This window comes from Eptesicus fuscus, chromosome 16 (genome assembly GCF_027574615.1).
Source record: "Eptesicus fuscus isolate TK198812 chromosome 16, DD_ASM_mEF_20220401, whole genome shotgun sequence".
Classification (NCBI taxonomy): domain Eukaryota; kingdom Metazoa; phylum Chordata; class Mammalia; order Chiroptera; family Vespertilionidae; genus Eptesicus; species Eptesicus fuscus.
The window spans coordinates 38223311-38278888 of record NC_072488.1 but is presented as its reverse complement, the minus strand read 5'-3'; the positions used below and the strand labels follow the sequence as shown (position 1 = coordinate 38278888).

General features: G+C 38.4%; 1 protein-coding gene across 2 annotated transcripts; it reads right to left on the bottom strand.

Annotated features, from left to right (window-relative positions):
- Window positions 1-3870: 3870 nt before the first annotated feature.
- ACTR2 (actin related protein 2) lies at window positions 3871-41303 on the bottom strand. 2 transcript variants are annotated; one of them, XM_008147537.3, is made up of 9 exons: window positions 41055-41302; window positions 33060-33170; window positions 27320-27535; window positions 23530-23602; window positions 19700-19836; window positions 18002-18151; window positions 15552-15697; window positions 10227-10359; window positions 3871-6571 (listed from the first exon to the last, which is right to left on the bottom strand). In XM_008147537.3, exons 1-9 carry the CDS (start codon window positions 41100-41102, stop codon window positions 6401-6403), a joined length of 1185 nt encoding a protein of 394 aa, XP_008145759.1. In that variant the 5' UTR covers window positions 41103-41302; the 3' UTR covers window positions 3871-6400. The 2 variants fall into 2 exon arrangements, with proteins under 2 accessions (XP_008145759.1, XP_054583867.1); XM_054727892.1 differs by lacking the exon at window positions 18002-18151 and having other exon boundaries at window positions 41055-41303.
- Between the last annotated feature and the right edge of the window lie 14275 nt (window positions 41304-55578).

Below are 55578 nucleotides of genomic sequence, written 5' to 3'. Positions count from 1 at the left end.
AGGCTCTTTGCCGCGTGCTCGAGTGAAACGGAAAATTTAAGAGAAGCTTTCACGGAGAAAAGGCATGAGATTCGCAGGCAAACAAACAGCAAGAAAATGCATCCAGCATCACTACACACTCTTCATCTAGAGAGAACTCCAAAGCTTCCTCATATGGTCTGTAGAATTAAGTTCAAGATACAAGTTATTTCCTACTCACCCAGAGGCTCAGCAACGTCTTTTCAGAGGGTCCCCGGCCTAGAAAGCTAACCACCTCCTCACCTGCAGCTGCTGCTCACTTTATTTTGCTCGTTCACGTGCTCACCTGCAGCTAGCTACTTAATTTTTCTCTTTCAGGTACCTATCTGCAGCTGGTTACGGTACTTAATTTTTATACATAGTAGCAGCCTGCCCCCCTGCCTCCTCCTTCCCATTCAAATCTCTCACTACAATTATCCTTGCCTAAAAGAGAAAATGCAAAGGTAAGCTTTTGTTTCTCTCTCTAGCAGATATCAACTGAAATAAAAAATCCCACAAACTTCCAAATTCTGGAACCAACTGGATTTATACGTTTAAAAAAAAAATCGGAACTTGAAAAAACTGTATAGATAGGTGGTCTCTAAGTTGCCTCCCAAAGTTCATTTGTATGTCAGTTGCATGGAAATTGAAACATATTTCCTCTCCAGAAGTAAAGCTACATCTGGTAGGTGGGTTCCTTGGCCAGATTACAAATCACTTTAATCCACCAAGCGGCTGAATTGCAGCACAGAGCTGTACTAACTCAAGCTCAGGGAGCTGGGAGCCCTGCTAGTCAGAAGTGAGGAGAAAATCTCTCTAAAAAAATGTCTTTGAAACTGGCAGTGTGCTCTATTTCACCACGTCCATCTACACGGGTCCCTAAGACGTGACCTTGCCCCAGTGAGTCCTCTACTTTTCCTCTGGAGCCTGCCTGTTGTCTCCAAGGCACTCCTTAGGCCAAACTTGCAGACCTTCCCTTCACTTTAATCAGAGCTGCTAATCCTCAGGAGGTGTCTGTTTGAGTCGCTGGACTTCCTGGCAGTTCACACAAATGTGTAAGTGACTGATGATGGTGCTTTAACCTTCCCAGAGGAATCTGCATTTTGAGTAAAGGATGTTATCACTCAACGGGACGGAGGATTTGTTTGGGGAGGCACAGTGGAGCTGAGCATACTGACCCATCAACACTGCTCTGAGTTGGTTTCCCATTCACTGCTGAACCTATTTGCTAAAAGCTGGGCCAGTTTTCGGAAGAACGAGGCAATGGCACACAGGCGGGGGGCAGGGGCGGGGGGGGGGGGTGGATTATAACTTGGAGCCTGCTTAATATCCTACTGCAGGGAGGGAGAGCTTTGGGGCGGGGGCTGGGAGTGGGGCCGGTTGGGCCCATCAGCACAGCGGGAGAACATGCACACCCTCAGGGCCCAGCCAAGTTTGGCAGGTCCACAGTGGGGCTCAGGAACCTGCACTTTTAAACAGTCCACGTGATTCAGACTTTATACTGAGAAACACATGAAGGGGCAATTTGACTATTTAAAAAATTTAGGTAATTATACTCCAGCTACATCATTTCCTGTAGGATACAAACATATGAAATCCCTCCTAAACCACTAAATAAGAACAAAATAAGCAAAATGGCCCCCCTGCTTGATCATCCAGGTCCTTTGAATTGTACCTCATCATCATAGCTTTAGGCTTCAAACCTACATTCCTTTTCAACAGTTCTTAAATGCAGTGCGGAAGCCTTCAAGTGTAGATCTAAGTGCACGCACGCACACACGTAGGTAGACTGAAGGTTTCAAATCAAAGGGTCACATGTAAATTATCAACTTATTTTTTACATTTGAGCCTCAGTTTAGGCCCAAATTTCTTACTCTTCAGACATAAGTTGGCATGAAATATGTAAATAGAAGAGCAATTAAGAGAACTCTTACTCAGGACACCCTTAGATTTGGTTCCTAAAGACAGGCCTTGCAGTTTTCTTGTGCATACTTTTGATAGGTCAAAAAACAAACAAACAAACAAACAAACAAAAAAACCACCCGGCCCGCATGACTCAGTGGTTGAACCAGGTTACGGTTTGATTCCTGGTCAGGGCACATGCCCAGGTTGTGGGCTCTATCCCCAGTGTGGGGCATGCAGGAGGTAGCACGCAGGTCAGTGATTCTCTCTCGTCATTGGTATCTATCTCTCTAATCAATAAAAATATATTTTAAAAAAACAAAACCCAATCCCTGCATAGTATCAAGATACTCATTTTAGCTGCCTCCCCCCGCCCCCAAAAAAAAGATACTCATTTAACAAAAAGATCAAATTAATATTGTGGCAGATATGAACTTCAGAATTAACTAATTGCTTAAAACATCAACCTTTATTTGATATTAATATTTCAAACATTTGTAATATTAAAGTTAAATATAAAAATATTAAAATGCAAATATTAATAATAGTTTTAATTAATAAAATTCTTATTCTTGAGAGTCAGGGAACTCTTTTTCAAGCCCCCATTCAAGGGCAAAGCAGCTCATTAGTTTTCTTTTTAATAATCTTGAAAAAAAGCACTCACTAGGCAAAGGCTCAACTTGATATTAGCAAAAGGCACTGTGCTCAGGCGTCTACCCTGCACTTGAAACTATCCTGTATTATCCTTGTGACTGGTCTCTGCAATTCACAACCCAAACCTTTCAATTGGCCAACGCACACACAGTTAAAATACTAATTCTTCTATTTAAAGAAAAATTATTTGCAGTCTTTTTCAGTTTTTTCCTCTCTAGTGGGTGGAAGGAACTGAGTGTAGAAATGAGAGAGAACAGGAATTCTGTTCTGCCAAAGAGAAGTGAGAAATCATTTGGATTCCCCCTACCTACTAAGATATTTTCCATCTGCAGAAAACACAAATTGGGATACTTATAATAGATATAAATACGCTTTCCCAGGTCCTCTCCACTTCCTCCACTTACCTCTGCTGTAACATTTTCAATCTTTTAATAGGTCACAGAATTTGAGCTACAAAAAGGAACCTATAAAACCCCTGGTACTGTGGGCAGTTGGCCTAAGTATAGGGTTAGACAATGCACTAAATACTGAACTAAAGTCAATCCCTGAGTTTCTGGTTCACTATAGTTGGATATCTTCTCTAATGGTTCTAAAATCAGTAGTTAATAAATGCACTTGGCTGTACAGTGGATGAAGAACAAAATTGCGACTTTCATTCCATCCACAAGGACACTTTATAGAGTGTCTTCCTCTGTAACATTTGTAGACAGCGTCACACTATACTCCTGGAAACGAAAAGACAGTAGACATCAGAGGCAAACCTCAGGAGGTCCTGGGGACTTTGGCCATGAAGGGAGCAATGCGATTCAAGCATACAATTTCCTTGAAGGAAAAACAAATACACTTGAGTCTACTCCCCAGCCTCCATCCTCAAAGGCAAGTATAAAAGCAAGGGTCAGTTTAATAAATTTTCATCCTTCTTTAGTTGTTTTATTAAAGATAATATGCCTAAAAGTCTGCAGATGAGCTGAAATATCCGCGGAAAGAGGCATGTGACATACCAGTCTACCTACCATTCGAAAACCACAGGGTATCCTCCGGGAAACAAAACAGTCTCTGCTTGAAGGGAAAAAAATCTCTAATATAGCTATAGCTGTCATTTGCTCTTGTTTTTTTACACCACCCCCCCACCCCCTCGACACAAGTATTTGAAATCATACCAGAAATGAAGAGGTTTTTGGGTCAAATAATAGAACACTGAACGAAACTTGGCCTACAGTTGTCAATCCATTTTGCATTAGCAAAAATGAATACATAAATAAAAATAAGAAAATGAAACTAAAGAGAAAAACTATTAAGAGAAAGACAAAATTCAAATTTACTTTGAAAAACCTGATTTTATTTTCTGAATCAAAAAGAAGTGTATTCATGTTAAATTCAGAATTTTTAACTTTCCAATGATCTCTCAAAATACTTTACTGATATTGTTAACAGTGCTCAGAACCGTGTAAAAGTTAACATCCAATACCAAGTTTTGAAGAAAAAAGTTTAACCATAGGACCTATTTCTAAGAAGCCCTTCTCAAAGATCAAGGTATTAGCAATCCTAATTTTAAAAGAAAATAATTTTAATCATTTTTAGAAATTTAAATGACAATGGTTTAAGAGCTAAATATCAGATCTCTTTCAAAACAGAAGAAATTTTAATTTGAGAAACTCATACTAGACAAATTCAATTAACACAATACTTCACCCACCCCCAAAATTTCTAAATGCATTATTTCACCTTGGAATAGGAAACTTATAAAATGGAATTTTAAAATTATACTATATATATTAATACACCATATTAATGTCATGTTTGCTAGCAGAATATGAAATTAAAACCAAATCCTACAAAGGACAGATGATAAGTGCTCTTTCATTGTTTTATTTAAGAGCCTATCCTATTCTTTGTTGTTTTCTGCCCCCATATTATAAAGTCATGACCAAAGGCCAAGAGTCAATCCATTTACCTGAAATGAACAGCTAGTAGGTACTGGTCCTACAAATTTGTGTCCTTTACAAAAGTCCAGTACTCAAAAGGCTGGGGGGATTTATAAGAACATGATTTAGGAACACTTTAGAATCCCAAAGTACTCAGACATCCAGGTCCCTAAAATCTAGTAGATGTTATTCATAGGCTATTCACATGTACTGAAGCATGGCCAGCATGCAGGCAAACTTCTTTTATTTGTTCAAATTGAGGTAAACAGAGAAAAAATACTTAATAATAACAGAAGCTGCATAATGAAAACTAGCCTCCTTTTGCTGCTTATTTCATATAAACTGATTTTTAAGTTTTCTCACAAAAGAGACTCAAAAGCCAGTAATTTCTCTGATTTCAGTTACCCAGAAAAATAAGCTTCTTTCAAAGCAAAGTTTTCTTTTCATTATTAGTAAATAATTTTTGGGGGGAAAAAAATGAAACTTTTCCCCTCAGAATCTCCATTTTGTACTTAGCGTGGTATAATTTCTTATTACTTTGTTTTTCAAATTTAGAAAGAATTCAGGCCTGAGTATTTTTTTTCAGATACCAAGTAATTCTGACAGAATTCATAAATATGATTTTCTGAAATAGAAAGGAAGGTCTGCTAACATTTACAAATTACCAACAATTCTTCTTTCAAGCATAAAATGGCTGCGATTATGTCGTTATGATTAATTTTTTAATACAGATACAAATTTAAATCTTGATTTTTTTGGCCAACATTTTAAATAGTCAAATTTTACTTTCCTTAAGGTTCAAATCAAAACAAACAAACAAACAAAAAAATGAATGAAAATTACCCAACTGGCAATAAGTCCCATATTTCAATGTTATTTTTAACCCAACCATTATAACCTACTGCCAGTAATTATTTATGTTTTTACTTGTTTTTATTAAATAAGTCACTGGTCAGTTATCTAAAACAATAATTTGCAAGAATGATACTTGGCACTGGATTTACCTTAATGTTTCTGGTATAAAAAGAAACTCTGAGAAAATACCAGCTCTTAAGCACTTTTTAAATCTGTAATTTGAATGTCCAATAGCATTTTTAAAGATGTTACTTTTCTATTGATAGATTTTAGGGAGTCTAGTCCCAGATAACATGGTTGATTAAAAAAAAAAAAAAGAAAGAAAAGAAAATCCCTACGCATGGTAATGGGATACTATACTTATTTTTTTCTATCATATGAAAACAGTTCCAGGCAGACCAAAAGTAGAAGAAAACCTGCCAAATCAAAATACTGTAAATAAAGTTCATTGTTTGTACCCAGAGCAGAAGAGCTCAAAAATCAAAATCAAAAGATCACCTCCCCTGGCCCCCACACACAAACACCCACCCAATACAATTTAGTCCTGAGCCCAATATTTCCCTAAAAAGTTAGTACCAGAGCTGTAAGGTACTTAAATCTGTTGAAAGCATCACACTACAGACGTAATGCCCTAAAGGGTTCAGCAGCTTCCCACCCAATCCCTTACCCCCCACCCCAATAACGTGTAAAAGCTCCTGTTAAAGGTTTTTCTTATGCTAATAAAGGCATACCACCTAGTGCGCTGAAATAGCAGCATTAGAGCAGTCAAGTGAAACTAGGAAGCCTACAGGAATGATCTAAATGCCTACTCAGCAGAGACAAAGCAGCAGCAGGACCCTTTGCCCTCTCCTTGTGTTTGTAAGGAAGTGGTTGCATTAAACAGTCAGATTTACCCACATTAACAAAAATTTAACAAAGCTTCCCCAAGACTCCAGAATAAAATCTGACCTTTTCAGTTAAAGGTTAAAGAGGGGCCTCATCCATGTCCTGGAATTTAATGAGTTCAAAGATTGGCAATAAAGGAAAAAAGAAAGCATTAGGGGTGTGATGGGAATAAGCTTTGGAGTTTATCGAACAGTCACACCGAGTTTCTCCAGCACTCGGACACCCTTTTCTTGGTACTCCTGTCGGGTCATCCAGAAGTTGTCTTTGTCTTTCATGATGTCTGCTAGAACGGCACCGCCCAGGAATACCATGTGCTTTCTGCGGGGTGGGTCTTCGATGCGGATCTTAAATTTCTAAAGAAGAAAGAGATGATCAAATGTCACATGTGCATGGTGCTTTGTGCTGTATAATAACTTCTTCATATGTTCCCCTGCTGAATTCTCACCAACGTCCTGTGGTTAAGTAGGACTGCAGGATTTGGCATCTGAGGTAGAGACATTCTGTAATTTGCCCAAAGCTCATACCTTGTATTCTTAGAACAGTCCTGATTTACACCTGTTACCCCATTAGTAACAGCACTATCAAGTGTCCTGATTAGAACGATAAATCCCATGATCACCCTATTGTGAGCCCAAATACCAGATTCTGCTTGTGGCAGCTTTTCCCATCGACTGGTGGATGAACACAGGGGCTGACCAAGACTTAGCTGTCAAATGAAGAGTATGGATACGAGGACTTCTGTGGTTTCTTCAAGGTCTAATACTGCTATGACTATAGTCCCATGCAATAGAGAAAGATTGAAACTCTTTTCTTATAAGCAAAGCTCTCTTTCTACTTTCTCAAATTCAAATAAAAATATTCTCAAAAAGACCAAATATAGTCAAAATAAATCCTGGGGGTATTGGAAAAAATGAACACAGTAACCAAATGAAAGACAAGTGGGAAAAGTTTAAAACTCTATGGCCAAAATAAAAAACAAAACAAACAAAAAAAACCTCTATGGCCAATATTAACTTCCTAACAAGGACACACCTCAATCTGTATGGTCAGTTAACACCTAAAAGAAACCTTAAAGCCCTGACCGGTTTGGCTCAGTGGATAGAGCGTCGGCCTGCAGACTGAAGGGTCCCAGGTTCGATTCCGGTCAAGGGCATGTACCTTGGTTGCGGGCACATCTCCAGTAGGGGGTGTGCAGGAGGCAGCTGATCGATGTTTCTCTCTCATTGATGTTTCTAGCACTCTATCCCTCTCCCTTCCTCTCTGTAAAAAAATCAATAAAATATGTTTTTTTTTAAAAAGAAACCTTAAAATGATGCAGCAGTTTTATTAACAGTGCCACAAATCCTGCAAAAGGACTCAAAATAACTGTCATTCTAAACTACCTTTATGTCACATAAATGAATCGTAGGATGGGATAACACATGTCAGAAAAACACCAGTTATAAACTCTGAGGCTAACCTACTGTTTTAATTATTTGAATTACTGTTTTGCTCTTAGGTAGGGGTCAGCAAACTATTTCTGTAAAGGGCTAGACAGCAAATACTTGAAGCTTTGCAGGTCTCTCTGGGCAGCTATAGAAAATATGTGATGATAGGTAACGCCATATAAAATGGTCTGGCTGTGTCCAATACAATTGTATTTACCAGAACAGCTGTTTGTGGCACAGGACTGCAGGCTGACCACCCCGCCCCCCTGTAAGGGAAGCTGGGCTCCCCTGAAGCTTTCTCAGCTGGCTGCTGTTTCCCTCTCACTGCACTTCCTGACCCCGGGACTTGGTAACAGGCATTCTTCTTATTCTTCATTGCTGCTCCTCTCTCCTCCTCCCTACAGCTCCACAGGCCCTCAGAAACACCTTCCATTAGCTACTCCATCCACTATTCCTTGCCTAAGTCATCTACAGATCCCCGATTTCTTCTCAGATCTGCTCTCACTGCATGAGTGTCTGCACTCTCCATCATTTCCTGACATTATCCTTGGTGACTTTGTCCTCTCCCTCTCACACTCAATCGGCAAAACGGCAACTCAGGTGATCACCTCTCTACTTGCATTGCCCTCAAACAACTGAACACTACAGGAGAAAAGCTAAGCCCCTTACTTGCAATGTATCACTTCAACTGAGCCCTAGTGCTGCTTGGCAATCCCATTACATTTCTCCCCTCCCCCCACTCTCTAAGACATGTTACTCCTCCTCCTCTATCTATAAACCTCTACCACTTCCTCCCTCCTCTCAGAGCGTCCTAACCTGTCTTTCTACATTCACCTCTCTTCCTCCCCTCAAAGCCTGTTCACATCAGACTTAACGATCCTTTAAAAACAAGTCAGATCCTATCCTTTCTCTGCTCAAAATTCAATTTCACTAGGAGCAAAGTCAAACTCAGTATACTGTGTCCTGGCTGTCTTTCTGACCTCACCTCCCAGCCCTCTCCATTGCTCTCTCAGCTCCAGCCATACCTGCCCGCTCCCACCAACTTGGGGCTTTTGCACTTGCTATTCCTGCCTCGAAGGTTCTTCCCCTAAAGAGTCAGTCACATGGCTCATTTCCTCACTCCATTCAGGTCTCTGCTCAAAAGTTTTCCCATCAGAGGCCTTCCCCAATCACACTACATGAACACACCATCTCCCCAACTCCTACCACTTTGTAACCCCCAACCTTACTTTCCTTCTCTTCATAGTACTTCTCACCACTGAGATGCTATCCTTCATATACCAAAAGCAGGGATTTGGTTTTTGTTCACCACTGCTTTGTTTATCCCAGTGTTTGTCTCCCAGAAGGAGTTCAACAAATATATGATGAATAAATAAATGATCACCTGAAACTGATTTTAAAGTATATGTATAACTCAATAAAATCAGACAAGTGAGTGAAGGACTTGGACAATATGGATTCTTTCAGCCTTTTAATTTATTTAATGTATGTGTGTCCACACAATTTAATTTCACCAATTTTGAATCACATATGAAAAATGTACTATTAGTGTCTCCAATATGCACAGTTAGTCCTCTGTAATGTGTAATCTCATCTAATACAGCTGATTAAAGTCCATGAGACAAACCTGAGAGATTCATTCAGAATTAAATGACTGTTGGTTGAGCACACAATATATAGTGTACTTCACAGTCCAGTTGGTAAGGAAAAAAAAAAATCAACGTCAAACATTAACTATTACGTACTAGTTTAAAATTTTCTTTCTACATTACTTACCGACAACTACCAATTAAAGTTTATTTCAGGAGCTATGCAAAAGAACTGGAGACATGATGTTTTATAATCTGATCTGATTGGGGAGCTAAGACATATGCAAGAAAAAGCCAGAAAATAACCTAAAATCAGAAATATGAGAGTCCAAGAGTAGCAATGAAGGCTAATTACATATCCAAAAAGTTAAAAACAAAACAAACAACAAAAATCCCAAACCACCAAATGGGGCATTTATCCCTCCACAGTATGGTAGGTTCTTCTCATGCATTTAAGAGACACCTCCACCTTGCCGAAACCGGTTTGGCTCAGTGGATAGAGCGTCGGCCTGCGGACTGAAAGGTCCCAGGTTCGATTCTGGTCAAGGGCATGTACCTTGGTTGCGGGCACATCCCTGGTAGGGGGTGTGCAAGAGGCAGCTGATCGATGTTTCTCTCTCATTGATGTTTCTAGTTCTCTATCCCTCTCCCTTCCTCTCTGTAAAAAATCAATAAAATATATTTTTTAAAAATTAAAAAAAAAAAGAGACACCTCAATTCTAGGCTAGTCATTAAAGATAACCCAGAATGTTTGGTCTTGGACCTACTCATTTCCATCCACTGAATACACAAGTGACCATGCAATAGGACCATTCTGGGACAGTCCTATGACCTTGAACCATTTAGTTCTTCCTATCTCTTCAAGGCTGTATGTACTTGACTGGATTAGAAATTTGTTTAGAAAGACTTCTTGCGCCCTCTGGTGGCTGGCAAGATTCACAAGCTACTTGACAGGGTTTTGAATGTATGCTAGTTGTATTATTGATACTTACAGAAAGCTTTTCCACATCTCCCTTTAAAACTCGTTCTAAGTACAGCTGTTTTAGTTCTCGTTCCAACCGCGATGGCAGTCCAGGGTACATTGTAGACCCTCCAGAAAGCACAATGTGCTTATAGAATTCAGATCTAGAAAGACACAATAGGTAATCATTTGAGGTTTCAGATTAGAAAAACAGTATCTCAGAGTTCCTGTTATTTATGTCAGCCAGTTGCCAGGAGAATTAAATAAAATTCAACATATAAATCACAGGCTAAATGTTAGCTATTACTACTATTATTGGATAACAAGCCCTCCTTTCATATAAAATGTTACAATTTTGATGAATATACTTCTAAAGCATGATACTTTCTTGCAAATGCAACTGAGTCTTTTAATAATGACCAGTTTACATTACAAACTATCAGTATTTGGACTGTTATAACAGTGCTTTCTGGAGCCTCTGAGAAGTGGTTGCTTACTCTAATAACCATATTCTATTGTGTTCCCAGTTCTTGCTTTTCAATTTTTCCATTTGCCTTTTGTAGTTTCCCCTTTTATTCCTTTGCCTTGAAGCTGTCGCTGTTATTTTTTGTTAGACTGATGAACATGTTTGCTTCCTATAGTGATCTTCTCCTTTCCTTATAATATGCTGTTGGTTAAATCAAATATAAAATAGCTACATATGTACTAAAACATCATTTGAGGGAGGGTCCGAGGAATTCTTCTCATAGTAAAGCTCAGGAGCTGAGTCACATCCATTCTGGCTTCATTCAAACTGGCTTTATGTCTTTAGTAGTTATTCACAGGTTCTCAATGGCTCAAGCTACAGTAATTCTAGCTTCTAGAAGAACAGCATTTTTGTTTTTAATTGCAGAAGTATGCACATGCATGTCCCATAAGCCAAGCAGCTGAAGTATGGCTCCGTGTGATATGTAACATGAGCATTTACATGTATGCCTTCAATATGTAGAACACACAACAAACAAAATTTTGAGTTGTGCTCCTTCCCACTCTGGGTCTGTGGAGAGGGGCTGAACTTGACTCCAGTGTTTTAGGAATGCCTAAACTTGAATCACCATCAACAGGAAATGTACTTTTAAAATACAATTTTCATTAAATCAAAGGACAAAATCATCTAATTCCTATTATTAGAATTTATCACCATTATGAAGTCTAGGTTAGATGTTTTATCATCCTCCATTAGATTTATAGATTTACTAGAGGTCCGGTGCACGAATTCATGCATGGGTGGGGTCCCTCAGCCTGGCCTGCGCCCTCTCGCAATCCGGGACCCTTAGGGGGATGTAGCAGTTCCTAAGCGGCAGGTGGCTGGGGAGGAGCCCAAGCCGGGCCAGGCATCCCGCCACTTCTGCTCATCCTGGCCCCGCTGTGCCTGCTGCCACTGCTCGGTAGCACTGCTGAGGTGGTGGGAGAGGCTCCCACCACTGCAGCTGCGCTTGCCAGGCTTCTGCCCACCTCTCCCTAACCTGTGAGCCCGGCTTCTGGCTGAGCAGCGCTCCCACAGCGCACTGACCACCAGGGGGGCAGCTCCTGCATTGAGTGTCTGCCCCCTGGTGGTCAGTGCACGTCATAGCGACCAGTCGTTCCAGTTGTAAAGGTTGCTTAGGCTTTGATAGATACAGATATTATGAACCAATTGCTATTTTTATTAATTTCCATTATTATCCTACTCCCCAGCCATCCAACAAAAATTAGGTGGATATTTAATTCAGTGTTAAACAAACAAGTAAGCAAACACTTGCTTTACAAAACTTTTGAGTGAATGCCTCAATAAACTGGGTGTAGAGGAGGGCTTTTTAACTATGACTCAAACTCCAGATGCAGTAAAAAAAAAGATTACATATCTTTTTTTAAATTTATTGGATGATTTTAGAGAGAGAGGTAGGGAGAGAGAGAAACATCGATTTGTTGATCCACTTATTTATGCATTCATTGGTTGATTCTGATTGGGGATTGAACCTGCAACCTTGGCATATTGGGACAAAGCTCTAACCAACTGAACTAACCTAGCCAGGACAGATAATACATCTTTTTTTTTTTTTTAATTCTCACCCAAAGACATGTCCAGAGAGAGGAAGGAAGGAAGTGAAGGAGAGGGAGGAGAGAGGAAGGGAGAGAAGGAGGAAGCGAGGAAGGAAGGAGGGAGGGAGAGCGAAACATGGACATGAGAGAGAAACATCAATAGGCCTCCCTCCATACATTCCCTGATTGCGGATCAAACCCGCAACCCAAGCATTTGCCCTGACTGGGAATTGATCTGGCAAACCTCTTGGTGCACAGGACAATGACACTCAATCAACTGAGCCACTCTGGCTGGGCAAATTATATATATAATTATACAATGAAATAAAACCCAATTTTTTGTATGGCTAAAAACACCATAAGCAAGAGACAAGTGGTAAATTAGGGGAGTATATCTGTAATAGATAACATAGAGCTAATATAAAAAGAACTTTTAAAAATTGAGGGGAAATAATTATAAAAATTCTATAGAACAGGCAAAAGACATGAACAGATAATTAGTTCATCAGAGAAAGATGTAAAAATGGCCCTAAACATAGAAAAATTACATTCAATTTCCCTCCTAAGGGAGATGCAAATTAAAACTACCCTGAGTTACCATTTCTCACTCATCAGACCAGCATAAAAGAGTTGACAAACTGTGAACAAGCTGTGCCCTTGTGTATTACTAGTGGGAATGAGCAATAACAAACTACACCCATTTACCCTTTGAACCAAGAATTCCCCCTCTAGAAATATTTTCAGAATATACCTGCCCCAAACTACAAAAACATAATGTATACAAGGTTATTATTGTAGCATTATGTGTCAACACAATATTGGAATATGCCTAAATGACTAAGATTCACTGAATAAACCATGGTATGTATACACTGAAAAAAAGAATGCAACTGAAAAAAGGAATGAAGACTATCTCTAGGAAATGGTATAGGATTGTTTAGGATATAATAAGCAAAAAAAAAAAGCGAAGTGCAAGAGTATTTATAGCATACTACCTTTTGTGTAAGAGAAAATAAGAACCACAGAAAGGGTGAACCTGAAACTAATGCAACTGTTTACTATAGGAGGGAGGAGAGGACTAGGGTGGAAGGAAGACAGGGGATGGTAGAGTACTACTTAGTATACATATACTTTTATTAAGGTATTATATGTGTACATATCTTACCATTGTCCCCCCGACCCCACACTCATACATGCCCTCACCCCCCAGAGTTTTGTGTCCATTGGTTATGCTTATATGCATGCATACAAGTCCTTCGGTTGATCTCTTATCTCCCCCACCTCTCCCTAACCTTCCCCCTGTAACTTGACAGTCTGTTTGATGCTTTACATACATATACTTTTTAATGTAGTTTTGACTATATTGTTAAGGTTCTACTTATTCAAAAAACAAAATTAAAGACGAACCAGGAATATCCTGTGCCCCCAAATAGAATTTGCTAAAAAAGATGGAGGCACATCAAAGGACACAGGAGCCTGCTTGAAGGTGCTCTCATTGGTCAAGTCAGGAACAATCTGAGCAGCAAAATAGTTAAAGACAGTAATAAATTATAATCCACTGGAAAAGAAAATTGTGAATCCATACTGATAATGAACAAAGAGGGAGAAGGAAAAGCACTCCCTTTTGCTAGAATGCTAACTAATAAATACAGAAGGAATGATGGAATTAGAAAATCACCTTCTTGCAATAATCACAATAAAAATGGAGCCCTAGCCAGTTTGGCTCAGTGGATAGGGCGTCGTTGGCCTTGGACTGAAGGGTCCAGAGTTCAATTTAAGTCAGGGCACATGCCCCAGTTACAGGCTCGATCCCCAGTGTGAGGCGTGCAGGAGGCAGCTGATCAATGATTCTCTCTCATTGATGTTTCTATCTCTCCTTCTCCCTTCCTCTCTGAAAATCAATAAAAATATATTAAAAAATAAAAATAAAAATGGATTTAGGCAAGAATCAACAATACATGCCAAAAGGGGTGGAGGGCAGAGTTTGGTAAGGAACAGGAGATTTACAAAATCTCAATGTATTTTCCCACAAATTACTTATAAATTAGGAAAGGAAAAAACAGGACATCTATACAGTGCAGCAAAGAGAAAACGTCATTAAGAGCTCGACACTAACATCACCAACACGGATGATGAGAAGGACATATCACATACATATGCAGTATTTTTGCCCAAAATCTGTAACCTGAATCTAATCATGAGAAATCATTCAAACCCAAATTGAGAAAAATTCTCTAACATAATTGGCCTGTACTCTGCAAAGATGTCAATATCATGAAAAACTGAGGACTGGTAGCAGATAAAAAGTGCCTAGGAGTTGTGTCAACTAAATACAATGTGTAATCCTAGATTTACTCCTTTACTGGAGAAAAGAAAAACTGTATAAAGGATATTATTAGGATAGTGGATGAAACTGAAATCTGGATGGTAGATTTAAGTATTTATCAGTAATGCCCTGGATGGTGTGGCTCAGTCAATGAAGGTCTCGGGTTCGATTCCTGATCAAGAGCATGAGCCTAGGTTGCAAGTTCAATCCCGCACAACCAACTAATGTGTCTCTTTCACATCCATGTCTCTCTTGCTCCTCCCCTCCCCCGCTTACCTTCCACTCTCTAAAAATAGGGAAAAAAAAATCCTCGGGTGAGGATTAATCTATAATAATAAAAGCGTCCTTCGGGATGAAGCCAGGGCTACGAGGGAAGCCAGGGTCCCGGGTGCCTGCCAGTGGTCGGAGAGAAGCCTGGTCTGGGGTGCCAGAGGGAAGCCAGTGCCGGCAGCCAGGGGAAGAAAGGCCTACTCTTGCACAAATTTCGTGCATTGGCCTCTAGTAAATAATATATAAAAATTATTTATTAGTAATCAATTTCCTGTATCTGATAACTACACTGTGGCTGTAAAAGGGAATATTTTTGTTTTTAGAAACTACAAAGTGAATACTAAGAAGTATAGGACTTGACATTCATCCTCTCAAATAGCTCAAGAAGAGAGAGGGGATAATAAAGCAAGCATGTACAGTAGAACATCAGTAAAATGGATAAAGAATATGCATGAGTTCTCTTTATTATCCTAGCAACTTTTCAGGTTTATATTATTTCAAAATACAGTTTAAAATGACTTCTGAGACACAATGATACAATGTGGTAAACATCAAATACCACCCTATCAAAAAATTATTTTGCCTTATTTATTTAAAAAACATGAGTGAGATAACAGGCAACTTGGTCATTCCAACTATGTATATTCCATCTATTTCTATTTCTGATAAATAACTTTAAAGCCACCATTTCTAACATACCTGGTATCAATGTCAGCTGCCTGAATTGTGTTAAAAAGCAATTCAGCAACACCCACTCCCTCAACATTGATCAAGTGAGGCTGAAATAAAGCTTCTGGTGCTTCAAATCTCTCTCCCCCGACTTTGATAATGCGGCCATCTGGGAGCTAGAAACCAAGATCAACCAAGTGTTAGTCAGCAAAAGATTAAAACATTTTCCAGTGTTCTCCAGAACACAAATACCTTTAAACACATCTGTTTTATAGCCAAAATCATTATCAGCAACATATTTCTCCCAAAATATATTTTTGAAAAGAGAAAAAAGTAAAATAAAATACTGTTGGGTAAGTTTTTATTACCATACTCTATTCTGCTTTTAAAAATGGTATGCCTTGCCCCAAGGATGAGGAATTTCGTGGAGAAATCACCAATGCGTAAGTGCAGGATGTTCCACTGGTGTACAGCCAAGCATAAACAGGCAGCATTATCAACCATTGCTCTTGAATTATACCTGGTGTCAATGCTGCTTCTCTTATTAACACATTGGTCATTTTATAAATATTTTTACCATGTAGCATGAACAGATTCAATTAAAAATTTTAAATAATTTCTTTCACCAAATAATTACTCTGTGAAACTTAGTTTGTTATCAAAACACTTTATATCATGTGTGGAACTTCTGTCAAATCATTTAATCCAAAAATTACTTTATGATCAAAAAAGTTTAAGGAATACTGATCTAGACTATTTTTTATTAGGCAATTCTTTTGTAGCCTACTTATTAGGTCCTATTAAATTTTAAATGATAATGAAGAAATATTAATTTAAGCAAAGAAGACTTAAACAACAGGTCAGGTATCGTTAGATAACTTTGTGCAGAAAACTCTTTAAGTCACATCTTGTTTATATTTAATTAAATGAGAAATGTTAAAGAAAAACTCCCTCTCTTAAATCACCTCATAATTCATTGGACGGACCTAAGTAACAAGCATGCTTGTGTATACTGGCATTTAGTGCATTCTTTATGAGATAATAGAATTACATTTACATTGACATTTCTCACAGTGTATTTAATTTATAGTAATTACAATAATGATATTCAGATTCCAAAATTGACTTTCCAATACAACAAGTTCACACAGAGCAAGTTCTTTTAAATGTTTACTACATGTTTGCTGTAACTGTTTACAGATATATGCAAAACAATCACAGTTTTCAAAAACTCCAGAATTATCTTTTTATAAATTGTATCAACTGTCTTAAAAAGAAAAAAAAAAGAATACTGATCCAAACATTTATCCTTAGGGAAAAAAAACACAAACCATCAGGTGAAATTAAAAACCATATGCTATCACCCAAGATACCTGGAACAAGGACACATGGCAAACTGTTTTTAGCAAAATCTCTGTGCCTTACATTTCTAGCCTCTCTGATGGTGTGACTTCTCTGGACACTGGCTACCCCCAGGAACTGTTAGGACGGTATGGTTCCCATTTCTTTGCATCAAATCTTACTCTGTCCTTTATTTGTTCACCCAGATCCCTCTTCACTTATCAGTTTGCTGTTTCTTTTTTGTTGTACATATTTTTGTAACCTGCCCCAGATTCTTTGAGAAAGGAGGAAATTAATAAAACGTGTCCTACAGTCTTGGTTCCCTCATCCTTTGTCTCATGCCACTTTCTTCCAAACAAGACAGGTAGATGAAGTTATAAATCTAGAGGAACTATCAAGAAAGCTTCAGGAAAGAATCCCCAAGGCAAATCTGGAGACCATTAAATCACACAGTATTAGATTACCATTTGGATCTGTATCTTTAAAAATAAGACAATATAACTCATAAAAATGTGTAATTATTTTTAAAATGACTATTTTGTATATATTTGGAACACACAGAGCTTACATGAATCAAATGGTTTAAGAACACTTGCTTTTACTGGCTATTATTCTACTTCATTTTAGTAATAATTAGATCAAAGATGAGATCTGAAAGCATTTGCTACCCAGATGCGTATAATAGACTTAAGATAGCAATACATGAAAAATTCAGGTAAGGTCCTAGCTGGTTTGGCTAAGTGGTTGGAGCATCGTCCCAAGGACTAAAGGATCCCAGGTTCGATTCCGGTCAAAGGCACATACATCAGTTGCAAGCTCAATCTCCAGCCCTGGTCAGGGCACGTGCAGGAGGCAACTAATCAATGAGTCTCTCTCTCTCTGTCTCTCCCCGTCCCTTCTGCTCTGTTTAAAAATTAATGGAAAAAATACCCTCATGTGAGGATTAACAAAAACAAAAAAAATCCAGGTAGGAACAAATCCCCTCGTATAAACTATAACAAAGTTCTAAGTCTCTTTGTTATAATTTCAAGTTCACATTTGTTTTCAACATCTCATTAAGAAACTGCATTCCAAGAAAGCCTCCTTAAGCACACACCAATAACCATGGTTATTCATTTTAAAACACTGGAAATACTTACTGTGTAAGATTCAACTAATACTGTGGTTTCTAAGGCCAGTTTCTGCTCTTGCTCAATATTATACCCCACATAACACAATTTTTCTTTAATCATTCGAACTGTTTCAAAATCAGCAGAATGGTTGAAGGCGTATCCTCGCAACAGAAGCAGCTGACACACACACAAAAAAAATGGCAGTAAATTCACAATTAATCTGAATGAGTTCAACTCTGTAAAAGCTGTAATTGCGCACTAAGTATGTCACATCAATAAAAATGCAATAGGCAGTGGATCCTTAGCTCTTACTGAATATTTCAGAAACAGGGACATTACTTTACCATAGAAGAATTTATTTCAGTTTTTCAGAGAAGCTTCAGAGTAACAGAATCAAAAGTTCATGAATAACAGGTAAAACAAGCTAGTTAAAGAAGCTAGTTTTAAGAAAGAGTGCTGTTTGAGTACTAATGTTTAGATAGTTTTGGTAAACATTAAGTCTATTAGTAAATAAATATTATTTTAGTCACAAATTCCTATTGTCTGCAATTTACTCAATCAATACCATGTCTGACACAATAGATGGACAACAGCATGTTAAACAAATGAAAAAAGAAAAAAGAACTCAACCTGCTAATAGGAAAAAAACAAAACAATAAAAACATAATATGCATATAAACACAACTGAACTTTTCATATAAAATCTCTAAAAAACAAATCCCCTAATCTTTGTGTAACACCCTTAGAAATTCCTTTGGTGGTTACCCTAAGACAGAACTTTGCCCTAGAATGAGTGTATTATAACTCTCATTAACCTAACCTCATTATTATTCTAATTTGAGACTAAAGAAACTGAATGTCAAGATGAAGACTCAATGCAACCCAATTTATTGCACAGACATCACCATACACATTTTGGACACTATAATTTTTGTTGTGGGGACTGTTCACTGTAGGATGCCCTGTTCATTACAGGATGTTTAATAGCATTCCTGCAGTTATAACATCCAAAACATGTCTCCAGGCACTGCGAAATGTCGCTGTAGGGCAGCATCGTCCCTGGTTGAAAGCCACTGACCCAGAGGAGATATAACTACAGAATTCTGGTACAGACAATACTCTAACCATTTTTTTTAAAACATTAAAAAAATACTCAAGCCTCTAAACAGTGGCCTCATATACTTTCTCCAGCAATGTTTTAAAGAAGATTATAACTAATTACAGTAAGAAGTAAACTTTAAAATACCAAACACTGAAAATTGGATATATTCCATGAAAATTACTATATATTAAAGTCAGGCACATTTGGGCCCTATTTTTAATCAAATATTACTTTGCTATCGATATTTTTTATGGGGAAGGACAAGAACAGTCAACCCAAGCAACATTATAGCATTGATATATATCTGTTCAAAATAAGGTTTTATGGCAGAAAAGGCTGCCTAAGTTGTTCAAGGTAGTTTTATGGTATCTTCCATCTTTTAAATACCTCTCTATCCCTTCCTCAGGAATAGCAAACATAATAATATAATGAAATAACACATTCTCATTAGTATACCAGAGATCTCGTCTATAAATCTCATATGGATTTTTATATGAATAATGGAGCAACTGGGCCATTTTACTAGTGATACAGAAGATTTGCTAGAATCCTGAGATGATACATTCAACTTTGTGTTAAGTCAAACTACCAATCTAATTTCTAGGACTTTGTCTTTTGCTTACCTTGATAAGATATCTGGTAATATCCCTCCCAGCAATATCCAGTCTTCTGGTAAGGTGAGGGAGAGAAAAGCCTTCATAAACTGGGCAAATGTGAGTTACACCATCTCCAGAGTCCACCACTACTCCAGTCAATAATCCTGTGTAAGAAACATGAGGTTTTAAGTACAGTAAAGCCAAATCAGAAAAATCAAAGCCAGAAAATTTCAACTATTAGTATAGAAGCCAAACTAGAAACTTCACCAATTGTAATGGTCTAGAAGCCAGCATTCCTTTATTATTTATTTTAAAGTGTGTTCCTAATTACAGACACTAAAGTTCGTATTCTCTCACATACCACTTCTGAGAATTTTAGTCTAATCATGTGTTACCCCAAGAAATGGGGAAAAACTGATCCTGAGACGTAGGACTGAAAAACACATGTTCTTAATGCTCAGTGCAATTCTTTATTTTTCTTTCCAACTTCATCTTCAACTCCGAATTCCCCTGAAGTAAAATTTTCTAAAATATATCGAATAACTTTTGTGAAAACCACTGTGAAAGGTAAATACTACACAAGTGGATAGTGAACCTGTTGAAACAATCTAGTCCTATATTATTATTTTTGCCATATAGTATATTCAAAACTGTGCTGTTTCGGGGAAATTCCTCTTGATATTAGATAGCTAGAAATGTGAGAACAAGTAATCTTGGTTAGCCAAAGGATAACCTCAATTATTCACCAGAAACCAGAAAGACAATGTCAATTAAACCTTATAATAAAATAACAGCAAAAAAGCTGCCTTGTTTCTCATTTGTGCTATTTAAAAATATAAATGGCTGCAAAAGTTAGTGTTTTGCCTTTTGCACCAGTGTTAATTTGGGGGGGGGGGGGAGGCCCAAAAAAACAACAACAACACAAAAAACCACTTTCTAATTATTTAAAAAAAATGTTTTAACCAGAATGTGCATTATCTGTAACGTGCTTGAGCATTCCTTTATCATTTTCCCATTCCCGAATAGGCTCTCGGCTGGCTTCTTTTCTTATCAATATAAACTTGCATGAACTATAGTATCTAATTGTAATGATTTGTCTCTGAATACATTTATTCAAACCACCTCCTTTTGAAGCTAACATAATAATTTGTTTTTCCTTGATTGATATTCTAAGCTTCTCAAAAATCATATACAGCCTTTTAATGTTGTATTCTCTTAAGAAAAACTTTCCATTTCAAAAAATAGAAAGGCATCCACAACATCAATAATTCTCCAATAATTCAAAAATACTCCCAGTAATATTAATTACAGCAGGTATTTACATTTATTTTCCAAATAGGCCTTTCCATACCACCTCACCTTGTTTCCTACCACTCCCACCAGCTTGCATTCTGGTTTTTCTTTCCCTGTACACATCTGACCCATTTTCAGTGACCCTTTTGTCATTGGATTATGTATTTTCTCTACTTCAGTTTTGATGGGGTCTTTTTTTTTAAAATATATTTTATTGATTTTTTACAGAGAGGAAGGGAGATAGTTAGAAACATCGATCAGCTGCCTCCTGCACGCCCCCTACTGGGGATATGCCAGCAACCAAGGTACATGCCCTTGACTGGAATCGAACCTGGGACCTGGGACCTTTCAGTCCACAGGCTGACGCTCTATGCACTGAGCCAAACCGGTTTCGGCTTGATGGGGTCTTTTAAGGCTCAATCCAGTACCTACCTTTTTGTTTATACCTTCCCTGACCACTCTAATATCCAGCTCAAATTCTCTAATTCCCCTTATTCTCTTCACTCCTGTCTGTACATGAGGTCAAACATACCTCCCTAAATCACCATGTCACCACCTCTCTTACTCAAAAAACCTTCCATGGGCCCTGGCCGGATAGCTAAGTTGGTGAGAGAATCGTCCCGATACACCAAGGTTGCAGGTTTGATTCCTGGTCAGGGCGCATACAAGAATCAACCAATGAATGCATAAATAGGTAGAACAACAAATCAATGTTTTTCTCTCTCTCTCAAATATCAATTTAAAATAAAAACCTTCTTTCATGGTTCTGAATGCTTCTTCCTACCTTTTTTTTTAAACTAGTAGCACTAGACAACTTGTTTACAAGGAGGATTTTACTATGGCTTGAGTTCTTTTGATTATCGTTACTAGATTATAATTTCTCAAATTAAATATTCAACAGTTAAACAAAAATAGCTAAATATCAGTAATTAAGAGAGGATAACTTCTCATTGAATGAAAATAAATTTATGAATATTGCTAGAAAAATCTGTTAAGGTCAATTTTATTCAAGTACAAGTCAAACCAAAATTCCATTTCAGCAGAACTGGAATTATAATCACCAGTTTCAAAGCTTAGATTTTAAAAATTTACATTTTTTCCAAATTATTTTCTAAAATAAATTCTGAAATTTATTTTATTTTAATGAAACAAAATTACCTACATGCAGATAATCACTCCTTATAAAGTAACAAATTAATTTAAAAAATTGATTTCAGAGAGGAAGGGAGAGGGAAAAAGAGAGATAGAAATATCAATGATGAGAGAGAATCACTGATCTGCTGCCTTCTGCACCCACCTACTGGAAATTGAGCTCCCAACCCAGGCATGTGCCCTGACCAGGAATTGAACCGTGACCTCCTGGTTCATAGGTCAACACTCAACCACAGAGTCACACCAGCCAGGCAAAAAGTGAATTTTGATTCCTTCTTCAAAGGACAAACTACTCATAGCTGGACTATAATTGCTTTAAAGGCAAGAAGACCAGTCTAGTTTACTCACCGCCTTATCCTGTACACAACAGAGTGTTAAGGTACAAGCCACACTTAGTTCCTCTAAGTATTTTCTAAGTATCTATATGTAGTAATAGACAGCTTTAAAAAACCCAGTGTGTATTTTTTACATGGTGATTTTTATTCATCCACATGTAGAGTCAGATGGCTCACCTTAATATTAAGGTGTGTTTTCTAAGTACTAGATCATACACACGGCTGCTTAAGTACTAGGACTTGAGACTTAGTTAGCTCAGGTGTCACCTCCTTCAGAAACCTTCTTTAGTGTGCTGAATCAAAATGATCTGTTTTTATATCTTTTTCCCGGATAGACTAGAATTTTATATATTTCAAGTACCTAACAGACTCTGTGGCACCTATCTGGCAGCCCTACAATCCTCAATGAGACCATCAGAATATAAAGAACTCTCCCTTTCATGACCAGTATTTTATTCCCAATAGACAGAGAGGCAGGTACAATGGCAGTCCCAAGAAAACATAGTAGCCCCCTCCATTAAATCTATACCTCAAAAGTTAGGCAAGTACTCCCAAATGTCTACCTTCTTCTTTGTATTTATTATGTATCTGCCAAGCATGCTTTTGTACTAATCTTTATTTATTTATTTATTTTAATATATTTTTATTTATTGCAGAGAAGAAGGGAGAGGGATAGAAAGAGAAACATGAGCCATGCCAGCTGGGCTATACTAATCTTTTTAGATCTGCTTTTTTTTTTTTTTTTTAAACTACCAATTCTGAGGCCAAATTTCATATTCCTTTTCCACTGCATAAAAACTTTTTACTTCAAAATAACCTAAAAAGGGAACATAATACTTTTTTAAAAAACTGAGAAATCTTTTTTTACTTAGGAAAATAAAATGTATTTTATTTGACAATTTTTAAAAACTGTGAAAATATTTAAATAATATTTTAAATAACTAAATAATACATATAAATGCTGTGCTTTTCTGGGATTTACAGATTTACAACTTATTGAAAAATCAAATTCCTTTGACATAAAACATAATAAATAACTGCTGAATTGATTATTCTAAAAAGTTAAGCTTCACCTACCTTGAGCATACAAAGTCAGAACGGCTTGGATGGCTACATACACACCAGAAAACTGGTAAGTTTCAAACATTACCTGAAAATGCAAAGGAAAGAAAAAAAATATTGGTATTTAGAAGTTACATATTCTAATTTGTTTTTGGCCAAAATAGAATCAAGAGACCTAAAAGAGTCCTCCATTTACTTCAGCGCTCTTCGCCTCCATTAAATTCTGCTGTGAGAGCTCCAATTTTAGGGACAGGTTTTTGGATATATCCTGAGTCCCCAAGCATTTCATAAGTGCTACAAAGCAAAGATTTCGGAATGTTTTCATTAATGACTAATTCGAGTAAAATAAAGCATTGTACATTTGAACAAGCCTTTCTTAATTGATGTCCTTTAAGGGAAATATTTTTTTAATTCAAAGACAAACTACCTCCAGTAGTTTAAAAGAAAAAAAGTGGTAGTAAAATAGTAGAACAGGGCCCGGCTGGTATGGCTGAGTGGTTGAGCATCAACCTATGAACCAGGAGGTCACTGGTTCAATTTCCTAACAGGGGCAGTACCCTGACTGGGTTGGGGGCTCAATCCCCAGTAGGGAGGGGCATGTTGGAGGCAGCTGATCAATGATTTTTTTTTTTGATCAATGATTCTTATCACTGAGATCTCTCCCTCTCCCTCTGTGAAATCAATCAAAAAATATATATATTTAAAAACTATCAGAACAGGAAGGCAAAAAATAATGCAGCAATTCCTAAATGTTGGCAGATACAGAACTGCCTAGCTACTACTGAGCCCACACTCCCTACTTGAGCTAAGGCTGTAGCTCCACTCAGCTAAACTACATTGGAGGGAGGAGTTTCCTAGTGTCCTCTCTAGTTGAAACCATGCTCATTCCCTGTAGTCCAGGTTAGCTGGGAACAATGTTGGCAGGACTTTTTCTGTCTTCTATATTGAGCATTCCTTAACTAGTAGGGGCTGACTACCACTCTGAATATCTAGATATTTAGAAATTTTACAACTGACCACAATCACAATTATAAGCATTTAAATTTTACAACTCTGAACTGCATTCTTATCAGTTAGCAATTAGATATTCTAACTAGTACTCTATTCCATCATCCTTTAATCCCCCTCCACAGGGATAAAAATGGAAGGGTGCTTGCATTTATCAACCTGAAAGTCTGTCAGAACTTGTTTTTATTTATAAGACCATTAAAAAGCACTTGTAGTACTAAAACCAACATTCTGGATGAGATTAAAGTAGGGTATTATTACTCGTAGCCAAACTTGCACTCTCAGGTAAAAATAAAAAGATATTAAGGTAAGGTGAGACCTTAGAGCACTGTGAAACCAACTCATGGCATTTTTGCACACATATCCTATATAATAAAACCCTAATATGCAAATCGACTGAACGGCAGAATGACTGGTGGCTATGATGCACACTGACCACCAGGGGGCAGACGCTCAACACAGGAGCTGCCCCCTGGTGGTCAGTGAGCTCCCACAGGGGGAGCACCATTCAGCCAGAAGCTGGGCTCACGGCTGGCGAGCTCAGGGGCAGTGGCAGGAGAGGCTCTGCGCAGGCGGACATTCACCGAGGGGTCCTGGACTGCAAGAGGGCACAGACCAGGCTGAATTACCCCCCTCCCCAGTGCACGAATGTCAGGCACCGGGCCTCTAGTATGTGTGTGTGTGTGTGTGTGTGTGTGTGTGTATAAAATCTTAATCAAATAGTAAAAGGGATCCAGGTATAATGTCATCTCCCTAACTTTTTATCTGAAAGAAAATTTGTTTTTCATTCAGACATCATGTTGCTTTCCTAAATAGGTTTCTGTGTGTAGAAACCTTTTAATGCAAAAATATTTCTACAATCTGATTTTGTAATGTGTTGCTAAAAATAAATAGCAATTACAAATGACCTCTTATCCATCACAAAATATTAGTGGTTGTAAATCATTCTTAAAGTATAAAATAAAATTAAAATATGAACTAATACAATAAAACCCATCTTTCACAGTTTTAGGGGTAGCTAGGAAAAAAAAAGAATTAAAACCTATGAACCATAAGGAATGATATGGATTCTGTACCTCAAACCACGATCTCACATTTTTAAAACACTTAATACAAAAACTGAGTTTTAATCTAGACTTAAAAAATATTGTCTAAAAACAACCTCTTTTAAAACCCTTCCAAATTTTCCAACAACACCTAAACACAGACAGAATACAAAATATTCACATTAAGTAATAACTGAAAGCTACTAAAATACTAAGTTATTAAAAGTTTCTACCTCATATATAACAAAATGAAAGACAAACTTGAGAAGATACTTACCTAAGAATGTAGAATTCTTACTCTCTGTAACTGCTTAGCTCATTTCAATCTCATTTCAATTGTTCCTCCTGTCTCCCAGGTCCTTAGCCTGTGGACTACTGTCCACTCTCACTTCGTTGATGAGCCATATTATGTCCTGATGACTCCTAAGTTTAAACCCTCAGCCTCACACTTTTCTCTTGAACCTGATCTTATTTTATAGATCAATCTATTTGACATTTTTGCTTAGATGTCTAATGAGGATCTAATACATCCAAAATGAACCTCCTGATCTATCTCTGCCCCAATCCCCAATCCTAACCCATCCTTCCAGTTGTTCAAGTCAAAACCTTTGGCGCCATCCCCTCTCTTACCCATATTTAATGCATCAGAAAATTCTTGGCCCAACCTTCAAAATACTGTAGATCCACAATCTGGCCACTTCTCATTACTTCCACTGCTATTACCCCAATCCTAATAATGATTATCTTTTGCAAAGATAGCTGAAAAAGTCTCCAAACAGGTCTCTTGCCTCCTTATAATCTACTCAACACAGCAGCCACAAAAACCTAAATCTGAACATGTCCCTTCTCTGTAACAGCCCTTCATTTTACTTGAAGTAAAAGTCTAATTTCCTTTAAGAGCCTACAAGGTCGCCCTAACTGGTTTGGCTCAGTAGATAGAGCATTGGCCTGCGGACTGAAGGGTCCCGGGTTTGATTCCAGTCATGGGCACATGCCCAGGTTGCGGGCTCCATCTCCAGTTAGGGGGGCGTGCAGGAGGCAGTTGATCAATGATTCTTTCTCATCATTGATGTTTCTAGCTCTCGTTCCCTCTCCCTCCCTCTCTGAAATCAGTAAAATAAAAAATAAAAAAGAGCCTACAAGATCCTAGTGATCTGGCCCCGTTACTTCTTTGACCTACTCTCCTGTTGCTCTTGCACACTGGCTTCTTAACTGACCCTTTAATATGCTGGGCTTACACTCATTCTAAGACCTTTACTCTGGCTCCTCCCTTTGCCTGACTGAAATGCTCTTCCCCATTTATCCTGGCCAACTCTCTTACTGTGTCTTTGTTTAAACATCACCTTCTCACACAGGGCCACTACCACACCCTATGTACAAATGCAACCTTCCCCCATTCCCCATCTCCCTTAACTTGCTCTTTTTCCCCTTTAGCATCTATTATCTTCTCACAAACCATTCAATTAAATCACTTGTGTGAGTGTGTGTGTGTGTGTGTGTGTGTGTGTGTTTTGCCCTTCTAGAATGGAAGCTCCATAGCAGCAAAATTTTGTTTCATTTACCAATATAGCCTACTTAGAAATAAAGACTAGCATAGAGTTAGGTGCTCAGTAAACAGGATCTGGGGGAAAACAACAATTATTTTTATTCCCTTTATCCTTACCAACAACAGCAGGATAAAAGAACATTTTTAGAAAGAAAAAACAACAACACAGAAACATATACATTATACATTCTATCTAAACACTTACCTCTACAATCTTCTCTCTATTTTTGGTTGGGTTCATAGGAGGTTCTGTGAGTAAGATTTTACAGTTTCTGGTATCTATGTTAAGTTTCTCTGGTCCAAATGTATAGTCCCACAGGTGTTTCATGTCATCCCAGTTTCGAACTATGCCATTTTCCATAGGGTAGTTAACTTCTAACATTGAGCGTAATTCACTTGCCTCATCACCAACCATAAGATCCTAAAAATTATAATATTAAAGCTTAAGACAAATCAAATTTTGCATAAAATACCTTCAGAAAATTATATTCTCATATTTTGGTTAAATTTTGGAATAATTTTAATCTTTCTGGTACATTCAGATCAAGTATTTCATTCCACAAGTTAAAAATCTTTTATTTCAAGAACAATGCCTTACCAACTTTAATACGTTTTTATATACAATGTGGTTTAAATCAATTAAATGACCTTACCTTTAATATATATGTTTCCAAAAGAAGGGCATTAGCACAAATAAACCCCACATTTTCATATTTTGGAGGGTTTTGTATGAGGTTTCATCTGTTTCTTTTGCTCAAATATTCAAAAAATAAGGCCTGTGATATGTGAAATAGCACATCAGGGGGAAAGAAACTGGCAGAAAAATGCTCAATGCATGCAGCACATTTCTTTGTACTAAATATCAAAATGACAAGTATGATAAAGCATAATGAAAGAAGAAATGATTCTTTTTACACTACAATAAAGCATATATGCACCATATAACTTATAAATTTTACAAACTTCTACCTACATGTCTGAATTAGAATTCAGTTTCTATATGTGGCTCATCAAGAGAAATGAATATTTGTGAGATACAAAAAAAATAAGACACAGGGAAACACTTCTTTAAAATTATCTCATGAGCAACGTTTTTTATCTTAAAATGTAAGATTAGAAAATTATGGCACAGGAAGCAGAATACTCACAATTCTTATCTCCAATGAGAGCATATTTAAGATGACCCACATTTGAAAAGCCAAATTTTGTATGTATAAGAAAGCTAATGATGTCCTAGAACTTAAACTTATTTTAGAAATCAGCTAATCAAGATATTAAATAATCCTAATTTCTACATGTACTGATGAATTTTTTAAAAACTAGCATCAGACATAGCAACTATTTGCTACAATACCTTAAGTTTGAAACATGGGGAAAATAAAAGAAGCAGCAAAATTAAAGCCTTAAAACAGACTTAAATATACAGGGTGTCCCTCAAAAAATGTATACATACTTTAATAGCTGATAGCTCAATTGATGTTTTTTTCTTTTAAGAATAATAAACACTGCCTTTATGACTATTCAAAGTATGTATACATTTTTGGAGGACAACTTGTGTATGTAAGATTAAAACGTTTAAAAGTAATAATTTTTTTAAAGATCAGAGGTAAAACCATGATTTTGCAGAAACCTTTCATTAAAAAAAAAAAAAAGGTTTCTGCAAAATCCACTGAAGCAACAACAAAAAGGGAGGGGAGAGTTAAAGCAGATCCTAGAAATGTTCTCTCAAACTTATGTGTTCCAACTAGTATTTTATAAAGTTCATTTAACACAACTTAATATTCAAATTACTACAATATTAACTATTTAGCATCATCTGATAGGAAAATGCAACACTAAAACCCTGTATTTGTGAACTCTACTTAATTACATGGGTATGTTGAATTATTTAGGGTGAAGTATACTGATACTTTGAAATACATCAAAAAACAAGACAGACTGATGAATGGATAGATGGATACATATATGATATATCATTATAGCAAATGTTAATGTCAGGATCTAAATGATGGGTCTATGGATTTTACTATAAAATTTTTTCAACTTTGCTATATATTTTAAACACTTCTTAATAAAATGTTAAGGGAGATATTTATACCTGTAAGTGCTCATATTACTTTGGCCATTAACAAATATAATTTAATACACAATTTTGTTACTTACTTTCCTTTAGAATATATCTTTGTGTTGTACAAGGTAATACACTAGATAATTAGATAATTTGCATAAATCAATATACATTCACAATACATTTCAACAAATTTTACCAGAATATTAATTTTCATTCCATGCAAAAATAGGAGCTTAAGTATGTCAGACCCAATGCCAACTAAAAATAAAAGCCTCGTGTATCTACGTCTAGGAAATACATACTCTAAAAGACTAACTGAAAGAAATGTCTGGCATCAAGTATCTTACCATCCCTCTGAACAAAGACAACATGTAAAATGGAAGAAAACAAGTTTTAACTTATTAGGTTAGTTTAAAATTTGAGTAGCTCAAGTTACCTAAATTTATCCAAATCCTAAACATATAAATTTTCCTTAGAACATTTCTCCTTCCAAAACCCAAAAATTTTAAAGAGTTTTATGAAGCTTGCCTTCATACCTCAGAACCAAGTTATAAAGCGATCAGATCAGGCCTTAGATTTTTACCACCCACCTCATCAATGGACCTCAAGCCTAAACCATCACCTATTACCTGAAAGAATGAAAAATTATAGTAACTGTTCTGAGATGCTGTTTAAAAAGCATTTATGTACTATGAAAAGCAAGCAGTATAGGTTATATTTGCCAAGAACCATTTGAACAATGTCACCTCAAATTGAAAAATAGAACAAAACCACTTAAAAACCACAATTTAGTTCCTAGAAGGAATTTCCTTAAAAAATATTTGTGAAATTAAGTCTACACTGTTCTCTACAAATAGACTCAAATTTCCTTAGGATATTAAGAAAAGGCATGATCTTTTATTTAGGATAAATATAAGAATTTCCGCTTTTAAATGTTTTTACTTAAAAGAAAACTCCACAAGTTACTCTTACTAGTTAAAATACATTATCACTAGAAATGCCTATCATTCATCTTTGTCAAAGCTGCTTACAAATAATATTAAAAAACTAATTTGAAAATAACCTACCACAGAAGCATTTAGACTATCACAGAAAAAAGCACAATGAAAGAGTAAATTGTCTGGGATGTACCCAGAAGCTTCTAGTTCAAAAGAAAAAGGTGCCACATTTACTTAGTGGGAAACCTGTTGTTTATGGAAAAGTCTGATAAGACTCACCGTGTACTTATTTCTCCTCGGATAATGTTATAAAATCTGCTCATCAATAAGGATAGTATAGGAATTTCACTACTCTTTACTATCTATATTTCATTTGCATATTAAAATTTTACTGTTTATTAAAAACACATGATACTGTACTGGATGCAAATACATATACAAGCTATCTATGATGGGCAATGTTCAATTTGACATTGATCAATATAGTGAATTTATCCAAATGTAACAACTTCACCCCAATCTTTTGGATCACACATATCCTATAAAAAACTACTTGGTTTCTAATATTATGCACACCACATTCCATTTTAATTATAACATTCATCTGTAAGAAACACAAGAAAATAATTCAAAACTATGTTAGTACATCAGTTCTGGTTTGGTCCATTGTATGCAATCAGGAAAGTATAGGATCAAAGTACTTAAAATTAAAATATGGAACTACCCCCCTCCCCAATACTAAAGGGACACAAAACAATAACTACTGTCCCACCAAGCAAAAGTGGAAAACAAACAGAGAGCATGTGTGTAACCTCACTTACCATCTTTTTGTTATTCTACTTCAACAGGTCAAGAAAGGTGAAGAGAGAGAAGGTAGAAGTAAGAGTCAGAAAAGGCCTAAATAAAATCCTCACTGAAATTTTTAAAACATACAAGCAATAGAGAACAATTAGGTTGAGGTCAGATGCAGTACTACTATATTTTTATGGAGTTAACAATTAGGGCCAAATTAACATGAAAAGTTATTACTTCTGAATGAAAATTAACTCATTAAACAATTTAAATTTCCAGGTGTTTTTTTTAGTCTACAACCACATTTCAGCTAACAAGACACAAAAAGTCTAAGTCAATACACTAGACAGAGGAATTCCAAAAAGTCAAGTTTCTTTAAATTCATTACTGAATTTAAGAACCTTAATTAAGGAAAATAAATGATAACAGGAAAGGTGTAGCTGGGTAAGCAGAGGATAAGTTTAGAGTTGTTTTTCTAAGCTCCAGCAGTCAAGTTAAATTTTACAGTTTTCTGTCTTTTACTGGAAGAACAATTTAACTTGAAAGACTTAAAAGACTAAGCAGATTGAACAGAACTGAGCCAACAGAACACAGAATGACAAACCATACAAGCAATGCTATTGGGGAATTCCTTAGTAAAAAATATCTCATTAATATATTGACTAGTTTCATTTCTATCACTTGGCCTTAAAAAGCAAGAAAATGGGAGTTAAAAGATATGTAATTATTTGTGCCTATGGTGAAGAATAAAAATGGCTATATGTGATATACCTTAATACCTTAAAAATGTTAATATCCATAAAGTACATTAAAAAATTCTTTACAAACCTGATACTGAATAAAAAGACTTTCTACTCCATTTAAAAATTTATCCTTCTCACTATTATTAAATTTTAAGTCAAAGTCTACTGACGATCGAATTCAATCAGAACAAAAATTCACAAAAAGAGAATAAGGAATCCCATAAATTTCCCAAAAGTCCCTAAAATGAAAACACTCATCAAAAGTGTCCCATTTGATTATCCGTAAAATAACAAGAGGCCAGCATAATTCACTATTTTAAGTCTTTAAGAAATTAACAAAGAACCTAAGTTTCAATTTATATTTTTATTCATTGCTAATTCAACTCTAATCCCAAGAGCAGAGAGCTACCAAGTAGCAAATCTCTACTGCCTATTACCACCTTACTAGAAAGTTCCAACAAATGTCCCAAAGAGGTTCACCCTAACTCATGTTTCAAGTGACTCATAATCTTAATAGTTCACTCAAGTCTTGCCAAAGACTGTCCAGATAAGACCAACAATGCTAGCTTGTTCACAAATAATTCAGTGAGAGAGCCCCTAAATTCTACTGCATTTTGTATAACCTGACCCCTAGACCACCTGAAGAATTTAAGTCAATTGGTGACAACAGTCCTTTTGGTTGATTTGTTTCTTTTTTCTTCTAAAATATCATAACTCCCATTTGATTTCCAACCCCTTTAATATGGAAGAAAAATCCATCATCCTTAATGCTGAGTCTCTAGTGTCAGGTACAGTGAGTAGGGAATGATAACCTTCCCTCTTTTCTCTTTCTGGTAAGGTAATAATGCAAGACAACATAAAAGACTTGTACGCTTCCTCCTGCACATCATGGAAACCAGTTATTACATTAGCGAAAAAAGGAAACAATAAGATTTACATCCTGTGTTTTCCTGACTAACTATATAAAAATGTAGAGGGATCAGGCCATGATTACATGAAAAGGAAAAGTCTAAGGTCCCAAAGAAACACTAACATATATAATGACAAATATATGGAACTGAAAAACATAAAAATGCCAGGCTTTCTTTTAAAAATTATAATTCACATTCATATAAAAACCTTAAATGTTTTACTCCATTCAGAGTAATGGCATCAAGCCATACTTAAAGGTAGATAAAATTAATTTCAGTTTTTGTGCCTTTCTTCAGGTGGGGAGAGGGGTGGGATGGGAATTGGGGGATGAGGACAAATATGTGACACCTTAATCAATAAAGAAATAAAAAAAAAAAAAAGAAATTCTGCCCTCCCCCTTTGCTTTTCATGGCATCATATTTTAAAACTACTTAATTCAACGAACATCTCATAGGTTTGAACCTCATTTATCAATAAATAAAGTATTACCTTGATTTCAATGTTTCCCACTTTGGTGGTTGATCTGATAATAGGTCTTCCAACCAAAGCTGGGAAGATGTGTTCAGGAAAGTTAGAGCCTGCATATCCACACTTCACAAACTGGAAGAGAACAGTAAAAGTGGGTTAGTCGAGGTACTGACCATATTCATTTAAAAACAGTATCTGAGCCAGGCTGGTGTGGCTCAGTTGGTTGATGTCGTCCCATGCACCGGGAAGTCGCAGATACCTTTTCCGATGAGGGCACATGCTCAATTCCCAGTACAAGGGGCTCAGGAGGTAGCCGATTGATGTTTCTCTCTCTCCCTCTACCTTCCTCTCTCTAAAATCAATCAATACATTAAAAATATGCATCTCTGAAAAATACCATTTTGCATTTATACAATATTTTAAACTTTGGATACTTTCAAATTATCTAAACTGGCCATCCAATCTATCATATCTCGTTTTATTTTCTTTATGGCACTGACTACTACTGGAGTTCATGTTTATTTACCGGTAAACTGATTACTTAGTGCCTAAGTCCCTCACTACAGAGAAAGCCTCAGGAGGGCAGGGAGCTCAGCTGAGCAATTCATGTGGATCCTGATGCCTCAAAGAGGTCCTAACACACAGTGGTCACACAAGAAGTATTTGAGCCTTGGCCAGTGTGGCTCAGGTGGTTAGGCATCAGCCCATGTACTGAAAGACTGCCGGTTCAATTCCCAGTCAGGCCATATGCCAGGAGGGCGTGGTGGCAGGATCCCCCATGGGGGGCATGCAGGAGGCAGGTGATTGATGTTTTGCTCTTACTTCGATCTTTCTCTCTCTCTCCTTCCCTCTAAAAATTAAATTTAAAAAAAAGTAATATTGGGAGAAATGGACAATTCAGTCAACTACTTTTTTTAAAACTTACTTATTGATTTTAGAGATGGAGAGAAACATTAATTTGTTGTTCCACCTATTTATGCATTCATTGGTTGATTCTTCTATGAGCCCTAACCGGGGAATCTAACCCACAACCTTGGTGTGTCAGGACATTGCTCCAACCAACCAAGCCACCCAGCCAGGGCAACAACAACTATTTTAAAAAGAGAAATGTTAGAAAATGAACAATAGAGCTCAAGTTTTCATTCTAAAGCATGCTTGCATTCATCTCTGGCAATTCACTTAAGCAACTCATTTTCCAAAATGGGAAAAATCAAATGGAGTCTGGACTAGCATCATATTAAAATAAACATTTATTAGGCATTTTTGGCTGTTAACAGTTTTATATTTATATAAATGTATTTAGTAATATCAGGTAACAATTTCATATTCAAATAGTGTACTTCTCCAATGAGGGCATATCATTATTGACTTTACTTCCATTTTATGCATAAGGAACTGATACACTAGCAGACTTAACAACTACAGCAAAACTGAAAATAGAACCAAGGGTCTTTAAATTCTTATACCAATAATATAGTCTGTTTAGTCTTATTTTTAAGAGCAGACATTGTAAGAAAAATGCCATTAAAACTTCAGGGGGAAAGGGGAGGTTAACAGGGAGGCTGCTGAGAAATGTTTTCAGCTTTAGCTGCAACCTTTTGGCAGCACAGAAATACAAGTTATGCCTCTCAGCCCACCAGGACTCCATCTTTAGACATACGGTCACCGCTGCTTCTTGGTGCTGTGTGGTCCTGATAGAGAGGAGAGTTCTGGAAACCTGGTACCCACTAGTGCAGTGATTCTCTTCCCTTCAGGGCCTAAATGTGCGTACTTTTAGGTAACCTCTCCTGTGTTCTGCCCCTCCCCACTCTAAAATGTGGGCCTCTGGTGTGTGCGGAGGAGCTCTGGGAAAGTGTGCGGGCCAGTTGCAATATATGTTAGGAACAGGCTTTAAAGATGAGTTGAGCTAGAGGTGAGTGGACTTGGGGCTTTGTTTAATCTGCTTCTTTGGCATATGGCAGCGCTGCCTTCTCTTCCTGGTGGGGAGCACAGCTCCTTTGTCTTCACTGCCTTCAGAAGACGAGGGACTCCTGTCCCTGCCAGGGCCATGCTGGGCTCTGCCCTGATCAGAACTAAGGCAAAATCCAGCTCACTTGATGTGAACTGAAATGATATGGAAGGGTAGAGAATCTGTTATTATCCTGCCCATACTGAAATTTCTACATAAATAAAATTTGTCATGATCACCAGCATTAGTCATAATTTATATATGTATTCCAAATATAGAAAGTAAATAAAGTTCTTACATTTACCTCAAAGAATTAAGGAAAATTATAAAATGAATTGACTAAAAAAAGAGTCGGTAAGTCTGGGAGGGCCATTTTCAGCATGTTAAATGTAAACAAATGACTTAAGTGCAAAATCATAATAGAAGGTGAAGGTGGAAGAGCTTTGGATAGGGTATAAGTCAAGTCCTGGTGCAGGGAGGAGGCTGGGAAGGTTGATATGCTTCTCCTCTCATTATGATCAGGCCTCATTTTCAGAATCATGCAATGTGGCAAATCTATAAATATCACATCACTCATTGTTTTCTGACTATAACTGTTCAGATGGGTAGTTCATATCTTAAAACTCTTGTTTGGATATATTTCAAGGGACAAAATATTTCCCAAGTGCCTGAGGTAAGAAGACAAAAACTGAGACAACCCTCGCCCCACCTGAAACTAGAAAAACAATTTTAAACCTGCTATTCCTGTACTTTACAAAAAAGGAAAATGTGGCTTTTAATTCAAATTAAAGCTATCACTCACTTGTTAATGAAATTACTCTGCTTAAGTAATTTATTGCAAGCATTTGCTGCCATAGTAATCTAGTGTTAGCATTCCTACGGGATATAAGATAATTCGGTCAAAATGGCAATAACTGCACTATTTCACATTATTTCAAATGTGAAAGCACAGGTAGCTATAATAACACAAATATTACAATAACCTATTCCTCGATAATAGAAACTAACAGACAATCCAGCATTTTTCTTGCAAAAAAGTCTGTATTTAAAAAAATCTAAATCCAAACCATGATGTGATGAAATGAAAAGAAAATATTCTTTCCTAAGCTACTCATTTAGCATCATTTAAACCTTGAAATTCCTTCCCCACTCCAATCATTTTAAGACTTGGAGACTTAGTTCTCTAATTGTGTGCAATAAGTCTGTGTTTAAGAAATAGCTTTTTACCATATATAGTTTCCTTTTCATAGCACTGTGGTTTAAACTGGCTCCCTTACTTCCCACTGAGTCATCAAATGGTAAGAACCTAACACTATAATGTTCTTTCAAGCAAAGATGAAAAAAAAGTTTCTGTACATTTGCTCTAAAAGTATCTTTTTTCTCTCAAAAAATAAACAGATTTATAAAGCTTCACTTGGACTTATTGTATTTGTATTTTTCTTTATTAATTTTATCTGATAGTACTGGTATATTACTTTAATTTCCCAGTGATTACCCTGATCTCACACAACCAAAATAGTCATTCTATTTATTCCAAAGCATTTTACAGGGTAAAACCAAATCTTTTGTGTTGTTAGGTGTGTGTTTTTTGTTAATCCTCACCCGAGGCTACTTTTTCCATTGATTTTTAGCGAGTGGAAGGAAGAGAGGGAAGGAGGGAGGGAAAGAGAGAGAGGGGGAGACACACACACACACACACACACACACACACACACACACACAATTGGCTGCCTCCGGCACTGACGGGGACCAGGGATGGAAACTGCAACCCAGGTATAGTGGCCTTGACCCTTCAGTGTGCAGGCAGACACTCTAAATACTGAACCACATCAGCCAGGGAAAACCAAATTTGTTTTTTATTTATTTCTATTCCAAACACTCCTGAATTCAGCAAAATAAATTAACATAAGCCAGATAGAGCAGGCCATATGCAAATACAAATGGGAATTATAAATCCTATATAATAAAAGCCTAATATGCAAATTGTCCCCTCAACCGGGAGTTCGACTGCTCACTACTCGACCGCTCACTAAGACGTGCACTGACCACCAGGGGGTGGCACGGAACATGGCGGGCATCCTCGACGTGGCACTGGCAGCAGGCGGCAGTGGAGGCACTGCTGGCCCTGATGGGCCCCAACAAGCAGGACCGAAGCGGGATGGTGGAGCAGGTGAGCAGGCAGCGCCAGGCCAAGGTAGATGCGAGCAGCCCGATCACCCCATTGAACTCCCCACAAACAGCGACAAGTGGTGGTGGCAGGGGGCGGGGCCGCAGCCCAGCTCCCAGGCACTGAGGGAGCCAGGCGGGAGCCCGATTGCCCCACAGACAGCGACCAGTGTCCATTACAGTGAAAGGGCAATTAGCAATATTAAAATATTTCTTCTAATTATTTTCCTTTCAATGTGCAGGAATCCGTGCACCGGGCCACTAGTGAAAATATAATTATCCTAGCATTATAAGCTACTTTGTATCACTAGATCATAAAAACTACCAGTCACCTGGTAGGCAGTTGTCTTCATTGTGGGTGGTGAACTAACTCACTGCTGATGAAATCACCCAAGTTTGATAACAGAATACACAACACCAGAGGCCTGGGAAGAACTCTTGAAAGGCATCTAAACCTAAGCAGATATCCAGATTTTCACCTATTTGGCCACTTTCAGTGGCTCTATTTTAGGTGGTAGGTTTGAACAGTTATGAGGACGAAGCAAATAAATTATTAGAACTGGATGAGTTTTCCTCCTCTAGGCTGCCCTAATGAGAAACTGGTTGGGGGCTAGTGAGAAAGCAGAACAAGGGACCAACATTCAGCATGTGATCATAAGAACTCACTTACTCTTAGAGCATTCAACTTGGGGCCTATCAGAGGAGTTAAAAAAAAAAATCAACTTCTCAAATTGCCTATAATTAAAACTTTAAAACCTAAAACGTGTAAGAGGCAAGTTGCTTTAGGGTAAGAACTATTTCCACAAGTTTTTAGAAATTAAATTTGAATATCTTGTTTAATATATAATTGTAAAGGAATCATTATACCTTCAGCTAACTAAATAAATCAAGATAACTATAAAAAAGAATATAGAAGCTAAGTGGTTCCTATTTTTCTAAATTATTTATTATTATTTTCTAAATATGTTTTTATTAATTTCAGAGGAAGAGAGAGGAAGAGATAGAAACATCAATGATGAGAGATAATCATCAATCAGCTGCCTCCTGCACGCCCCCTACTGGGATCGAGCCGAAACCCAGGCATTTACCCTTGACTGGAATCGAACCTGGGACATATCAGAACTGTTTCTTCATTTGAAGTTGATTATATCTATAGAAAATCTGAATAAAATTTAAAAATAAGAAATGTAACACCAAATATATTTTTACTTGAACCAGCTACATTTTTTCTTATATAGGTAATAGTAACTGATTTTTTGTCTTAAAGAACAAGATCCTTAAATTATTAATTAGAATAAGACTAATCAATAACATACAATCAGCTTCCGAACATAGCTAAACTAATGAAATAGTAACATAAAAATGAGCTCATGGCCCTGGGCAATGTAGCTCGGTTGGAGTGTTGTCCCATACACCAAAAGGTGCAGGTTCGATTCCCGGTCAGGGCACATACCCAGGTTGCAGGTTCAAACCCTGGTGGTCCAGATGTGTGCTGGAGGCAGCCCATTGATAGCTCTCTCTCTGTCTCTCAGCAATTAAAAACAATTTTTTCTTTAATGAGCTTACAGTTAACATCCCTATTCTAATTGAATATCACAAAACTCATTACAAATATAGGGTTCATTAGCCTTCCAAAAAGAGGAATCACCCCTCCCCCACAAAAAAAAAAGAGGAATCCAGCCCTAGCAGATTTGGCTCAGTGGACAGAGCACTGGCCTGCGGACTGAAGGGTCCCAGGTTCGATTCCGGTCAAGGGCCCAAACTTCAGTTGCAAGCTCCATCCCCCCCGAGCCCTGGTCGGAGCGTGTGGGAAGCAATATGTTTCTATAACCAAGGTTTCTCTCTCTCTCTGTCTCTCCCACTTCCTTCCACTCTTTCTAAAAATTAAAAAAAAAAAAAAGAGGAATCCATTAAAACATAACTGGCTCATATTTCTAAAGAGAATTATCTGGCATATTCACAAAACAAAATGTTTTAAATTCAATTTTTAAAGCTTTAAATTTAGTTAGAGGTCAACTTGAGACTAATATCTTTTAAAAAGTACCTTTAACTGAGTTTTAACTATAAAAGTAATAAATGTTTATAGTTTCTTTTGTTTAAAGATAATTTAACAGTACATGTCTTGTTAAAAACACAAAGAACATTTTCCCAATAATTAGAAAGAGTTATGAAGTCCTCATCTTCTCTCACTCCGTTATAACTAGTCTCACAAGTAATCACTATTAACATTTTTTATGTATCCCTCCAAAACTTTCATATACACACACATCTGTGAACATATATTTTTAATAAAGAACACTCACATAAATGGGATCATTTTTCAACTTAACAATAAATCTTAGATAACTTTCCATAGCAGTAGATCTGCCTCTTTTCTTTAAAGTATTCATTTTGTATGATGTCCCATTATATGATAACACCCTTATTACTCAAGACCATTTTAAACTAAGTTCAGATAAAGCTAGTAAAAGTCTGTAACAAATTCCATCAAGGGAAGTATTATGGCAGTGAATATTAGGTCTTTTCCCCTCCTCAACAATCCAGTTGTCAAAGTGTTTTCAAGTTCAAGTAAAACCTTTTTTAATTCATATGTCACATTTATGGAAGAAGGGGGAGAAAAGTCACAAAATATGCAACTCCAAAATGGTTAGACATCACTGTCATGTAGGAGAAAGTTATCACTATGGAACTCATCCAAAGTAAGTAGCATTTCTGTCTTCTAATTTGCTGACTTGGCTGCCCAAAATACATTTTTAAAGGCGGAGAGGGGTGCGTTTGAAAGAAAGAGCTCTCAAATAATTTCTTAATCAGTGTTTTACTCCGGTTTTTACAATTATTTGCATTTTAGTAGCTTAAAGACTAACATTATCTGTAATCTGAATCTAAGGACAAAAACGGGGGGGGGGGGGGGGGGGGTCCTGGCCAGTGTGGCTCGTTGGTTGGAGCGTCCGTGCACCGAAGGGTCTCTGTTAAGATTCCGGTCAGGGCACATACCCAAGTTTCGGGTTTGACCACGGGGGAGGGGGGGGGGGGCGAATGGGAGGCAACCCCTGAAGTTTTTCTTTCTCTCACAGCCATGTTTCTCTCTCCCTCTCCCTTCCTCTCTCTCTGAAATCAATAATAAAAAATAAAAAACATATCCCCGGGTGAAGAGTTTAAAAAATTAAAATCGGGGGGAGAGGGAGGTGCCAAAACTGATGAACTTCCCCTAAGGTCAGTAGAACTCACACTGGGACTCCTTGAGGGGTGCTGGATGTCCCGAGACCATTCAATGGAACATGTTGGTCTCTGCGGAGCCACCGTGGGCAAAATTCCCGGCATGCAGAACAAAAAGTAAATTATGCACTCCGATCTGGCCTCTACTTCCCTCAAAAAGAAAAAAAAAACACACAAAATCTCAAAACTGCTGAAGGGCTGAGGCTTGCACTGACAGTACTTCCTTTTTTTTTTTTTTTTTTTTTCTTTAAACTCGTTTCCTGCCTCCCATTCGGTACCTACACAGGAAAAGGAAGGCCTCTGGGTCTTTCCCCTTTTTACACACCGGCGACCCGGGGCGACGAAGCCCTTCCCGAGCACACAAACCCAGTCTTTTACGCCTCCGACCCTTTAGCCAAATTGCCCAGCTTGGAGCGTGGAGCCGGCCCCTGCGGGGCAGCAGGCATGGATCCCCGTGCAGTGCCGGCCTCGCCCGCCGCCCCGACCCGGATGGATGAGGGGGCGGTGCGTGGTAAGCTCTGGGAGACCAGGGCCCTCGCTCCCTACATCCACGGAGGCGGAAAGGGCTGCCCCCGCGCCCCTGGGCCCGGACGGCTCGAGGGCCCAGGGGTGCAACCCCGCGCGCCTAGGGCCCGTGCGCCCCACCCGGACCCGGGGCCACCGCGGCCTCCCCGTCGGGAGCTTACCCCGGTGCCGTTGTCGCACACCACCACCTTCCTGCCCTGGCTGTCCATCGTCCGCCTGGGAGAGAGCCGCCGCTGCCCCGGACAACCTACAGCCAGCACCTACTGCAGCCGCCGCCCGGCGCCTTCCTCTTCCTCCTCCACCTCTCGGCAGCCGCTCCTAGGCTGCAACTCTCTCCCCTTACCGGAAGTCGCCACGGGCCCGGCCCCGCCCGTCATTTAACTGACGGCCAGCGCGGAAAAGGTGGGGACGGAAAGGAGGCCGAGACTAACAGCGCTCAGGTCCAATAGGAAGCGGAGGGGCTCCGAAGCCCCGCCCTCAGCGGCGGCTCCAGTTCCGCCTTCACGGTCACCGCCCACCCGAGGAACGCTGGAGGTCTGGTTTCCGGCGCTTCGCCGGCCCATTACCGTAGACGCCCCGGTGGGCGCTGCCGCCTCCTCCCTAGGCAGGCGTCGGAGGAGTGTAGGGCGCCGCTTACCCTTCTGCAGAAGGCTCCGGCAGGTCACCGGGTCTGTCGCAGATGGCCGGGAATGTGCCGAAGCCAGCCGGGAGGGGGAGCAAAGCTGGAGGTCCTTCCGGGTCGCACCGTGGAACAGGGCTTCGTGTGTCCTTGCTTCTAGGACCACTTTCTTCCAGCAGCGCCACATGGCATCGCACCTCTTCAGTATGTGCACCTGTTTGAACCCAGAGCCTCGGTTTTTGAAATCAGACAACCCCGGGCAGGAGGCTGTGGCCAGAAATAAAGGACAAAGATTTCCTCAAGGAAATTAGGGTGTGCAAACGGAAAACACAGCTAGTTAATATCCAGAGTGTTCCAAAGGAGCAGGAAAAGCTGAGAGGTCTTCGAGTAAAAAAGAACATACTAGAGAAGAATCAGTTCTGCATTCTTTGCTGATGGGTTGGTCCGAGATGGTAATCTTCCAAGTGTCTAGTGGTCTGGATAATGGAGCATTTTTTTTTCCTGAGTTGTTCAGATGGTTATCTGTGGAAATAATGTACATCTAGGCATTGACACTCAACTGAAAAGTTTAAGTCCCCAGGCTAGGTAAGGCAAGAATAGAATAATTTCCTCCTCGTTCCTCAGCCTACTTGATTTTAGTAATTTAGCAGCTTGACCTTAGTGACTCCATTTTATTTCTTTATTCCTCATTATTTATTAGTTACATACTTTTTTAAACATGCTCTCTACCGCTAATGCCCCTCCCTTTTTTTTTCTTTTGGATTACTAATTTTTACTTTTTAAGAAATAACACCTGTTGTTTTCTTCTAATTATAAAAACAGTACATGCAAATAGTAGAAAATATAAACAATTGTCTACTCACTACACTAACGAAAATGCAGCAAAGCCTCTTAATTATGCAAATTCAGATATGATACTATTGGTGACTGTTTCCTGCGTCTATACCAAGGACATTATAGTCATTTTACTTTTCTCTAATATAGCCCCACATTTTAGGTGGTTGAATTTCTTTTTATTCAAATACAAGCAAAAGTTTAATTAGAAAGTCACAGAGGTAGAAGTGAGCCAGCTGGGCTGTGTGGGCTCAGGAAACAAGTTACAGAGGCAAAAGAAGGGCCTTAGGAGCTCAAGAGTATGAAGGGCAAAGAAAACTCGCCTGGGGAAAGAAATAGGGGGAAAGGCACTGGTAGGCTCCAGAGGGAGAAAGCACTCCTTAGGTGGTTGAACTGTTTTTTGAGGAGGAGCTTCATTTCTAGACTTCTGATGAGATTTTATATTATTCCACACAAAAACCTTACTATCCCCAATTAGCTATCCCCATTTTACACATGAAGAAATGGGGGTTTTAAAATAATTAGGTCTAGCAAAGTCATAAGATATCAGATCTACATACAGAAATCAGTATATTTATATATGACACCAATGAACAATCTAAAAATCAAATTAGGAGGACAACTTCATTCACAAGAGCATCAGAAAATCTGAATAAATATAATGAAAGTAATGCAAGACCTATATCAGTGATGGGCAACCTTTTGAGCTTGGTGTGTCAAACTTGGCCAAAAAACTGAGCATAACTCCGGTAGTGTGTCACTTTGAGGAAAAAACATTATTTCGCAAATATTTCATCCTCAGGAGCAGCAAATGTTTCATCCTCGGCATGTGGCCGCCTCAGCGGCTGCGTCATCAGAAATGGCTACGCGTGTCAGTGCTGACACGCGTGTCATAGGTTCACCATCACTGACCTATATACTGAAAATTACAAAACATTGCTGAGGATAATCAAAGAAAATCTAGATAAATAAAAATACCGTGTTCACAGATTGAACACTCTTTGTTAAGATGACAGTTCTCAAAAATAGACCCAGAGACATAGAAGCATGAACAGACTGTTAAACCCTTTGCACTCGCTTGCTTTTTTCTCGATTCCTTTATTCTAATGCTAACTGTGTCGAGTCACACTCGACATCCGAGTGCAAAAGGTTAAACCTCAGAGGAAAGGCAGGGGAGGATGGGTGGGAAGAGATCAACCAATGAACTTGTATGCATATATGCATAACCCGTGGACACAGACATTGGTGAGGGCCTGATCGAGGGGGGAGGGGAGCAGGCTGAAAGAGATTAATGGGGGAAAAGGAAAAATCTATGTAATACTTTCAACAATAAAGATTAAAAAAAAAAAGATGATAGTTCTCCCAAAATTGACCTAAACTAGTATATTCAATGTTATCTCTCAAAACCCCAGAAGGCTTTTTTCTTTTTAGAAATTGATGTTTGATTGTAAAATTTAAATGGCAACACAAAGGAACCAGAATAATCAAAACAATTTTGAAAAAGAAAAGCAAAGGTGGCAGGTTTCTACTACCTGATTTCAAAACTTATCTTAAAGCCACAGTAATGAAGACATTGTGGTATTGGCATAAGGACACACATATAGATCAGTGGAACAGAACAGATAGCCCAAAATTGATTCTCAATAAATGTGCTAAAAACAATTCAATGGGGAAAGGGTAATCTTTTTAACAAATAGTGCTGGGACAATTGGATACCCCCATGTGGGGAGAAGAACAACTCTGATCCTAACCTCACACCATAAACAAAAATTAATTCAAATATAAAAGAGCTTTAAACTATAAATTCTGGAAGAAAACAGGGGGAAAATCTTTTGATGTTAAGCAAAGACTACTTAGATATAACACCAAAGTCATGATACATAAAGGAAAAAAAATTCCTCTCTGTAAAAAAATCAATGAAATATATATTTTTTTAAAAGATCATTTTAGTCTATAACACTTCCCTTTGTCTTTATTTTATATTTTTCCCTCAGTCATTTTTTTAGACCTTTTTGTTGTTGTTGTTATAGAAACTATATCATTTGTCCTCTAGAATTTCACACTTTCTGTACTGGTTGATTGTATTCACACAGTGTTGTTTTTCTTGTTCCTCTAGCTTCCATATTTTTTGTAAGCTTATAGTTAGCTCTGGGTGTCCTGTGTTTAGTGTTGCTAAGATTATTCAGTGGATTTCGGTGTTATTGGATGATCTATTACAGAGTTCCCCATGAACTTGTCACTTAATAGTTTAAGCAACCACTAATGATTGTTGCCTGATTGGACCAGAAAACAAGTACAATATGTTTGGCTAACAATTTGTCATTTCCAAAGCTAATAGGTTTTGGCCTAATTAGCCACTGCAGTTGCTTTCAAGTAGAAGAATTATAGTTTTGAAACTAGGTTAGTTAAATTATTTTTTTAATTAAAAAATAAACCTGCCGAAACCGGTTTGGCTCAGTGGATAAGCGTCGGCCTGCGGACTAAGGGTCCCGGGTTCGATTCCGGTCAAGGGTATGTACCTTGGTTGCGGGCCATCCCCAGTAGGGAGTGTGCAAGAGGCAGCTGATCGATGTTTCTCTCTTCGATGTTTCTAACTCTCTATCCCTCTCTCTCTTCCTCTCTAAAAAATCAATAAAATATTAATAAAAATAAAAATAAAAAATAAACCTGATGGGCCCTTAGTGTATATTAGCTATAATTTTAGTTGGAATTATAGTTGTGAAATGCCTCATTCAAAAGGTTAATCTTCCCTCTCCCTTCACTTCACCATATACAAAAATTTAACTCAAAATGAATGGAAGATGTAATTTAAGAGCAAAACTTGCCCAGCCCGTGAGGTTCAGTGGTTGAGCATCGACCCTTGAACCTAGAGGTCACCAGTTCAATTCTCAGTCAGGGCACATGCTCAGGTTGTAGGCTCAAACCCCAGTGTGGGGCGTGTAGGAGGCAGCTAATTGATCAATGATTCTCTCTCATCGTTGATGTTTCTCTCTCTCTCTCCCTCTCCCTCTCTAAAATCAATAAAAATATATTAATAAATAAATAAGCCGAAACCGGTTTGGCTCAGTGGATAGAGCGTCGGTCTGCGGACTGAAAGGTCCCGGGTTCGATTCCGGTCAAGGGCATGTACCTTGGTTGCAGGCACATCCCCGGTAGGGGGTGTGCAGGAGGCAGCTGGTCGATGTTTCTCTCTCATCGATGTTTCTAGCTCTCTATCCCTCTCTCTTCCTCTCTGTGAAAAGTCAATAAAATATATTTAATAAATAAATAAATAAATAAGAATTAACAATATTACAAGCACCTCAGAAGATGCCCCCACACCACTTCTCAATCACTGTCTCACCTTTTCACCACAAAGGAAAACATTACCCAACTTCTAACAACATACATTAATTTTGTCAACTTTGATTTTTTTTTAAATATATTTTTTTATTGATTTCAGAGAGGAAGGGAGAGGGAGAGAGAGATAGAAACAACAGTGATGAGAGTATCATTGATCGGCTGCCTCCTGCATGCCCCCTACTGGGGATCGAGCCTGCAACCCAGGCATATGCCCTTGACTGGAATCGAACCCTGGACCCTTCAGTCAGCAGGCCGACACTCTATCCACCGAGCAAAACTGGCGAGGGCTCAATTTTTCATTTTATATAAATGGAATCATTACAGTATATACTCATTTGTCTTGTTTCTTTTGTTCCACATTACGTTAGATTCATTCATTTATATTGTTGCCTAAAGCTGTCATTACTCTCAGAATTTGACCATTAAAAGATGAATTTTTGATAAGGGTTCAATATCCCTAAATGGTTTTTTAAAATAACCAAGTAGTTTGAGTTACACAGGAGTTAGGGAGAAGTGTGCCTGACAATAGAATCCAACATCAAAATGTGAGTTCCTGACCTCCAAGTGATCTGTCCTCATTGAAAGAAAGATCAAAACAGCAAAAGTTTCAATTTAAGAATCAAATCATTCGAATTATCTAGATAAAATGCATAAAATTTGATTAAATTCAGAATTTATATATCTTTAATCTAAATAAGATATTGTTACCTCAACATTGTGATTAAAATCCCACTCTAATAATTTGCTATTGAAAAGAAAAGAAACACAAGGCTTATGGGGGCAGTGATAAATTTACATCTCTACCCCAGCTGGCGTGGCTCAGTGGTTGAGCATCGATGTATAGGAGGTCATGATTCAATTCCCAGTCAGGGTACATGCCCGGGTTGTGGGCTCAATCCTCAGTAAGGGGTGTGCAGGAGACAGTCAATCAATGGTTCTCTCTCATCACTGATGTTTCCATCTCTCCCTTTCCCTTCCTCTCTGAAATCCATAAAAAATATATTTTAAAAAATTTACATCTCTAATGAAAAATTAAAAAGGGATATATGTTCATGGCCAAATCCCCCAACGGCAAAGTGTGAAACAGCAAGGCTGTTTCAGGCCTTGAAGCCTAAGAAACAAGTCTAAAACAAAAATACGTGAATTTATGGAAATATAAATAAAACCTAGGAAGACTAAGCACAGGCCTGCTTTGGCCTGGAGGCCCATGAGTCTGTTTCGCCTACCTTCCGGGATGACTTACTATGTAGTATGATCTTTCTGAGTCCAGCTGAGATCTTCACCTATAACTCCCAGGTGAAGCTGTGAACCCTCTTCAAACTCTGACTCATCCCTAGTCCTGGCTTTTCAGATAAGGTGCAAACAGCGAGAGGAGTGAGCAGGGAGTTAACTCTCTGTCGCCACTAAAGCAGCGTAGCCATCTAGTCCAGTGGTTTCCCACCTTTTCAGTGCGAGGATCTCACTGAATACACTTCGCTGATTAATTTTGGCTGTTGTGCTGACCTGTTGCCAGGCAGAGTATATAGTCTCTGTGTCGGATGTGCTGCAGTAATGTTTGGGGCACACCCTGTAATAATCAGTCTCTCTATTATGAAAGAACAGTATCACTGTTCTTTGGCAGAATATTAAAAATAGCCCTCAGATGCCCATGACCACCTTCAGATTTGTTACAACCCCTTATTTATTTATTTATTTATTTATTTATTTATTTTTTTTCTCTCTTCTCTCTCTGACGACCCCTTACGTTAAAGATGAGTAGACTAGATGCAGAGAAGCTAAATGATAATTAATATATATATACATGTACATATTATGGAATAACGAATCGCATGGAAAGCATACTGAATCATGAATTGGAAGACCTGGGTTCTAGTCTTCACTGTAAGAAGATTTAGCTTTGTGATCTTAGCCACTTTTTAAAACTTTTCTCACTTCATGCAATTCTGTTTGGTGTGTGGTTTTTTGTTTTTGTTTTTTTACCCCAATAAATGCATTACTCTTTTGATTTATAAAAGATATTATTTTTATTATTATAATTATTTATTTTACAAGTCACAGTTATAACATTGTAATTCATGTTCCCTTTGTTTTTTTCATGGGTGATATTCTAACTAGGGAGAGCATTAAGATGATCACATAGTCTTACTTCTTGTTTCTTCCTTATTTCTCTTCCCTCGTTTCCTTTTCCCCCCCTTAATTACCAGAATAAGATTCACCATGTTTACCCTCATAATCTGCATTAACGTTTCTAGAAATGTGATCACTTATATTTGTTCAGGTAAACAGAGCTAATTGACACAGTTGAATTAAATTCCCACTGTAAATTATAAATGTCATGTGTTGGCACCTAAAAGAATGTTGTCATTGATGACAGACTGGTCATCTCCAATGGCAAAGAAACTTGCTAAATATGCTAAAGTGGACTAACTCATATTAGAGACCTGTCACAAAGCTTTGGTAATATGACACCTTCATTTATCACATCGTGCAGAGAACTCAAATTTCCTTTTGAACACGAGGGTGAGATTTTATCTTGGAATGTTAAGTTGCCTCAGAGAAACAGATAGTCCTGTTCAAACCTGTTTGGTCATTCTTAAGGTTACTAAGTGATTGCTCATTACTCTTTGGTTAAGATTAGGGGACAGAATACTTTTCATTGTTAGTTTGGTCTCACAACTACAGTGATGTAGAAAAAGGCTTTGTTAAGCACTATAGATATTTTCATAAATTCTGAGGACCTCAAGGAAAAAGCGTTTATTAGGGACTTGCTAATGTTGACTTTGTACAACCTGAAAGTGTAATCTATTACTCATTTAGGAAGCATAGAATGAGATCACTAAACATGTTATAGCATGATACTATTCCAAAAAAAGTGAACATTAGCCCATTTACTAGATGTTAAGAGGAGTCAGAGTCTAAATAATTAAGCAGTAAAGAAAATAACAAAATCTCAATTTTAACAGAAATAATAGTTTACGATTTATTAACTCTTTCCTGCCACTATACTAAGCCCTTTTAATTTAATTAAATCCTCACAACAATCCTATGAGGCGGGTGCTATTATCACCATTTTACAGGTAAGAGAAGTGAGACTAAAGAAGTGAGTTAAAATCAACTACCTAAAGTCTCATACCTGATAGGAACATAGAATCTAAACCCAAGTCTATCCGATTTGAAGTCTGAGTTCTTTCCATGATAAATACTGCTTCTATTTATTACTCTGTGCTTTTTTTAGGTAACAGTTAATTTCATAATAATACATGAATTCATTCTTCTGAAATATCACACATACAGATACATTTTAAGTCCCATTTTATGCTCATCATTAATATTAGTTCCTTCTCACCTTCCCCAGAAGCAATATTGCTTTAAGTTTTGGTGGATCTTTAGAGATCATTTAAAAAATATCCACTGGAGACAAGGGAAACATATTCAACATCATTAGCCATTATGAAAATGTGAATTAAAACACAATTAGAGGAGGAGGAACCAAGATGACGGCAAAGTTAAACAAGCAAACTGCCGCCTCGCACAACAATTTCAAAACTAAAAGACAACTTAAAAAAAAAACACAGCTAAAAGACAACTAAAAGACAAAACGTCTACCACCCAGAACCATGGGAAAGCTGGCTGAGTGGAAGATTTACAACTAAAAAGAGAAAGGAGCACAAACGCTGAAAAGCTGAGGTACAGAGGCGCGTGAATCAGGCTGGTGGCAGGCGACTGGGTGCGCGGCTTTTTTCCAACCCGAAGGGAGACAAGCTCCTGATCACTCTGAAATCCAGTTTCTGGGGACACGTGGGGGACCCAGACGCCTACGGGGAGAAGCTGGACTCTCGGCCATCAGGTCAGAAAGTGAGAGTGACTTTTTTACAGAGGTGCGCCCAGCAATCATTGTTTACTGCGCTGGAGTGCGGGACGTAGGGACTTGGAAACGCGGAAAGGCAGAGACAGCTGATAGCAGCCATCGCCGTTTGCCATGTCCTAGCCTAGTGACGCCTTGAGACCCCGCCCCACCCTGAGACCCCGCCCCACACATTCTACAAACCCACCCAGGCTCCACACAGTGGCTTTTGCATATAAATGGCCTGTTCTGTGGAAGCTTAACCAAATAAACTGCAGCTCCAGTCAGACTGCTCCAAAACCACCCAAGCAAAGAGGAGAAAACTATAGTTCTTGCTGTAGCTCCTGCTGGGGGGCCTCAGACAGTAGCTGACCTGCACCCCATTGGAGATCCAGAAACTAGTATATCTAGTGGTCGGTGTGAGACGACACCAGATTTCAACCACTCTCATAAGGGACACATTCAAGAGGCAGACTCAGTGAGCACCCAAGCCCTACTGGAACAAGTACTGCCCCATAAACGTGTCTCCAGCACAGCAATTCTTCTGTTATAGACACAGCGGGTCCTCACAGCCAATTGGCCTGGAGGTCAAATCCTCCCAGTGATACCAACAACAATCAAGACTTAACTACAACAAGGCTGTACACACAGTCCACAAAGGGTTACATCAAGAGTGTCCACCTCAGGTAACTGGGAGGCTGACCCATTGAACCAATAGGACACCTAGTACACAAAGCTACCCAACCAACTCAGGGAAGCAGCGAAAATGAGGAGACAAGGAAACAGATCCCAAACGAAAGAAATGGAGGAGAACAAACGAATGGACATAGAGTTCAAAACCACGGTTATAAGGTTTTTCAAGAATTTCATGGAAAAGGCCGATAAATTTAATGAGACCCTCGAGGATATGAAAAAGGACCAACTAGAAATTACACATACACTGACTGAAATAAAAAATATTATACAGAGACCAAACAGCAGACTAGAGGAACGCAAGAATCAAGTCAAAGATTTGGAATACAAAGAGGCAAAGGACACTCCTCCAGAGAAGCAAGAAGAGAAGAGAATTCAGAAAGTTGAAGATAATGTAAGAAGCCTCTGGGACAACTTCAAGCGTACCAACATCAGAATTATGGGGGTGCCAGAAGAAGAGAAGAGAGCAAGATGCTGAAAACCTATTTGAAGAAATAATGACCGAAAACTTCCCCCACCTGGTGAAAGAAATAGACTTACAAGTCCAGGAAGCACACAGAACCCCAAATAAAAGGAATCCAAAGAGGACCACACCAAGACACATCATAATTAAAATGCCAAGGGCAAAAGACAAAGAGAGAATCTTACAAGCAGCAAGAGAAAAACAGTTAGTTACCTACAAGGGAGCACCCATATGATTATCAGCTGATTTCTTAACAGAAACTATGCAGGCCAGACGGGAGTGGCAAGAAATATTCAAAGTGATGAATAGCAAGAACCTACAACCAAGACTACTCTACCCAGCAAAGTTATCATTCAGAATTGAAGGGCAGATAAAGAGCTTCACAGATAAGAAAAAGCTAAAGGAGTTCATCACCACCAAACCAGTATTATATGAAATGCTGAAAGGTATTCTTTAAAAAGAGGAAAAAGAAGAAAAAAGTAAAGATAAAATTATGAACAACAAATACATATCTATCAACAAGTGAATCTAAATGTCAAGTGAATTAAAAATCTGAGGAACAGAATAAACTGGTGAACATAATAGAATCAGAGGCATAGAATGGGAGTGGATTGATAATTCTCAGGGGTAAAGGGGTGTCTGTGTGGGGGGTATGGGAAGAGACTGGACAAAAATCATACACCTATGGATAAGGACAGCGGGGAGGGGGGCGAGGTAAGGGCAAAGAGAGGGTGGGAACTGGGTGGAGGGGAAATATGGGGGGAAAAAGGAGAAACAATTGTAATAATCTGAACAATAAAGATTTATTAAATTTAAAAAAATAAAAATAAAAAACAAAACAACACACAATTAGAGCCCTGGCCAGTGTGGCTCAGTTGGTTGGGCATTGTCCCATGCACCAAAAGGTTGCTGGTTAGATTCCTGGACAGGGCACATGCTCAGGTTGCAGGCTTGATCTTCGGTAGTGGGTGTGGAGGAGGCAGCCAATCAATGTTCCACTCTCACATCAATGTCTCTCTCTCTCCCTCTCCCTTTCTTTCTCTCTAAAAATCAATAAAAATATTTTAAAAATAAAAAACCACAATTAGATACTACTATGCACTTATTAGAATCTATATATATAAAAGCCTAAGCGACCTTTCAACTGGTAGCTATGATGCACACTGACCACCAGGGGGCAGATGCTCAACACACAGGCATGGAAACATGGAACAGACTGATGAATCTCAGAGAGAAGAGGGGAGGGGAGAGGGCGGGAAGAGATTAACCAAAGATTTTATGTGCATACTAGAGGCCTGGTGCGTAGATTTGTGCACCAGTGGGGTCCCTTGGCCTGGCTTGCAGGGATCAGGCCGAAACCAGCAGTCTGCCATCCCCCGAGAGGTCCCGGATTGCGAGAGGGTGCAGACCAGGCTGAGGGACCCCACTGGTGCACAAATCCGTGCACCAGGCCTCTAGGATTAAATAACTAAAATTAAAAATAGTGATCACATCAAATGCTGATAAGGGTGCAGAAACTGGATCTCATACATTGCTGTTCAGAATGTAAAATGATACATTTAGTCTGGAAAATAGTCTGCCAATCTTACCTAATAAAAGAGAAACATGCAAATTAACCATCACTCCGCTATGCCCACAACCAATCAGAGTGAGTATGCAAATTAACCCAACAAAGATGGAGGTTAATTTGCATATGCAGGCATGGAACGGCATGAAGTCTGCTATGAGGGGAAGGGGGGAAGCGAAGGGAGCTACTGGAGTGGTGCTCCAGACAGAAGTGAGGACTTGCCGGCTCTGGGTGGCCTGGGAGCAGGGTTGTGCCGGCTCCCAGGTGGCTGGCAGTGAAGCCAGGGGAAGGAAGGCCTATTCTTGCACAAATATTGTGCAATGGGCCTCTAGTTTTTTATAAAACTAAACATTATACCATGCAACCCAGAAATTGTATGCTTGAGCATTTACCCCAGAGAAATGAAAACATGCATTCACAACGAAACCTATACAGGAATGTTCATAGTAGTTTTGTTAGCAATAGCCCCAAACTGGAAACAACCCAATGGCCTGAGGACTGAGAGGTTGAGAGGGGCGAGCAGGGCACAGAACCTTTATTAGGGTTTTTGTGGGAAGGTTTGGGCAAAGCAGGGCAGGTGTGTTGAGTAAGTTTAGGAACGGATAGTTTGATTAATTTCAGTAAACTCTAGGCAATAGGGGTGGTCTCCAGTTGTCTGGTATTTGGCCCTGGGATGGTTTAGGGGAATATTGACTTGGTGTGTAAAAGTTTAATAAAGGAAATCATTAGAGATGTGGTATCTGAATTTGTTGATTTGTATGTTCTGAGGCAGATGGGGCGGAGGGAGTCATTTTTGATCTCTAGGAATTAGCTGCTAGCACTGGGAGGGGCAGTCTCTCCAGGATCAAAGCCCCAAATGCCAGATCATCAAGAATATAAAAAATAAGAAGGTACATATAGTCATCACAGCTCTAATAACTGAAAGTCCAGGAAAATAAATTTCCCGGTATAGCTAGATGTGACACATACAATGTTATCTCTCCATCTTGTGGCTCCTGGCAGTTCTAGATTCCACGGCTCCCTCCTCCACCCCCCACCCTGGGATGCCTAGATGACCTCAGCTGCTCTTTTCTACATCCACTCAGCTTCAAATCCAGGAGAAAAAGAGCTTCTTTCCTCCAACAGCCAAACAAAAATCCTGGTCCTCATTCTGATTGGCCCGATTTGGGCCAATCACTCTAGCCAATTGCTTAGTGACCTAGGAAGCAACCCTAGCCCTCCAACCACATGGATTGAGAAGAGAGGAGAGGTGGCTCTCTGGGGGGTGTTCTGGGGTGCTCTTTTCCCAGAAGAATGGGGGATAGATGCTGGGAAACCAACAGAACCGCTGTCCACTGCACAATAAGTATCATACATGTTTATCCTGAGATTGCCTTGTAATTTAAAAAAAATCTTTATTGTTGAAAGTATTACAGATGTCCCCCTTTTATCCCCATTGACCCCTTCTAGCCTGCCCCGGCCCCTGCCCCTGCCCCCGCCCCAGGCCTTCATCACAATAATGTCTGTGGCCATGGGTTATGGATATATACATACTATCTTGTAATTATTGCTAACTTGTTTAGTGTAACTTTGAGTCTTTCAATCCAGAATTGTAGTATTTAAAAATGTCTCGCCCTAACCGGTTTGGCTCAGTGGATAGAGCATCGGCCTGCGGACTCAAGAGTCCCAGGTTCAATTCTAGTCAAGGGCATGTAACTTGGTTGCGGACACATACCCAGTAGGGAATGTGCAGGAGGCAGCTGATCGATGCTTCTCTCTCATCGATGTTTCTAACTCTCTATCCCTTTCCCTTCCTCTCTGTAAAAAATCAATAAAATATATAGTTTTTAAAATGTCACACTACTCATACATACAGAGAACAGACTGATAGTTGTCAGAGGAGAGGGGGTTGGCAGGCTGGGTAAAAAATGTGATGGGATTCAGCCGTATAAATTGGTAGTTACAGAATAATCACAGAGATGTAAATTACAGCATAAGGAATATAGTCATAATATCATGATAAGTATGTATAGGGCTAAGTGGGTGCTCAAAGCATTGGGGGAACTACTCTGTAAAGTACATGATTTTCTAACCACTTTGCTGTACATCTGAAACCGGTACAGAATAATATTGAATGTAAACTGTAATTGAAAATTTTTAAAAATAAATTTAAAATGTCTCACTAATATTCAAAAGTTGAGAACCACTATCCTATAGTTAAAATTGATATATTAGTTGACCGAGTTGATCTCCTACTTACCCCTCCCCCGTAACCCCTCCTCCCATCTGTCTAGTATTTTGGTATTTCATCTGTTCTTCAAGATTTCTCAAATCACCATCAGCAGTTCTGGGATCATGTCTACAAATTTTTTTTTACAATACAGTTTCTCTTGACACTTAAATTCTGCTATCATAGGCTTCAATTTCATCTTTAAGATATTCATTCTACCAACATCCATACACTCCTTGCAAATAAAATAGTAGTTACAAGACTGGAGGGATATATCTATGGACCCCCATCCCAGCTTCCAAGGAGGGCTTGGTGGGTTTAATTGAGTCAGGTTAACTCCAGACCCCTGGCAGCAGCCACTGGCTTAGGTAACCTAAATACAAGCTAGCTGCATGGATGTGACTGACCACGGGAACTGGGTCAGGAATGGCCCACAGAGGGGCAGGGGGTGGGGGTGGATTTTTGTTTGAAGATTTTAAAAAATCCAATTTCTTTCTTATTTGGGTGGTGTTATGTCTCTACTTTCATTGAATCTACGGTGTAGTTTAGAGACAAGATATAAATATGAAAAAGTAAGTATTGCCCCTAACATTTCCTCTGAAGGATTCTCATGCTCCTCTGATTGAGCTGTCTGCCTTGCTCCCATGTCAATTTAGATGGTGGTCATGGAGGAGGCTTTCAATAGCTATAGGACACTATGATTTCTTCTCAATTCCAACACCAATATATTTGAGCTATGCATTGAAATTTCTGTCTTCAGGAGCTCATGCAATTGTGTGTGTGTGTGTGTGTGTGTGTGTGTAGATATATCTTTGCTAGTCATTTTAGTATTGTGGATCTAAGAAAGATCATAATGATTTATTTTCATTAGCAAGGTTGGAGATTTCTTACTCTACAGATAGAACTTTAGGAAATAATGAACATTGTGTATAAAGGTTTAGCTGCTAAAGATGCTCTTTGAAGTGCTTTAGAAACATTTTATAAATGTTTTATAGCAATGTTGAAATAAGCATCTTTAGTAGTTAAATCTTTGCATACATGATTATTTCCTTAGGATATAAATTTCCAGGAGCAGAATTGCCTTCTATTAGCACATCTCTAAGGCCTTTGCTGT

Coding starts and splice junctions, on each gene's coding strand:
- ACTR2 (XM_008147537.3), bottom strand. CDS start 41,102: ATGGACAGCCAGGGCAGGAAGGTGGTGGTGTGCGACAACGGCACCGGG. Junction 27,536..33,059: donor TGGGAAACATTGAAATCAAG/GTAATACTTTAT, acceptor TATAATTTTTAG/GATCTTATGGTTGGTGATGA. Junction 18,152..19,699: donor TTACCAGATATCTTATCAAG/GTAAGCAAAAGA, acceptor TGTGTGTGTCAG/CTGCTTCTGTTGCGAGGATA.